Source organism: Colias croceus, chromosome 16 (genome assembly GCF_905220415.1).
Source record: "Colias croceus chromosome 16, ilColCroc2.1".
In the NCBI taxonomy this organism is placed as follows: Eukaryota; Metazoa; Arthropoda; class Insecta; order Lepidoptera; family Pieridae; genus Colias; species Colias croceus.
Genome location: NC_059552.1, coordinates 2,387,195 through 2,459,283, shown reverse-complemented (window position 1 = coordinate 2,459,283; position 72,089 = coordinate 2,387,195). Strand labels below are relative to the sequence as shown.

Below are 72,089 nucleotides of genomic sequence, written 5' to 3'. Positions count from 1 at the left end.
AGGTCCCTTGATGTGCCTCGTTGGCATTAAGGACCCGTGTAAGTGAGGAGCGTTTATATTGTAGGTATATTTTTAAGGTGTAGTACGCATGAAAGTGTTTTTATAAATTCTTGCAAATGTAAAAGCATATTTTGTCCGTTGTAAATAATTGGATCATAAAAAATATACAATTTGGTATTTAACTACGACGTATCACGAACGTTGTGAATCTCGATTATATAAAATACTTATTTAATTTTATAGATTAAGTATAGAAGATTAAATTGAAAATAAAAAATATGTTATTTAAGAATTTAATAGTCTACCACTGTGTTATCCTAGACATGGTATTACATTATCATATACTAGCTGTGCTCCGCTCCGCAGTGCTCCGCTCCTGTTGGTCTTAGCGAGATAATAATATTCATCGATGATGGTGATGGTAATGGTGGCTATCTAACTAGACTTTCTAACGAGATTAGCGCGTTCAAACAAACAAACAGACTCTTCAGCTTAATAATATTAATATAGAATAACAATAAATTAGGGAAATTTATGAAATGTAGGTTCAAAATAGGTTCATAAAGTTCATCACTTACACCACACATAAACTTTTACGAAGCAAGGTATATCGTAAAGTTGTTACCGCTGTTACATCGCGCATCGACGTGGACGTGATGTGTCACATTCGTGTATGATAAATTTATGTATGTATTGTTGTTTGGATGGCTTTATGCTGTAAGGTGTAATGGGTCAGTGTCGCTATTAAATGTTTTCAGGGTCGTCAATTTTTAAGCAGATTGTGTGTATTTTGACAATGATTTTGGTTGAAACGTTGAATGAGTTCGGATGTTTTATTGAAGAAGGAAGGAGGAATATTTTTATGAACATTTTAATAACATTATTAAGAAGGAAAGCCACTTTTAAAAAACGTTTTCATAATATTATGTACTATTTTAATGTACTTTTTTAATTTTAATTTATTTATATAGGTATTTTTTGTATCAACAGTTGAAATTTTCATAATGTATTTTTCATAATTTCTCTTTTTAATGGTGTTCAAAGATTCACAGGTAATTTCAGATTTACTGTTAAAATAAGTGTTCACAAAATTCCAAAACACCTTTATTTACAAATTCCCTTCATCTTTTTTGTATTTATAAATTCTAAATTTATTTTCCAATTTAAATATTAAATATCATCGTAGCAAAAATGTGGTTTTACTTTATTTTATAATGGAATGTTGTGCTTGTTATATTCTAAATATTTGTTCAATCATTAATTTTGAATTAATTAGTTACGAAGAATGGATTTCGCTGGAAAGTAACGTCGAGTGTTTCCTCTCAATGTCTTATTTTTTAACTTGGAGAAATCTAGAGAATATGCATTTTGTATAGTATCTAACTAGCTTTCCGCCCGCGGCTTCGCCCGCGCAGTCAAAGAAAAACCCGCATAGTTCCCGTTCCCGTGGGATTTCCGGGATAAAATCTATCCAATATCAAAATATCTCTATACCAAATTTCATGCAAATTGGTTCAGTAGTTAAGGCGTGATTGAGTAACAGACAGACAGACAGAGTTACTTTCGCATTTATAATATTAGTAGGGATTAATCTTATATTTCAAATCAATTTTTAAAATAATATAATATACTTTGCTTTTTACTTTGAGTTCAGTTATTTTCGTCACTCCGTTATTTTCAACAAATCCCAAAAAATTACTTAAAAATGGATGAGCTCCAAACTTTTACACCCTCGCAAAACTGTTATTTAGTTTCCACAGATAAGTCAGTAAATCCACTATCAGAGTTTTAACAAAATTAGAATCTTTGAGCGACGTAACGAACTAAAACGAACTTAGTACAATTTGAACACAAAGCACAAAACTTAGTCCGACTTGAGCACTAAAAGCTAACAGGGTCCGGACTAGACTTCAACAGTTTATCTTTGAATGCATATTGATCTGGGGAGAAGTATATCCGTGAAATTGTATGTTATTTTAGATTTTAATAAGGACTGAAAATCAAGTTATTAATATAGACATAATATCGTAATTATTAATGACGCTAAACCCTTTTTAATGTTAAAAAAAAAGATTTGATACCACATTATTCAGACAGATAAATTACCAGAACGTATAAAGTAACCGGAATGAATAGTTTGTTAACTCTTCTTCAGGGGAGCTATATTGCACATTGGAAATTTACTCATACAACTCTATACTTTGTGATGCGTCCAAGAATTCCTTCTTAGCGTAGCGTAGCAAAGAAAAAAACGTAACGGATTTTGATGCGGTTTTTTTTAAATAGATAGAGTGATTCAAGAGGAAGGGTTTAGTATATAACTTATTAGGTTTTCGATAAAGCGGGCGAAGCCGCGGGCGGAAAGCTAGTATTTCATAATATACTGAACCACAAACATTCGAATAAAATAATCTCTATATCTCTATGATCTTAATACCACAGTTACTGCGTAATTAGCACCACGAATTCCGATGCCAGACCTCTTCATTACCGCATACTGTAACACCATACCAGTTATACAAAGAAGTACTCAAATCAAATTCTTGTACGAACACATAATACTTACGTCGTACACCTATTAACGTCGCGTCGCTCGAATACCGAGCGCGTACGATAAATTCCTTAGACACGTCTATGTAAATATTAGTTTATTTATCCATAGATGTACGTCAGTACGTGATGTAGCATAAAACGGGCCTTCACGTGAGATCTGAAAAGAATATAATGTATGGAATATCGTTCGAGCTTCGTTCCGTATTATGTGATATTATCGCTCCTATATTTTATTTTTTTGTATATTTTGTAGAAGGTTTGTAAAACAAAAGTGAACTGGGATCTGTGACATCTGTATAGTGTATAGTGTGTTAAGTACAGAAATGCGTTTTGAATAAACTATAGGTACGAATAAAAAAATATCTTATTACATGCTACATTTACTTCATTTTGCGTTATTTTTTGTAACATCAACTACATTTTCATTTCAACTTCATATAAGAAAACATTAGATACTTATTTTAAAACACATCAATGGCATTATTGGCTATGTGCGAAGTGGGTGGTAGGGAACGGCAAACCGACCGTAGCGCACGACGTGGCAGAAATGTGAATAAATTCTGGGCTGTCATGTGTCAAATTGCTTTATTTTCATAACTTCCTTTATAATTTTAAGTAAAAACATAAAAATTAGCGATATGGGTTATATATATTCATAGTACATGCTGTGTCGTAAATTGTAAAAACAATGGGAAAACAGTTCCTGCAAGTTTAATTCGTTTCCAACATCAAAGTGGACATTACAGCAAAGACAAAAATGGATAGCTGCTGTGAAGAGAAAAAATTATTTTTTTCACCAGGAAGAAAATAGCTAGGTATAATATAGGTACACACTCACTTTTTACACTATTTTTTCAATTTCGTTGAAAAACTAGTCGAAAATCAATATCACAAAAATATCTTATCATCTAGTTGACATCAGTTGAAATGATTTGACAGATGACAAGTCCTGAATAGTTGCGGCCACTAGGGGCGCTGTCATCGCGCACACAACGAATAAGCAAGAGGTTCTTAGTATATTAATATTACTCATCTATGAAATCAAAGACGGTCTTACTAATAAAATGTTACCCATTCGCTATACAATGGATTAGTTATTACAATAACCTGTCTTCTTTTTATAATTGACGTTTCATGTGATCAACAGCAGGACACAGCTATGGTAATAAATGGTAGAAATTATCCATTGTTTAACTTTTTATTAGTAGGCCGAGAATGTAGAAAGGTGATATTGACATTACTATCAATCTCTGGCAATTTGTGTAAACAATCTATGTTACAATAGTTATTTTTGTCGTAAGAAAGCTTACTTATGAATATATTTTTTACTTTACTACTTATATTATATGTATAGAATTTCACACGTCATATTCAATCATCATATCCCATATCAAATAAGCAGCTAATATTCCGTTCGAGATGGCCAAACATGTCTTGACCTCTCAAAATTGTATATCGAATGACACCGTAATAGGGTCCCGATGCGTTCGTTATCAAATTTGGAGTCACAAGAAAATTGTGTTGATATGAAATGCTGCCAAATAAAATTTTCTATTTCCTGAACTGAAACTATTTCATTATAGACGAATACCTACGAATATTTTTATGTGAACAGTTATTGAGCTGTTTTGTGGATAATTTTCGTTTATTTATTTCCATTGTCTACTTTTGTGTACCTACTATAAAAAAGCATAATCTTGATTTAATAAAATAAAAAGTGTGGCACAAAGCTATTGCATAGCATGCCTTCAAGCCACACCTCCGAACCCGGAATGGGGAGCGTGAGGTTTTTTCGTTACGGAATTTCTCGATTCGGTCCCCGCGCACAAGGCCCGCGATAGAAGCTATGCAATAGCTTATTTTTTTTTTTAATCTCAAAAATTTTAACACAAAATCATAGGTATCTCAAAATCGCTCCAACGAGATAGTAACACAAACAAACAACCTTTGCATTTACAAGGATAGCGGCCAATTAAAAGAAAACAACAATTCCATTCTTTATAAATTTATATAGAAAACAACAACTCAATCCACCTATTTTCGTACTTAACATTATTCCGTAACCCAATTTGTCATGGCCCATTTTCGATACAAGTGTTTTCGTATGATAGAGCCCTTTCTTCTTACCCTGTAAGCACTCGTCGAAGCTTAGGGGAATGAACGTCAAAATTAAATAACAACTGAGGGTTCTTAACGTAAGGTCACAATACTTATGAGACGGGTTAATACTTGGTTAGACATCTATTTATTGTGAAAAATCAAACAATACATTCAATTGAATTCGGATCGAGTTTTATGAGATTTGTATGTTTGTATATAAACTAATAGAGAAAAATGAATGTACAAACATATTTTTCGTATATTTCAGAAGACATAAATGAAGTCCCGTGTCCCCGTAGTGGGGTAAGGGGCAGATGCATAATGCATAGGTACATCTGTTTCACTGATCGATTTTCTTTAGGGACAAGTAGGTGATCAGCCCTCTGTGTCCTACCAGACCGAGACATTTTTTTTTCTTCGTCTCCACCGGGAATCGAACCCAGGACCCTCGGTTCTACGCTCACGCGTCAACCACTGTACCAAGGAGGCGGTCTCATAGGTCAAAAGACTATAAGACTATAGACTGTATCACTAAGTTGGACTTACAATAAAGGCACAATATTTGGAGAGAAAGTATTAGACAAGTGATAACTGCGTTAAAAACAACCGACTTCAAACTTGCACTTGCAAAATTTACAAATACCTACAGACAAAAATGCTCATAAAATAAAAACTACTGGGCCTATCCGAATAAAATTTTTATGGGACCAATTCGACACCATCCCGCATCGAACAAAAAAAGAATCACGTAAATCGGTTCAGAAACCACGGAGTAATCGGTGTACATACATAAAAAAAAAAAAAAAAAAAATATACCGGCCGAATTGATAACCTCCTCCTTTTTTTTGAAGTCGGTTAAAAATACATCGGCATCTCATTATAAACACATAAAGATGGACGATAATACATTCCGTAAATGAGGATATTTTTAATATAAATTGAAAGTATTGGTGTGGGACAATTCGTTATAGATTTTAGTGACGCGTAGTGTTTTTAATTATAGTAGAGCCATTTTAATAGGCAACATTTGACAGTTCAACAAAATTCAACAACGTAACCTAGTAACGACGACATAGAATAACATGATATTTCGTTTTGTTAGAACTGCACATTTGCTTAACTTTTTTCAATAACGATTACATATTTATAATAATAAGGACCGATACAAGTAATTTTAAGATTTCATTTTACTGATAAACCATCCTAAACATAATAAACAATTTCTGAATTGAAGAACTGACGTCGCTACAATTTTGTGTCAATAAACCTTTTTTCTTTTTAAATACTAGAGACGTTACTCTAAAAATCGAAATCTGACATCTAGAATCGAATGCATTGATTACTTGTGAAAAAAAATCATCATAAATTAATAAATTCGATTGACAAATGTTTCAAATCCGTATCGATTAATACACTTTAATCGATGTTTTTAAGCAGCTTACTTCTCTACGAAGATAAAATTGATAGACGTCAAATGTTGCCTATTAAATTGGCTCGACTATAATGAAGGCGGTGTAGAATAAAATATGGAGTCAATATTTTATCTGTATTTTTTGATATACGACGATTTCAATATTCACACTGGGAACGGTGAATAACCTTCTATAGTTTTTAATTGAGCCTTATTATTTATACTTACGTAATAAAAAATAAAATATCTAAGTATTTATACTTCAATAATATTTATTCGAAAAGACGAATTTAAAGTAAGCAATTTACTATCAAGTTTAATCTATTTAATGTAACGTAGAAATATTAAAAAAGGATAAAGTACTTTGAAAATATAACACCTGAAGTCGATTGCATTCAGCGTTCAGTAACAACTACAAAAAACATATAAATTTTTAAATAAACGATCTGTTTATATTCTATCCAAAGTAATATACAAAATGACAAACAACCAAATGTGTTCACTGTTCACCCTGACACCCCAAGCGCAAATCACTCTTAAACGAAACCCATAACGGAATAAAAAACGAAAAATACCGAAACCGAGTCACACCCGTAACGCATTAATAACTATGAAATATATCCTCAACGTCAAACCAGTACATGCACTCGCCTCCCATTGTCTGTCTGACAGACATTTATCATTTCCGAAAAACATAAAACCGAGGAAATCCGCACAAAGAAAATTTTGAGGAATGGTATCTAAGTGTACCTACCAAGTTTATATCAAATCTTTTATTGTACACTTTTCAATGTTTTCAATGATAGTCATAATTCTTTTGAATATTAACTCGCAAATAATGTTACATTTATAATCTCTCAATTCTGGACAGGAAACAATTATATATAACAAAAAAATGTTGTGTGGTTTTGTGAAACCACGGTAAAAGTGAAACTTTTTTTCACACTATAGACATTTAACTAAAAATTATCGTATTTGTACGATAATTATCGTACGTATCGTGCGTCACGCGACATGCGCTACACAGACCAAAAAGTTTGAGACGATGTAATAAAAGTTTCACTTTAATAACAAAAATAAAGTAAAATTGTTCCCTTAATACAATTACAACTGCGCACTAAAAACTTTAATTAAATTGTTTTTCAATCAATACATTATGATAAAAATAGCCTCAAACTTCCATAACATACATAAATCGACAGCTGAAAATATTTTACATGATAAATAGTTATTTGTGATATTTGTTAGCGCCAGATGTTCTTCTTTCTGCAACAACAAATTCCCTCGAACCCAGTCTTAAAGGTTCAAATCTGTAGTATTCATAGAAAACAATAAAATTTCACTTCACATCTACTACATAATGTTAACGACATTTAAACCGTTAAAATAGAACTTACTAGAACTGAACTTTAGAGGTTCATACTAAGCCAAAGTTACAAGCCATTTCATTTTAATAGTATGAAGTCGTGTTGGAATAGTTTAGCATTAATATTTCTTTGACTCAATGTTGTGACTTGTGTGTACAATAATGAAGAGATTTACATGTAAAGGTACTATTGATGCTCGCAAGAATAAATAATAATAAATTAAAAAAGAGACTTTGAATGAGAAAATTCAGTTGATAAAAAGTAAAAAAATCATATAAATTAAATCTAAAATCACCTGTATTACCATAAATTGAGATTTGAAAAATAAATTGGTTAGTTGTAATTTCGGGGAATTATTAAATATACACATAAGTTGTCTACATAGAACTAAGGGACATCTAAAGAACTAAAGCACATCTAAAGCCATATTGCCCTTACCAATTGAATGTTAAAAAAAAGATTTTCGAAGGTTCATAAATCTCCTAATTATGGTTTATCTTTATACTTATTACTAGCTTTCCGCCTGCGGCTTCGCCCGCGTTTTCAAAGAAAAACCTGCATAGTTCCCGTTCCCGTGGGATTTCCTGGATAAAACCTAGCCTATGTTGCTCAGTGCAGATGCAGCTTTCTAATGGTGAAAGAATTTTTGAAATCGGTCCAGTAGTTTATGCGTGAAAACCATACATACATAATTACAAACCTTTCCTCTTTATAATATTAGTATAGATTAATTGTAGTTTTTTTATCAAAACATTTTTAACCTATAACACTAATTTATTTTACATTTCCATCTTCCAATTAATTAAAAACAAAGCTAATACCTCGAGAAGTAAAGCGTTTATTATGAAATATAATTTGTCAAAACACAAATTGCTTCGCCAGATGGTTGCCACTGAGAATTTTCTTGCATTCAACATCGTCTTATCGATTAATCATTCTTCCTCAAGCCTTTCAGATATCTTGTAATAGAATTTTATACTTATTTCCGAGGATCTATCAATCATCAAGGACCTATGAATCTATTGAAAATATGAGCATCAATTATAAAAGTGATTGTCGCATTTTATGTGCATTTATTTTGTCCTGTTTGCTTTGGGTGTTGAAGAAAAATTTAATAGATTGTTATCAGTTTTTTAGGATCTTTTACAGAGAGGAAAAAGCGTTACTTTATTGTATGTGTCTGGACTGTCTAGTTAAAACCCTCACCGTAGTAAGTATTTAAAAAAATATTTTAAATTAACACATTTAAAGGTAAAATACACTAAGCTTATTTAAATTGAAAAATTAGAACTCTTCAACGGTTCCTAACCCGCTTTATTAAGTAAATTTACACTAAAGACTCAACATCAAAGAGCGTCTTAACTTTTCATCAGTTATCTAAATAAGTATTAGCTTATACATCACAGCTTCAAATACGTACGTTGCCATGTAAAATTCGCAAGTAAGCATTTTACACAAAAATGGGTTACATAGGCCAGAGATTATTAGATACATCACGGATTCGCTGTAGATCGTGTGAGGAGCCTCTTATATTAAGTACAGACTCATTTCATTGTAAGACTAGGAAATATTCGAAAATAAGACCGTGTTTAATGAATAATTTAAACAGGCAATCACGGAAAATCTGTAAGAATATATATATCGCCTACGATTTTTCGTAAATAGCCGTAGATTACTATGTTTAAATTTTTGCTATAAATATGCAGTGAAATTGGGATTAAAATATGTCCGGAGTTTTAGAAGAATAAGATTAACAAACAGACATACAAACCGACAGACAAACATAGAAACAAGGATAGAGCATAGTAATACAAATAATATAAATTTCCTTTTAACAATAAATTAATTGTTTCAGTGCGTTAGTAATAATCCAACACACATAATATTATATTTTACAGTTTCAATAGTTTCACATTTAATAATTAAACGTTTCCGAATGATTACTTCCTCTTTTGAGGTCAATAAAAATTATATGCTTTTTTGTACTTACTCTTGAGTACAAGTAACGGATACGTATTTAATAAAAAACAAACATAATGTTTCCATTAATCGAAAATGCATGTTTTTTATTTGCGTGGAAATTCACAGTCGGCTCAATATAAATACCTTATTTCATCTCTATCAAAACTTATATCCATAAAACGGTTAAACTTTCGGCTGAAAACTTAACTTTTTCTTGAACTACCACTTGACGTGGGTGTGGAATACCTTTAACTTATATTAAAGTGGTCAGGATAAAAGTTTTCGTGGTATAAACGATTTACGCCTTCGTGTATATGAGATAAGGGTTTTTGGGTATAATTTAACAGTATAATATTATCATAATATAACATACCTATTATGAAATTTACTATTATAATTTTTACAACACTAGTTTCGTAAAAGATATAATAAAATGTATATTTATATGTATAAGACAAGATTGTATTTTTAAAACTTTTTAAGGAGTTATTCTGTCAAAATAAAATAGCTTGTGGATTTATTTATTTATCTCCATAAATAAATGATACGAAATCGAATAATACCTTAGGAATAATATTTCTTACATACACAACGTTTTATATTAAACCTATTAATAAACTGGAACCTGTAACTGGTATAAATAGTATTAAATTGTTCTATAACTAATTAATCAACAACAAAGTATCAAAACAACATATTAAAGCCCAACCGTATCCCATATCGTCAACAAAAGGTTTCATCAGAAAAGTTTTTATTGCGCGAAATCCAATGAAATAGTTAAGAAATTCGATGTTCCTCTAAAACAAGCTATTTACTGACAACCCAACTCCCATTCTTGCAGACCCAAAAGACTTGAGATGAAGGAAGGAAAATAACTGTGATCCAGGTAAAGATTTAATATAGAAAGCTCTAAATAAACTTTCATCGCTCTAGCTTGTAAGTAAAAATTTTAGTAACTCCTACAAAGAAGTTACATCGTTTCAAAAAATAAATTGAATAATAAAGTAATTCGAAAAAGTTATGGAAAGTTTCCATCCCTTATTTCACGAGCATCAAGTTTCAGTATTTTGACCGAATGGAAACAGATGTCTTTTCTCTGTTCGAAATTTCAACAAAATCGATACGCTTACATACAAGCGTAACAGACAGACAAGGAGAGACAGGATTATTTTAGAATTTGTAATAATAAAATAATAAAGACATAATACTTCAAATCGCTTTATATATCTTCACTTGTGAGGTGGAATACATTCCCAATAATAGATATAGAGCCAATAAAAGTTACCACAATTCGTGTTTGAAACAGACATGTTGTCGTTATAAAAGTTTGTTTTTGTTTTATTTGAGAATTCTATGAGATGACTTTATGGTATTATATCGATTGTTTATTGCAAATCCTTTTAGTTGCCATTGGCTTAGCCATATAATAATAAGTTAAAGTAATGAAGTATATAATAAAAAAAATGTTGTGTGGTTTTATGAAACCACGGTAAAAGTGAACCTTTTTTCACACTATAGACATTTAACTAAAAATTATCGTATTTGTACTATAATTATCGTACGCATCGTGCGTCACGCGACATGCGCTACACAGACCAAAAAGTTTGAGACGATGTAATAAAAGTTTCACTTTAAAAATCTAAATATTAAATCAGTCCGATTAAGTAATTTAATTATAATGTAAAAATCTATATGGCAATATTATATTTAGATACTAGTACCATGTTTATCGACGTAAAGGATTAAAACATAATGGCTCTACTATTTTTATTTATAACTAGCTGCTCCGCGCGGTTTCACTCCCGTGGCTCCACTCCTGTTGGTCGTAGCGTAATAATATAGAGCCTATAACCTTCCTCGATAAATGGGCTATCTAACACCGAAAGAATTTTTCAAATCTGATCAGTAGTTTCTGAGATTAGCGCGTTCAAACAAACAAACAAACTCTTCAGCTTTATAATATTAGTATAGATGTAAACAGAAGAATACGTTACTTACTTACCATGGTATATTAAAATATTATACAATTTATATCATCTGATGAACTTCCAAGTTTCTTTCCGGCTCCTCTCTGTAATAACTTTCGAACCCATAATAAATAAATCACACGCATTATGAAGATTCATTACAAATTTAGTTAAATAAATGAATGTTACACTGAATTTATCAACAAACACGAACAGAATTGATCTCCAAAACTTCCGACGAATAAATCTCCGTTAAGCCTCGTAACTTTTCCATTTAAATAGTTAATGAGCATTAAGTATGTACAATTAATTCATTGTAATCACCCAGATCAAGGCATTAATACCAGCTCAAGATTATACGCTAAAGTGCTATCAATACCACAATTAAGAATACTTAAGAAATTACGCTTTAGTGTCTTTGATACCTTTAGCTTTTGTATTTTATTTTAGGCTTCGGTTAGTCTCGGTTTTATAATTAACTCCTTTATTTTTATAAGAAAGAACGTATTGGTTTGTCATGAATTGTGATAATAAATTGTGTGCAAATTGAAGAAATAAGTAATGATTTATAAAAAAATGTATATTTTTAATGCAATTTTGCAGTGTCACAGGAGCGAAAACATCTTAATACTAAAGATCTTAAAGTAGGTAAAATATTTCTTAAAAAAAAATGAAAATTGCATTCAAAGATTTACGAAAAATTTGCCTACCACATACGAGAAAAGAAATGAACAAAATCTGTTAAAATTGAATATTTGAATGGTGATATTAAATAATTTCCTTCCTATTTTATGATAACGGAAAACACAAAATACTTAATCAAGTTGCAGAAATCAAAATTCTTTCGACCTCTTTCCCTAATTCAGGTGACCCTTTTAACTATGTCGGATCCTCATGGGAAACGACGGTTTCAATTCATTACGTAAAAAAAACAGAATCACAGAATCAATTACACATTTCTTAAAACTGCATAAATTGGTAAAGTCTATATTCGACCACTTCGTCTCCATCTTTCATAATTGTATTTGTTGTTATTTCTATAAATCAAATGAATTTTGCCAGCAACACTACGTGACTAGACAAATAATTAAAGCAGTTTAGTCCCATGCCCCCTGGGGGACAGATCGCTCCACTATTTCCCAAGTATTAATGCTTCAATTCCACTCGACTGATTAATACGCGCCATAGTAAAAATAGCGATGCATTTTTCCAACAAAATTATACTAACAAGATATTTGAAGATGTTCGGAGTGCTATTGAAGCGCTGCCTTCACTAATTACACCAGAACTTGAGTTTCAATTTAATTGACTAGCGATATCGTGAAAATTATATTCCGATGTTCTTTGAACGGTTATATGATCTCTGTTTATTTTCTTTCGCCTTGTTTCCAGAACGTACACTTGTGTTCTGTTTAATGGGCAAATCATTTATATTTAAAAGTTTAATGAAAATATTTAAAGTCATAATGACTAAGAATAAAGTATTTTCCATTTCTAAGTAAATAAGAAAAAGAAGTTAAAATATAAACCTTTCATGTACATTGTACAATCCAATATAAAAGATAAGTTTCGTCTCGAATTTCCATACAACAAATTTTCTACACAAAATTTATGTCACAGGGTCGGTTATTATTGAATAAAATATGGAGAGACACGATATATTATATTGTCGACCCTAATGCTTTGATATTAGATTTATTTTACATCTATTTTTGTCTTACCATCATTCTTAAAAATATGATGTTGTATGAATGTTTAATTATTTAAACTCTTATTTGGATACAATTTGTTCCTAAAGCCTTGGATAATTTGCTACGAATTTCAATGTAAACAAGTCTCAATTTTACTAATTATTTCTACTGCGATTAGCGATGTCATCCCCGAAGGACCAAATACTCAGCCAAATTTCCTGTAAAAGAGTGATCAGAACAGTCGCAATTAGCATTAATTACATTCAAAATGGCTTAAGCTAACCGACAAGTTATTTATCGTGGCTTCGTCCAAAAAAAGTAACATTTAATATGCAAGTGGAAGAAATTATTCGCCACAAATGGCCAATTTGCCGCTATTTGGCAAATATAATTGGCGTACGTTGGTGTTGTACTTTTTACTTGGGGGTAATTTTCCTGATTAATTCGCGAAGCCGTGCAGGAGGTTGGTGAATTTTGGCAACAGTGTGGCCGCTATTTACAAGTGCAATGTACTTAAAACACCATAAATGTTTTATTAGTAATTTAGTGGATAGGTACTATTTAAAATTCATTGTAATATAGTGTTTTTAAAGGCTCGTCGTTTATTTTTTTTATAAGAGTATCTATACTAATATTATAAAGCTGAAGAGTTGGTTTGTTTGTTTGAACGCGCTAATCTCGGGAACTACTTGTCCGATTTGAAAAATTATTTCGGTGTTAGATAGCCCATTTATCGAGGAAAGCTATAGGTTATGTATGATCTCGCTAAGACCAACAGGAGTGGAGCACTGCGGGTAAAACCGCGGGGAACAGCTAGCCTTAGAATAATTAGTGCCTAAGGGTAGTGATATGTTTTATTCATATACTCGTTTGTTTAATAACTCAAATCTGGGACATTGAATGTAATTATTGAGGTATTACACAAAAATTGATTTTATAACAGAAATGTAATTAGCCCAGTATTAATTATTATAAAATTTTATTAAAGAAGTATTACGATAGTGCTCTCTGAGCTATAAAGTTAACTTTGAACTCTCGTATATTAACTTTATTGAAGTCTGAGATTAATACGGTGTTATTAAAGTTTTTATAGAAAATGTTTCTTGTAATTAAATTACATATATTATATTACACGTCTATATTATAATAAAGAACATTGATTATACATCATTATCACTACATAGTATAAAATAAAGTCGCTTTCTCTGTCCCTATGTCCCTTTGTATGCTTAAATCTTTAAATTTTGATTTTGATGCGGTTTTTTTTAATAGATAGAGTGATTCAAGAACAAGGTTTTAGTATATTATAATTTATTAGATTCTAGACAAAGCGGGCGAAGTCGCGGGCGGTAAGCTAGTAACTTATAAAAACAAACAAATATACTTTTTATCTGAATTATGTTAGTCGAGGACAATCCACTTGGACCTATATAAAAAATGTGACTAGAATTTTGTGATCATTTTGTACGAAATCAGCGTTTGTCAAATTAGGCCTCATTAGCCTGTTTCACCGATGATGGCACCCTGTTTATTTTATAATGTTTCCTTCACAAATGGCGATGATTTCTATATAAATCCTTGTTTCGTATTTCAATGCAAATTTGTCAAATGTATTTCGTGCAGGAACGCAGGTGTTGTTTGAATGAGAAGTTCGAACAGACAATTCTTATATAAAAACTAGCTTTCCACCCGCGGCATCGCCCGCGCAGTCAAAGAAAAACCCGCATAGTTCCCGTTCCCGTGGGATTTCCGGGATAAATCCTATCCTATGTCCTTTCTCGGGTAACAAAAAATGTATCTCTATACCAAATTTTATGCAAATTAGTTCAGTAGTTAAGGCGTGATTAGGTAACAGACAGAGTTACTTTCGCATTTATAATTTATATAAAAGTATATATAAGTGTGGATTACTTCAAAACAAAACAAGAATATACAAATAAATAAAATCAGATTATTCTATACTTTTACTTTTTATTTCTGAAGTCTCACACAATATGCCTTTAAAATATACAAATTGCGTAATTACGTATTCAAAATCGTATAAAATTATGGGTTCGCTTTCTTTATCTTTCAAAGAAACGCTATCATAATTCTTAGCATTAGGCTCAATACAATTCAATTTTCTTTTGCCTTTGTTATTTATGGAGCTATAAAAAGTAAAGGATTTTCGTAATATGCTTCATATTTCCTGAATCTGATTTGTATCCTATAATTCATTTTAATCGCATAAAATTTTTCGGGAACGTCTTTTGTGTAAATCTATACATATAATAAATCTGTAGAAGGGTCAATTCTGTACATTGGAAATATTGAAAAAATAAATACCAGGGGGTGTTACTGGATCGATACCAAACCCAAATATGTGATTAAAAATATTTTTGTCTGTCTGTCTGTCTGTCTGTCTGTCTGTATGTGAAGGCATCACGTGAAAACTAACGGTTCGATTTCGATGAAACTTGGTATAATTATACCTTATTATCCTGGGCGTAAAATAGGATACTTTTTATTCTGGAAAAATACGTAGAAAAAAAAATCTTAATTTTTTAGTTTTATCCATATACGTTGTTCTGTAGAACCGCGAACAAACGTTGCGTATTATTATAGGCCTAGCCGTATTTGGGTCCAATAGATATTTATAAGATGTCATTGTCAGAGTTACTCAAAATGGAGAAATAAACCATCCACGCGAAGACCGACATCCGCGCGGACGGAGTCGCGGGCGGAAGCTAGTATTCAATACTTTGAAAAACACACATTTTCAGCATTCATTTACTTTACTTTTGCCATTGAGTTTTTTTCTAGTGTGTTTCTAATATTACGTTGAAATAAAATAAAAATTTTGATTACACTGAAGTAATATATCGTATGTATAGAGGATACCATAAAATTGTTCATCGGATGACATCACTCAAGGGACATTACGTCACAATTCATATTTGCGATATATTGGAATTTTATTTGCGTCACTTTATCCATTATATGAAGGTCCGTACTCAAATTACCTTTTAAATCATGTTTTTGTAAAGGTCTTTTATGAATTTGATATTTTTGATTTTATGGCATTCAAATGCTTTATAAATATAAATTAATAAATAATGGAAAAAGTCGTTTTATGTTATTCGAATACCGGCATCCCACTTTTGAATCACTTGGAAAAATCACTCCATAACTAATTACTTGTCTTTATGAGGTATTTTCTTTTCTTATGAAAAGTTCATCAACTTCATAACGGATGAAGTCTTTAAGCTCAAGACGATAATATTGCGAACACAGAATATGTATAGTCTAGATGAAACCTTGATTAAATTAATGTATGACTGTGTATGCAATTTTGTGTTACTTAAACAATTTTTTTTAACAATTCAATAGCGATCTGTCGTTGTCTTTTGTCAATAGCTTTTCATTTAGGTTGTATTGAATATATATAATAATATGTTTACATCAGGTAGGTAGTTTCATAACTAAATATTTAAATAGAATGTGTCAGCGCACAGTAAGCTATTTTCTACAAATATTAAAAAAAATATAAAGCCGATAATATGTAATGTATCTATCCTCTGTGCTACTTATTATGTAATGTATCTATTACTATACGACGCGAAATCACTTTATGAACTTTGTTCAAACGGCAAACCTCTATCGTCGTAATTTGCGCTCAATCACGATTAATTATCTAGTACACATAAGATCTAGGGTTATGACGTATGCCACTAGTAGACGTAGTACTTAGTGGTGTAAGCTATCGTGTCTAATGAAAAGCGAAGTCAGACGAGGTGTGTTGAATATTAAGTACTAAAGAGCAGAACGAATTCGGAAACTTCAATTGAAGTTATGTTTGAGATACGTAGTATTAAAGTTATCGGAGCTAAGATTTAACTCTTGAAATCTGAGGGGAATTTTATGTGGAACTTAATAAAGTTCGTGTGTGGACTTTAAGATTGTGTATTGTTTCTTTTGATTTAAGGGATGAATATGTTATCACATCGTGAAGAAAACGTTAAATCAAAAATAATGTTTAAAGTCTCAGATAAATATCGTGCATCAATGATGATGATGACGACGTGATCATGATGATGACGTGATCACGCACGATCAATTTTCAATGAATTGAATAAATAGAATAGTCTAACTTTTTGGCACAATCAAATATTTAGATCTGTATATTCATTATATGACGCAAAATATGAAAAAAATACATACATATTTTTCGTTTACAAATATTTAATCTGATAATACATAAAATTTACTTAAAGCCAAACTCACAAAACATTTTTTTTAATTGGTTTTCATTTTTTAAGCTACATCCCGCCAGAAAATAAAGGCTGTTCCTGATGACGCATGTCTTATACAAAATACATGCTATTAGAACAAATGGACTCAAAATGTTCGACGCACCCTCAACCCATGTGTTAACAAAAAGCAACAGCTTTATCAGTCAACGCCTAGAATATTACACGATAATTCAGGCTCGAGGCAAACTCGCTTGAAAATTAATTAATTGCTGCATACCGCTCCACGTGATCGTCTGCCTTGGAATGCTTTGTTTTATTTGTACAGGGATTTACGGGTGCCTGTACATGACAGTAATGTGACGTATTTAAATATAAATCGAAGCGATGAATGGAATCTTTATTAAATGCGGGATGTTCAGTTTGATTGTGTGTGCGGCATGAGTGTTGAGTGTTGAGAGTTGTTTTTTCTTTACCCTGATACTATGACGGAGTCCGTACGTTTGGAAAACGTTCCAAAACTGTACCGAAACGTTCCAAAATTGATTTCAGTGGAATGAACGCTTTTGAATTGTGACAAAAGTGAGTGATTGAGGGAGTATGGTGACGATTTTGGTATCTTTGAATCTTGCCAAAGAATTTTCACTTCTGATTCGTATGCTTGGCACTCACGCTCTTTTTTAAATTGAGATTTTATAATATTGTATTTTACTGTTGGAATTTTGTTTTCAATCTCCAACATACTAACTTATGATTATAAAATTGATCCCTCGTTGTATTAAGTTACCAACAAGTCCCTTTTATATATCCACCTAAATATCTCAAATCTAGCATATACAACGATAAAGTGATTACGGCACGTCCCTTATGATTTTAATTTCAATAATGTTTTATGTGTTTTATCTTTACAGTACTTTTTATGATGAAATAAAACCGGGATCGCCCGGTCAAGGATGGCTATTACCAACCCTCGTACCATGATTTAAGCAGCATTATTTCCAGAGTGGAAAAAGGACAGCGGTCGTATAGTGCTATCACTTTCCTACTCTGGAAACAAAACTGCTATAAGACATCATGGTAATCCCCTGAGCCTATTCGCGACTGAAATATGTATGACTGAGTGAATGAAGGGAACTGTAAAACATTGCAGTGCTTTGAAACGTCTTTGCTTTGCGCTGAAGGAGTAGAGACTAGATAACAAGAGTTGTATGGCATTTATTAACTGTTGTTTGTGCTTTTTTGCATGCTTGCTTAGCTAGCTTGACACAACAGCGAAAGGGGGTGGAATAGTGGCCAATTAATCAAAATACGGGCACGTACATATTTTGACACCGGGTTTTTAATAATATAAAGAAAAATTTACATTATACCTAATAAAATAATTATGTTTGGTAAGTATCAGAGAAAAGTATTTAATATGTATATAATTTTAAGTAATATATCGAAATGTCCGTCTTTTTAGGTATAATAACAACAAATAAAAAATTAATAAACCCAAAAAGCAATTAATCCCCACAGTCGCAGAGCGCATTTTTACCACATAATTTGTTCCAGCAATTTTATTGTTAAAATATCAAAACAACGGATGCGAACGAAAAATTCTATTGAATCAACAGTCGCTAGATTTCCCCTGAGCGCGGACTGACCGGCAGTTTACCATGTGAAATAAAAGGAAAATACCCGCAAAGTATTTTTAGCGTTCCGTAGGCAGTGGTCCCGGACCGTGACAGCCTGAGTGACAAGAGACGTGACATCGTTTACTTTTAAAGCAGAGATTAGATTAGAAGTTAGAAGTGCACAGATTACTAAATAGTTTCTATGTTATGTGCGCTTTTGTCGGTTAAGGCTCTTAGTTTGGCTAATAGGTAGTCAATTATTTCAATGTTGATATATAATGATATATGTGGGATAGAATTATTATTATTACTTTTCAATAAAAAAATAATTAAATAATTAATTTGCAAATTTGGTAGCAAATTTGTGTACGTTTTGCCTTGAATTATTTCATTACTTATGCAATAATAATGTTTCATTGTTAAAATTACATTTCAAATGAAAACCTTTGTCTTAAAATCATTTATTTTTCCTTATTTGCTTAAAAACAAAGAAGAATATCGATAACCTGCCGTGACTAAAGTCAGTTACTTAAGTTTGAACGTTAAAAAACGATGAAATCAAACAAACGTTTCAATTCGCAAACCCAAGTTTCATTTTAGTTTTACATCATATGAAAAACTAAAGAATCCCATTTAAAGATCACTTTACGCTCTTGGCTTTATGTCCGCGGCCCCAGATGCAAACGTTGATTTTTATATTTATTTAACCATTCGATATTCCATGTTATCCAATAACGATATAGTAAATATGTTCTGTGTAATTGTAGAGTTGGTAAATATGTATCGAAGTCCTAGGATTTTTATTACTTTTTGTACTCAATGTTTCATAGTTTATTACATATGTAATATTATACAGTTCGTATAAGTTTGATGAAAGTTTAAAAAGACCTGTAAACACGATACCTAAGACTTCATAAAACATGAAGCTTCGTGCAGTGATAATTCATCGAAACCTATTCCCACTTAGATGTACAACTATATTACATAGTATAAAGCAAAGTCGCTTTCTCTGCCCCTTTGTATGCTTAAATCTTTAAAACTACGCAACGGATTTTGATGCGGTTTTTTTTAAATAGATAGACTGCTTTCAGAGGAAGGTTTTAGTATATAATTTATTAGGTTTTAGATAAAGCGGGCGAAGCCGCGGTCGGAAAACTAGTAACATAGGTAATATAATCTAATATTCTAAAATGCAGTTCAACAAACTATTATAATATTTCCTATCAACTGACCAGTTTGTTTTGCTATAAAAAGTCGTATAAAACACGATCGCAGTAGACATTTGACCACTGAATTGTGGACACTATATCTAGCATTTGCATATTAGCGCAACTGGCTTGCCGCCAACACGATGTAGGGACTCAGCTAAACATTTTCATATCTCGTATCGTTGATAGCTGTTTTTCTAGCAACAGACTTATTAGTATTTACTTACGAGCGTGATATAACATTGATGTCGCAGTTAAAGTCCAAAGTTGAGGTTCAAAGCAATTTTTCAAGACTAAACCAATTGTTATAAATTTATTTTTAAGTATATTTTTAAAGGTCGACAATCAAATTGGAATGTTAGTTATAAAATATTATTTTATATTTCTAATTTCTTACGAGAATCAACCTATTCTTAGATTTAAGATTATGATAATAATTTTACTTGCCAATTGTAAGGTAAAGAAATTTTAGCAAAAGCATTATTTTTATACTGACACGTTTAATATACCACATCTAATAAAATATTCCGCTTTATTTTAAAGCAAATGAAAATTACCTCAAAACTTAATCAATAATAATTAACAAAATAAACTTCCTTTAGCTGTAACTATTTGCATAATTCAAGTTCTAAAATGCCTTTAAGTTACATTCATAATTTCAAAACAAGCGATTGATTAAGGTGATTTTGAAGCCCATTATATTGTCTTCGTATAAATTTCAGAACGAAATTTATGGCAATAATTTATTTCTTCGGCTATATTAAATTTCGTTAAGGTCGGAATAAATGGTCCATCAAAAATGATTTTGAATGTTAATTTTAAATCCCAATCTAAGGCTGTTTTTTGTTGAGTGCAAATGAATAACTAATTTTCCTTTTCAGCTGATACTTTTGGAGGACATTTACTATTGAAAATGTTAACATACGTAAATAAAAATGTACGTTTGTTGCAATATAACGATATCAATAAATAGTATCTACTGACGAGTAATTTGATAAGGCAATTTAATAAATAAAATCACAGCAGCCCTGAGCACTATAGTAACAATTAGATTTTCACGCACAGAAGAAAAATAATCGCAATTATAGATCGAGGCAAAGCTTTTCTTCCGAGAAAATTCGTTTACAAGCCACTGTATAACCACACATAACTACATAAGGTAATAACACGTAGAGAAAACACAGTTTCCAAAAAGACTGTCTAATAAGAGCCTACGTAAATATGTGAAAAAAGGAACATAAAAGTATTTTTCTTAAATATAATCGGGAATTTCCACTTAAAACATAAAAGACGTGAATTGTAAACATAAACCAAGCAAAACAAATCACTCCTTCAACATGTAAATACTTTAAATACACCGAAAAGCTAATAAGAGCACGCTAATTACAGATTAAACAAAACGTTAAACCATTAAGAAGGCAGTTTATTTACAGGCGAGTTTCCTTTGGCCAAGGCTCTGAGATGTCCGTTGACAATACGTTGTTGTGGCCCATTGTAGTCGGCCCTTTGTTCTCCGGCTAGGAGGTGAAATGGAAGGGTTGCTCCTTTGTGCGCCCTTTTCAGATTCTTGATAAATTTTAAACCAGTCAGATGTTGGAATTAAAAATTTAAGGCCACTCGGGGTTAGGCTTAATGACATAATTGTGGACTTGGTTGCCCCAAGTCCACAATTATGTCATTAAGTACGAGTGTTTCATGTAGTAAGTTTGAGTTAGATTGTGGAACAAGAAATATTGTCACTTATTTGCCACGTTCTCTTTCTAATATTAGATACAAGCAGATCTTTTTAATATATTTTCACTTTTCATAGCTTAGAAGAACTTTCTTTAATAATAGGTTATCACAAAGTTTCATTTAATACCTTTAATAACTATACCATGTATAACAGCAACAAGGAATTAAAATAAAAAAATCAGTAATAAAAAACCGCAACATAATCCGTAAAGATAAGAGCTGAAGTACTATATTTACGTTAGTAGCTTCACAAAAGCGTTCTGCAACACTAGTTTATTATTAAAACTCCAGACCAAATGAGCTAATCTTTGTAGTCTTTGTAGATTGTGTTCAAAATATTATTTAAGAAATTTCTCAAAAAGCCCGGGTATAGTTGTGGCCTATTAATCAATGTCAGACGCCAGAGGGCTGGCCTCAAGTCGACATTCTTTGAGCATTGTTCGGTTTTCCTTGTCAATATGATCCAGTCACGCTTTCAGCGGAATTGATGAGACTGATAAAAATGAGATCGATACTTAAAGATCTGTAAGGCTACTGCTGCAGGGATCGGTGACAAGTGTAGGATGTCGGGATGTCGGAGTTATCGTTTCTGAATTCGGACGGACTACGAAATTACCTGTGCAAACATCTAGTCTATTATTTTGAAATGATTCGCTTAAACTCATATTAATTCACACGGATCAATTTTAGTACTTTTGTTAGGACTTTTAAACTAGGTATTCTACTTGTGAAAGAACATTCAATGCTGAAATACCAATAAAATCCGAATTTCATTAGACCATCTCACGAACTCCCATATATTTTATCTTGAAAAGCAAAGGGTTCTTAATTGTTCATAAGCGTCATAACGCTGAAAGCGGGAAATTATCAAGAATCATCAAATGGGTATTCCAAACTTTAAAAGCTGCCTTATGACGCCGAGAGGAATGAATAATCCCTCCCATTTTGACTCCGCACTCCCCGAAACAATAGACTTCATCAAGAATAACGATGTTCTCAAACAAAACAGACCATTTCGTTGGCTAAATTCGTCGGGATTGCCTCGTGATTTATCTCAACCCATTTTCGAATTAATAATTTGACGAATAATGATGCGTCGACGCGAAAGATTCCATTGTTTGCGACAAATTGAAATCAAATCTTTGTGATTAATTTCGCTTGACGCCGACAATTAGCACAATATCATTCGAACAATACTGAAGTGTTTGAGCATTTACAATTACAGTTATTTTCTATTCTTTAAGAAATCTATCTCTATCTATCTCTCTATCCAATACCATATTTTTTAAGAGTACTTACATAAATTATTATGCATGAATGAATATATAAATACGTTATTTTCGAATCCACGTTTCGTTTCCTCAAACAACATCGCAATATTAGATTATAACTCATCCTGTTGACTGTACTTCCTCAATTCAATACATCTTATCTCCACACGAAAACACAAATTAAATAATGAAAAAAAAGAGTAGTCTACGGAAAATCCTGAAATTGTTCGTACACATTGAACGCTAGCATAAAACACGTGGCTTTACATAACTTTACGATTTCAATTAAGATAAAACGATGGATCGAGGTACAAATATCAAAGGATTCGAGAGAAAAGATTCGAATTGCTTTTCAAATTCAACCCTCAGTCAGAAAATAAAACGTCGAAAGGAATTTGTCTGCGATCAGTGATACAATTTTCGATAACTGATGTTTAATAAGTCTATTATGGTAATAAAATATTGTGTTTCATTCACATTTTATTGATGTTTCTTCGTTATGAAAATAAGTTGGTACATCTATGTTAATTTTAAAAAGAAGTTTTTTTAAATATCACAAATCATACTATTGACTAAATCATTTTTTTTGGATTTATATCCTGTCAATCTATTGTTTTTTTTTACTTCACAACTAAATACACTCTATAATTTAACTACAATACAGCATTCAAAAGTAATGGCTAACGATAAATCCCTATACTTACTTCAAGATTATTTTAGAACACAGTACGATGCCACTTTAGTCTCAAAAGATAATTTAACTTCAGCCCCTTTGTTGTAGCACTAATCACTTGACTAGAAGAGCCGGAATAAATGTGGACCAAATAAAGAATTTTATCATTATCTAGGGTGCGAAAGTTAGAACAATTTGTCTTTGTCAATTTGTTTCCAATTCTCAGTGAAGATTTCGCTGCTGGCGGATTGTTTCCTTGTATAAATCAACTTAATATTATATATAAACAACACTTATTCAAGGTTAAATTAGTTTTAATAGTTCAAAATATCATAGGTATATATAGACGTGTAATGGTAAGCATTTAATCTTAGTATACAACTAGAGTTGCCTTAAAAACCATTTAGTAGATACCTTACCTACAATTATTTTTTACTGCATCATGTAGTGCTAAAAACTATTAAGTCTATATTACTTATATACAAAGTAGAACTAGAACTAGTTAATATCTATAGCATAGCCGCATAGCCTTTAAACTTTGACGTGACATGAAAACCATTACTTCAATGACTAAAAAAACTTCATATAAAACGCTAGTTCAACTAACATAATAAGCCTAACAAGATTTGTAGCGTAAAACCCGTGAAGCGGCAATATATATTTGCTCACGTGTCCCAGAGATCACCCGTGTCTGCCAATTCATCATACCTCGGGGTTCATTATCCAAATCAACCCTTTACGAATTCGTTTCGCGTAATATATGGAGGTAGAAACTGTCCACTTGACAAAAAAATGTGTGAAAATATGGAACGGCGGTATTTGACCCTTGTCAAAGGGACGGACGATGTTATTTGTGAATAAATAGCGAATTTGCATGGGATCCGGATCGTTCAATATCGCCTATGTATCTTGATACTTTTGATACATAATTTTAATTTAAGACGGTCCGTTGTGATGGAAGAGTTATGTGAAACTTGTAATACTCTTTGGGAATACAATACTTACTTTTAACGTTTTGTGAAAAAACTATTATATACATTTTATCTACAAATTTTAGCTATAGGTAATTGCATAATATGATGTATTAAGTATTCTGTTACCTGTTAAAGAAATGTTTTATTTATAGCGTAAAACACTGATCAAATATAGTATAGAATATATTGTTTAAAGTACCTATAAATGATGCGCAAAAAAAAAAAAAAGTGTGGCACTCGGGGACTGCCGCGGTAAAGCTATTGCATGCATTGCATTACACCTCCGTGCCCGTCGGAGTGGGGAGCGTGAGGTTTTTTCGTTACGGAATTTCTGGATTCGCTCCCTGCGCTCAAGGCCCCCGATAGAAGCTATGCAATAGCTTAAAATATCCTTCTTTACTCCATCTTAAGTATTTTTCACACATAATTAATATTCAAAAAGACACACATTACTTCTCTTTATTTGAAACAAAACATAAATCTGAAAAACATAACACTCTACCCAAGTTTAACCCATCCAATCTACATTAAATTCTATGTTTTATAGTACATTATTTCTTACATTCCATAAACAACACCTGTTCTTACCTAATGATGAAGAAAGATTGCTGTTGAAAAATATAAACTAATAGCTCCCGGTCCGTACCACTTTCTAGGGAAGGTAATCGGCGAACGGCGCAAGGCAATAAAACACATTATAGAAGCGATAGCGATTAGCGATTATTCAAACAAAAATAAAATCAACATAAGTAATATTATTATGTAGCTAAATGTATTTCTTTTACCTATTTATTAGCTTTCCTGCTCGTCTCTACCTTGCCTATCTTTCTTTAAAGCAATTTCAAATCTATATTTCTACGTAAAACCTAAATTGAAAAGAAGTTTTACATGTAAAGTCAACTAATTTATGATGTAGAAAGTAATGAATTACGAACTCATAAACATAAGTATTATAAAAAATATAAGTATATTTATCCAATGTGATTTAAAAGCAAATTGATACATGAAAAAACTAATAGAATATTGTATTATAGGTATATAGAGTCTTTAAAGCTCTCCTTAAATAACACGCTTGCGCGCTCGCCTCCCCGCGTAATACATTGCGGCCCTAAGATACTAAATTTAAAAGGGCAAACTTCGTTGAGCACGAGATGGAATGAAAAGTGATTTGCCTAATCCACTTCTCAATTTACCAAGCCACAGGAGCTCACGAAAGCCGATTTAAATATGCATCCCGCTATAATTTAATATTCAAAAACTTTTTCAACTACAGTTTCTTCAACACTCAATTTTATGTTAAATACCCATGAGAAGAAAGTTTTTAAGCGTTGATTAATTATTTGATACATTTTATTTTAACTAGATTAGGTATAGTGTCTAATTCTCTCCTTACTTTTTGTTGGTCGTTTTATTTATTTGAATAAGTAGCAAGGCAATTAAATGTTCGTTTCCACACTGTGTATCTATAACAGCGAGCAAACAACATTTCAACATTAAATAAGCGACCTATAGTAGTTATTACAATGATATATTAAATACAAAAGACATGGTAATAACATACCTGTATAACCAATAACCCGCTTCACGTATTCCACAAATAAAGCATTAATATTTCCACTAAGTATAAGCTTTGAGCACAACCTATAAATATTTTATATCGGAACCGAACAATAAACGAAATGCCAGAAAACAATGAACAAGAAAAGAGATAGACAATAAAATAACAGATGGCCAGACGATATAGAAAAATAATTCGGTTACATCAATATCATAAGAAATGAGCAACGTCGTTAGAGTCTTATTAATTACAAACATAAAAATGATTAATGATTGGAATGTTGAAACAAAGGACGTCGCATTCGACCCCATATTTGTCAACAAGATAAATAGCAGGTTGCTCTTATGAGTGTCAGTAAAGATTTTATTTTCGCTCCTTTTATTGGTGGTTAACAAGGGTGGACTTTATGCTATAGGACTATAAACAGGGCTGATGTAAGTTGATGGCGTCTTTCAGTTTTAAAAGCGAACTCTCTGAAATGAGAAATATACATTAGATATATTCTTACATATTATACCACATTTTATAGCATTAACATTTGTTACTATAAAAAATTATCAGTGTGCTTAATAAATATAAAAATTTTATGTATTTGTATCAAAATCAAGGCAAAATTAAGAGCCTTTATCAACACAACATAGTTTTAACTTTTACACAAACTTATGGAATTTTGAGAACCTAGAATCAAAAAACTAAAAGCTAACTAGTTGGAATTCAATCACAAATTCACAGTTTATCGACGGATTAAGCCCTGACGACAGGCTACAGGCCGCTACGTCAGAGCCGTCGAGCTCGTCTACTCTTTACTCAATACTTGCTCGTGTGTTCAATCGTCACTTCATAGATAATTTTAAATAATCTAAACACAGGTTAATAGCATGCGTTCTAACTAAATTGTAAAAGATGGGGATAAAATGGAGTTAAGATGTTATTGCTTTTGGAAATAAAAAAGTAGATAGAACTAGTACCCATCAAAGATTTTATTTATGTAGAATACAGAAAATATTGTGCAAGGTTCTTTAAGGAAATGAATTTGAATATTTATGTAAAATAAAAACTATCCTTTGACCGAAGTTTCAGATCGAAGAGTTAAATGAATGTAATGTAATATAATTATTATAAATTTAGAATTCAATATTCAATATAAAAAAAGAAGCGAAACCATCAACTTCTCTACTTATTTTAATATATTCTATTTATATAATACGTTAATATTGTTATTTGTTAAAGATTCGAGGCTATTCTGAGAAACTTCCTTTTGCTGAAATATGAAAAAAGCTTACATCGTTATACTTATACGTATGATTAAAACAAAAAGACATAAAAGGTATCTAAAAGGCCCTCCCAAAAACTCGTGGAATCTTTGATAATCCCGTAAACGTTTGATCTTGACCTCTTAAATACCGTAGCACTTTTAAAATAGATTTTTATCTTCTGAATCTAAAACGTTAGCACATTATTTGCTCTACTTCAATTTTTCATATTAATTACTAAAATTTTAGAAATAATATTATCATCATCATAATCTGTTGTAAATAAAAAAAATGTGCATGGAAAGAAAATATAAAAAAAACTCTAAATTCCAAGAGTGTATCAAAAATTAATTAATAAATAGCTTTAATATATTTGCAAAAAAAGTTCAACTAGGTATATGATACCTACTCAACACTGGACCCGATCCTCTTGCTACATCCTTAACCCTCTTTAATGAACGATCGACGATCTCTCAGTGTGTACACATAAAGATATAATTCAAAATGGAATAAACATTGCAGAGGAATACCTATTAATCTGTCGCTACACTGATGCGTATATTTAAGCTTATGAGCACATAATAACACACTTGACCCGTTTTATTAAACTTGACATCGTTCTACTAATAAAGAATAAAAATTAAATTCAAATTCACCACGAATAAATTACGGCATCAATGTTAAACGCAAGTCAGCTCTCGAATGGAAACCAGATTAATTTGCAATATTTTGCGTGCTTTGTTTTTAAAGTGAAACTTTTATTACACCGTCTCAAACTTTTTGGTCTGTGTAGCGCATGTCGCGTGACGCACGATACGTACGATAATTATCGTACAAATACGATAATTATTTTTAGATAAATGTCTATAGTGTGAAAAAAAGTTTCACTTTTGCCGTGGTTTCATAAAACCACACAACATTTTTTAGTTTCAATATAAAGCGAAGTATTCCTCCTTAGAAATTTCAAATAATTAATTGTCTGTCTATTAGGCTAATTCCAAGTAATTTATTGATAGTGAAATTGTTTTTTTTTTTTCAACTCATGTAGTTTAAAGAATTCGTAAAAGTGACGTTTTATACATCGTCTACGATACCTTCTACAGATCTGTGAGGAATTTAATATTAACTAGCGGTCCGCCCTGGCATCGCCCGTGGTACATGTTTATGTTTTCTCTACATAAGATCCATCCTCGTACTTCAAGAAATATAATAAAAAAAGAATTATCGAAATCGGTTCAGCCGTTCTCGAGTTATGCGCTTACCAACACATTTTGCGATTCATTTTTATATATAAGAAGATATACTTAGTCTACACATTTATTAAAATAGGAACAGGGATATTGCATGCAAAAATCACAGATTAAAATCTTCCTAGGTGAAGTAGTAGTCCTAATTCTAGTCCTAAAAATTTTGAGGGACAGGTACAGTTACACCAAATGTCTAGAAATCGAGACAATGACATCGCACCTACCATGGGCGTAGCTAGCCATGGGCTCAAGGTGGGGCAACAAAAAAAATAATACACAAAGTCATATCCAGGTCTTCGAACCTCAAATGCCGGTGGCACGGCCAGCGGCAGGCATTTGCGAAGGCATTTGCGAAGGCATTTGCGAAGGAATTTGCGAAGGAATTTGCGAAGGCATTTGCGAAGGCATTTGCGAAGGCATTTGCGAATGCATTTGCGAAGGCATTTGCGAATGCATTTGCGAAGGCATTTGCGAAGGCATTTGCGAAGACATTTGCGAAGGCATTTGCGAAGGCATTTGCGAAGGCATTTGCGAAGGCATTTGCGAAGGCATTTGCGAAGGCATTTGCGAAGGCATTTGCGAAGGCATTTGCGAAGGCATTTGCGAAGGCATTTGAGAAGGCATTTGCGAAGGCATTTGCGAAGGCATTTGCGAAGGCATTTGCGAAGGCATTTGCGAAGGAATTTGCGAAGGAATTTGCGAAGGCATTTGTAAAGGCATTTCCGAAGGCATTTTCGAAGGCATTTGCGAATGCATTTGCGAAGGAATTTGCGAAGGCATTTGCGAAGGCATTTGCGAATGCATTTGCGAAGGCATTTGCGAAGGCATTTGCGAAGGCATTTGCGAAGGCATTTGCGAAGGCATTTGCGAAGGCATTTGCACGGCATTTGCGAAGGCATTTGCGAAGGCATTTGCGAAGGCATTTGCGAAGGCATTTGCGAAGGCATTTGCGAAGGTATTTGCGAACGCATTTGCGAAATAGATCCAAAATGTGTCCCTATCTTCAGCCGTTTGGTCGCTGGGCGTATGACAATTATTTGTTAATCAGTCATTGTAGAGATAAATAATACTAATGTTTTGGTCTCATTTTCTGCGTCGACTGTCGACTTTCGAGAATCGAGTGTGAATTTTCTTACGGATATTAAGCTTAGTAGTTAGTACCTGGATAATTTAATTTTTAGATTTGGTTAGGTACCTTCCAGGTCAGGTTCCCTTGGCCTGAGTGGGGCAAGCGCCCCACCCTGCCCCACCGTGGCTACGCCCATGGCACCTACGGCACATCACAATTTCTGACACCAATAATTACAACCTCAAGTCAAACCCCAATACAGCCTGTATTCCAATCAAGACACGATTAATTTTACAATTCGCTTAAAAAACGCTATCACCAGAACACAGAGCAAGTTAAAACAATAAATTCCAGTTATTCAGTGGTGCAACGTTGCACGACTGTGGCCTGGCGATGACAGTTGTGATATACTAAACTGTCGTGCTGTCCGCTGCAATTTGTCAAAAACTTTCTCCACTCTAATGAGTTTGTTAATCCCGTCCATGTTAATTATTTGAGGATCCTTCATGAGACCTTTGGTGCCTTTGTGCTCGAACGATAATGCTTTTATGTGTAATTTTATAGACGATTAATGTTGTTGAAAGTTTGACACCATTTCTAGCACTAAATTACATTTGTATGCTTACTTTGTTTTCATTTCTATCTTATTTATTATTTTTATGTGTGCATTTGAAATACATATTAATTGTATATGCATTGTCCATTTCATCTGTTACTTACAAGAGCGACACTAGTAATTAAATAAAACAAATAAAAATAAAAAAAATTGTTGTGCAAGACCAAAAGAATTAGCCATATAATTCCGTAAATTTTAGATAATTAAATAAGATTTTCTCGGTACCAAAGTTTCAAGATAACGAGCCACTCTTTAGGCAAATCTCGAAACTAGATTTCTCAGCTTAATTACATGCATTTCAAGTCTTGCACTGTGTTAAAACTAAATAAACCTTCGAAGGTAAGATTGTGCTTTTCAAGAGAATTACTGACGAAGAATTTATAACTCGAATAAGATCTCAATAGCTTCATTTTACAGGTGACTTTAACGGTGTTAATTTACCTCTTGCTATCCTTGTTTAGAACAATTACATTATTGTACTAAAGCTCTTCAGTTTGATTACAAGTGGCTGTCTATTTCAGTTGTATAAAACGTAATATTTTAAGTAAAGGTATATTAACAAGTTTCTGTTGTACTTTAGTATATTTATTATTATTATAAATAGGATTTTTTGTACAAATGAAGCAACTTTATGAGCGTCTGTCGGGAATAGACCCAAGGACCCAGTTATGACGGATATAACTGAAACAATAGAGCCCTTTCAAGAATATGTTTTAGTTCTCAGACCTCTACATCATATTTAAGGCTTTCAGCTACGCTAAGTGAAAAACGCAATTCATCCAGCCTTAAAATGTTTGTTCCGATGTTGACGCCGGCCTGCCCCTTGTGTAAAATGACTTGGACCAAATATTAGTTCTGTACATATAACCAAAAAGTAAACTAAAAATACGATAATATTGTTGTGTACTAGTTTAAGTTCAGAGTTAGTTAATTTTTGTATTTTAGGAGACATTACAACACTTACAAACATAACATATAAAATAACAATTTCATCATATTCAAGTTTAAAATTAATGTGTTAATAAACTTTAATGTTTATTTTTAATATCAATATACGAATAATTTAAATATTCAATGACTAAAATATAATATTTAAAAATTCTATCTCGTATAGAAATTATATTACACAAATCGTTCTAACAACTCACAAATGAACATCGTTATTTTAAATTTCATATTCCTAAATTCAAAATACTGCAATTTCATTTACACGAAAACCGCTGAGTTAAGCAATAAAAAGTGTTTCTCTGTTATAAGTATTTATTGTTCAAATAAATCTTGCGAGTTTCATTGTACAATTTTCTTATTGTAATTGAACAAATGAACGCGAAGGAACATGATTTAGTAAGTAGGAAATAAGGTAAGAAATTTACATTCATTTCATGTAACGTTATCAAAAAATATGACGGACATTACGAAACAACCTAGTAAGGCTCTAATGAACGTTTTCGTTAGTAATATTATACATAACGAGCGATAAATGTTTGTTATAATTATTGGCCTCTATAATTATGATGATATATTAAAATTTAGCACAGATTTTACCGCATATAGTATTAATATTTTACCTCAATATAACGTATTATAATTTATAATTATACTATTATTATACATAACTTCACGAATGGTTATTTTAAAATTAAGTACAGCTTATAGTTTTGAACATCTACGAAATGTCTACGCATGCTACGAAGAATGTCTACGACTTCTACGACCTACGTAGCTACAGCATATCCCCTACGGTTTAACATTATAAAATTAATTTTTAAAACGGAGAGATTTTTAAAACTTTAGTAATACGAACTACGCAGCAATTTAACCCGCAAGACCTATATCAAACTTTCTAGACTAAAGCAAAGGATTTAATTAAAATTTTCTAAATCGCGAACGTTATTTAAGAGCTCATCTTAAGTATACATTAGGATACAAAAGCGCGGATTCTGACTCCATAATATGGTTCATTCATCGAGTAGAAATACAGGCTTATTTTCTCACGGCATTTGTTCCCTTCCAGAAGATGTATTCCGGACGCGACAGTGTTTATCTCACGAGTAACAAATGGGACATACGGCTTTGTCGCTCGGCGAACGTTTTAAAATGTCGATGTTCATTTCGTTGATTATGTTATCTGTAAAATTGTGTGTGACAAAAATGTATTTTGTTGTTGTTTCAAAATTGGTTACATATTTCACGATGAAGCTTTAAAAGATATACTAACTGTACAAAACAGATTATTAATACGTGGTCTACGATGATTTTGTAATGTCTGAAATAAACATTCCCTTCATTCAATTATAATGCACATTGTTATTTTTTCTTAACATTATAAAGAAATAACACGTAATTTTATTTTATTTCCATGAATTTGATTAAAAAAATATGAGTACAGCTTACTCCTATCCGGCTACGATCGCATGCATTCGAAGTTATTGCATGTCAGTTCCTTCTCTATGAACAAGAAAGCATTTCAACTTTTTCAAGTTCTGTATTTGTTAAGTTACTAACCATACGTATCTATAAAACATGTATCCTTCTATGCGACCCAGTATCCCCATTTATCAAACTTAATTTAACCAATTGTGATATTATAATTTATAACATACATTCAACTTTAAATTTATAATGAAGTTAAAATAATATGGTTTTAAAACATTGAGTAAGAAGCTAGCACTCGCAGCAATATTAAAGCAGCCCCCCCTAGCCAAGTGGCTTTCTGTTAGCGTAGCGTTCAATAGAATAGACTACGAATGTATGAGATTGACGTAAGCTGTAGATAAACGTATCTACAGCTACATTCGTAGTCTATTCTATTGAACGCTACGCTAACAGAAATCCACTTGGCTAGGGGGGCTGGTGACATATTGTGAGCGTGAGAGTAATCTGTTTTTATTGTAGTCTTACTAATAGCGTCATTTTTAGGCGTCGTCTTGTATTACTGTATCTTAATGAATATTTAACATAATACGGCTGCGCCTGAAATATGAGTTATCATAAATATTACGAAATAAGAACTTTCTAATTCATTTTTGATTTATATTCTTTGAATAATGTTTCATGGAAGTTAAGCATTGTAGATCTTTATACTAAACGAATTGTGTTAAGCTATTGTAAGTATTATTATAATGGAAAATTAGATTTTAATTTGAAATGCCTAATAATACAATATTACCTAATAAATATCTTTGTAGTGCCTATATCCCGAAAGAATGTAAGAAACTCTATACATATTAATTATGAAAATAAAATATAACTCAATATAAAAATCTCTACTAAACAACCATATCGCTCTTGTATTCAATTGCATATATTAATTTATTATCTTAAATATTATTGATAATATTTAAGATAATAAATTAATATCATCACCCTTCAATAACCTCTTACAGCAATAATTAGTTCAAACACGCAGTTCCGAAAATAATTCATTCAACTCCATTTCAAACCATAATACCTACTTATCAGCTGTCATGTTTCTCCGTTGTGACGTCATTTATCATAGGGACATTCCCTTCCGAGCCTTTCGAGTCTTACCTGTCAAATGAGTATGATTGTCTCGTGATAGGCTTTGAATTATGATGTTCTAATGTTGTTTGAAGAATCTTGCTTTATTAGTTACTAGCATTCCGCCTGCGGCTTCGCCCGCGTTTGCAAAGAAAAACCCGCATAGTTCCCGTTCCCGTGGGATTTCCTGGATAAAACCTATCCTATATTACTCGTGGGTAATGTAGCTTTCGAATGGTGAAAGAATTTTTAAAATCGGTCCAGTAGTTTATGAGCCTATTCATTACAATCAAACAAACAAAGTTTTCCTCTTTATAATATTAGTGTAGATGTACTTAGCTTATAATGGAGTCATAATTAGGAGTCTAAAGTTGTAAATAATTGTATGTTTTCAAAAAGATTTTTCAGATTTCAGGGTCAAAGAATTCTATTATATTCGAAGACTGTACGTGTGTGTGTATGCAAAAAAAAAATAATTAAAATGGCTATGATAATCTCCACAAGGTATTGAGGATTTTAATCCTTATTTGTTCTAATTCAGTGTTCATCATCGAGACATCAAATATAGCCTTTTAATATATTATTGTTGTTAACTATGATGTATTGTAGGTATTAAAATAAAACAAACAGATCCGTAATAAAAACCATCAATATATTTACATATGATTATTTACATATTTACATAACGATATCTAATTTTACGTTACATAATTGATTTTTTTATGTACATCGCGGAACAATTTCTTCGAGAATCCAACAAACAATAAAGATATGTAATATTAGCTCAAACGTCGAAATAAATTTTATTATAAGGTAACATTGTTTGAAAAATACAATTGAATGTACTTTTAACTACTTAGTGGGTTACCATCAAACATAATATAGTAAATTAATTAGTACTTAATATTAACAATTGTTACACTGCTTGTTTTATTAAAAATTGCGTTATTATAAAATTCGTCAGCGACCAAATTTCCTTGCTACATTTTCGTATCTAAATTGAAAAAACAGACCATAAAGTAGTACCGTATACGAAATTCGACCATGTAATTGAATTTCAAAAATTCACATCTAAATACAAAAATCAACACACAAATATTCCTTTATTCATACATAAGTGCGGCATTAGCCATAATGATACATGTAATTAACAAAGCATTGCAGTTATAAATCGCGAAACAAACAACAAACAATTGAAACAATCTTTTATTTGGTCATTTTATAAGCTATTATCTATATAATATATACAGATTCTATGAACTTTCTACGTATCAGTCTGCAGTGAAAATTATTTGAGTTTTTACTAAGTTGGTTCTTCGAGTACATTTGTCACGTTTTCTGTCACTTTCAGTGTGCTTGTGTTGGAGAGGGACAGACTATTCATGTCTTCGTCGACTGTGGTGAGTTGAGAATAAACCGTCTTTGGATATAAAGTGAGGTTCTTTCGACGTTTTATTTTGATCTGGAATCAAATGTACATGTTAGAATGTTGAATTTTCGCAGACGGCAGATGGCCGACATAATGCGCTTTTAGTCAATTTTTGTAAGCAGATTGCGATTTACTTAATATGTACTTTTGTCAACAGAAACTGTGAATAATTAAAGTATTAAAGTATAAAATATAATGCTGAAATATATCCCAATAATTTTATTTCAAATTTGCAAAATTATTTTTCAGCTTGATAATATTGTAATCAGTATTTTATCTCTTTAATAATATTTCATATTAACTGGAAAGAAACAAACTAGTGAGTAATGTAAATCTATTCTAGAAAGGCTTTAAAAAAATCTACAAACGTATCGAAGAAAGAGCTTCAATTAGTGCAAAAGAGAAATTAAGTTGTGCAACAACAAAAAAATCAATAAAGTTCGTAAACAGCAAATAAATTAAAAGTCACCGTTATCACAATCACAATTGCTGTAACCAAAAGAGCCGTAAAACATGAAAACATTACTAAAAAGGCAGGCTAAAATTTCACAGAGTGCATAATATTTTATTTATTTATTTACATTTTAATACAGTTGTACATAAGGGAAATCTTACAACTCAAAAGGAGAGCACAACTTATTTGGCGGCCTTATCACTTATAAGTGATCTCTTCCACGCACCCAGGGTAAAAGGTAACAAGCAAAAATATCAATTATAAGAGAACGAAAAAGTACTGAAACATCTATGAAATAATATATAGGTGCATAAAAACATGTTGCAAAAAAGCACTACTCAATAACCCCTCACCCTTATCACGATCACAAGAGCTAGAACCAAGAGGGCCGTCGCCGCGCTGCTCCACACTATCAATAAATCACGGTCCAAGATATTTGGCGCGGTTTTTGCGTCGTCGACAAAAAACGACGCGGTCATACGCGACCCAATGTTGTCCGCAATGCGGCGCTTGCCCGCGGACGAGCCGTTCGAACAGCCCCCTATTTGTCATTTCCAATGAAATTAATGAAAAAATCTTTTTACGATTCAAGAAAGAATAGGTTCCACTAACTCAAATATTCAACTAAGAATAGGCTCGATGGTTCACAAGTTTGTGTCGTCACAAACTCAAACCAAAACATTTATTACACGCCTCATAAACGAAGCGTTGAGGTATAGTTGCTCTACTCTCGCCCAGAAATCAATTTACCTCTATTCAACTAGACTTCGTATAGAAAAACTTTTGAAACGTCAAAATATAGATAAATTATTAAATTGATTCAAATGTATAAATCTTTTGTCTTAGTAATTAAGACCTTAGGTTAAGACAGTAAAACAAAATAAACGATTATTAAAAATGCAAAAAGAAAATCGTTGTCTTCAAGTGACATGTGACATGAAACTGACACATAAACGTCATTGACGTTCCTATTCTTTGTTGAATCATTTTGTTGAAAAAGTTTTGAAAACAGTTTGGCGCCAAAAATTCGGTGAAAAATTTTCTTTTATTTCAAATTTATACTGCGATTTTATGTTTTAAAACGAATCTGATGCTACATCTCAAATAGTTTTCGCTTGAGAGCTTGTCTAAGAAATAAACATACACAGCCGGGCTTTCTTACTATTCAATATTATTTAGTTACCTCTTTTTATTGAAACATCTGTATATAGAAGCCAGGCTTACATTAATTAACATTTGAATCAATGTTTCTTTTACACACAGATTTTTAATAAATTATTATATTACGCTAGATATTATGGAATTCAAATAGATTTGAAGAAGTTTCTTAGTCTGAAATCGTTCACTTACCAATATCTTTGGTGCAATGACAGCAATCTGTCGATTGATTACTACTTAAATAAAACGACGCCATACTCTCCGTACAGCATGGCAGACATTTGTGGTTAACTCTGCAAACAAAGGTAAATATTTCTTTATATCTTCACGAGAACAAAGTTGAAATTTTATGTGACTGCTAAAGTTGGAAATGTAGGACATTAGACGTCGGCAATGCTCCACAATTTGTTACTGTTTATAAAACTTTGAGTTTGAAATTATGTCGTATGAAAAGTTCATTCCTTATTTTCTCATTTGATATGAAATAGTACTGTTTATTTGTAAACAGTCATATTTCAACTCGCTACATAATTGCGTACTCTAAAACTGAGATTAGCCAATCACACTATCTTGTCTGAATTTTTTTTAGTATAAAAAACTACTCAATTAGGTATGGTGAAAGGATGTGGATTGGAATATAGATTTATTATGGAATGTATTTATATATTTTTGAAATCGTTATAAAAGTCTGTTTGTATCATTTCAGTCTAAATAAATCTAACCTATAAATAACTCACCTATCTAATCGCAGTGGATGCGCGCAAGTAACGCAGCTCGTAGGTCCGGGCCCAGAACAAGATCTACAGGAATCATGGCATGGACGGCAAGTCCTTGTTCTAGGCTCATAATATTGAGAACTAAGGCACTCTACGCATAATCCGTTTTCTAGAGAGAAGTGTGGCGGACACGATGTACATCTCTGTGGCCCGGCGCCATGACAGTCTTGGCAGTAATGGTGGCAACGTCGGCAACTGTCTCCCCAGGTGAAGAAGTTTTGTGGGCATTCTGGTCTACATTCCCCAGCTGCTAATCTCCAGTCTGGTGGACAAGACGCGCATTGATCCCTCCTCGGGCCAGTACAAGTCTCACAAGATAGATAACACTTGGAGCATATCCCTTCGTCCGGGTAGTATCCATTTGCACATGTCGCCCTACAAGTTCCGGACTGCAAGCGTAATGCTCCCGAACAAGATGTACAATTCAACCTCGAGACACAATTCGCACAAGTCTGCGGACACTGGGAACAACTGCCGGCCGTCTGATAGAACCCTTGCCCACATTCCGCGACACACCTACAAAAGAACACTCGTTAGCTGTATTCCAACACGCGACGAAGGGTCTATCTCGTACGTAGTTACCTAGATCCCTGCAATAACAACGGGCTCGAACAAGATAAACAGTCCCACTCGTTCGGTCCGCTACATTTCTCACAAGTGGAATGACAATTTTTGCACCGACCTCCTTCATAATATTCGTCTGTGGAGAAAAAAACCTTTTAAACAAAGAACTCCAGTGGAGCGGCGTAAAAGCTTTGGTATCCGTTAAATTGACATTTTTCAGCTCGTACGTGCTCATATAGAAATGCTTTGTTGAGCTTTGTGGATTGTTTCATACGTTTACTTGTTAAGTATTAAGAGTATTTGAATGCGCATTTGTAAGAGTTTCTATTTGTTTTGTATCAAATGAAAACATTTTAATTTGTTTTTGTAAGCGAAGAACCTTTTTCATTAAAATAAAACATAATATATTTTAATATATAAAGAACTGTTATACTTGCATTCTTATGGTTGAACATTATAATATTTTTTTTATATTTAATGTATTTTAAATAATGCTTTACAATTTAAATAAAAAGTAACAAAAATAATTTTCTATGCGATTACAACATTCTGTTTTCAATTCATAATATATTAATGGAGAATAATACTTACTAGTATCACACTTATCGTTTCCATTAGGGAAACAACCTCCAGCCTTTGTAAGTAGCCACTTAGTTTGACACACAGAGCAAATGGTATTCGAGCAAACCGAACAGCCAATCGGACACCTAAAAAATAAGCTATTAGCATCACAATATAAATGTAAATATTACATAATAAACCTTTTATCTTACCTCACACATTCCCTCTTTTGAATATCAGCGAAAAAGCCTTCAGTGCATTTCGGTACGCATTGGCCTTTATACGCGTAATAACCTATTCTACACGATACACATTCACTTTCTTTGGGACCTCTACACGATTCACACAACTCGTGACAGGCCAGGCAACCTAAGTCGTCTTTCTGAAACGTCCCAGGTGGGCAAGATGCCAAGCACGATCCATTATACAAAACATAATTATGAGCGCACGATGAACAAAAATCCGCCTTTTCAGTGCATGTATCGCAATGTTCCGCACAAGGAAAGCAAGCGTTGGCATCTGGGTCTTCATAATAACCGTCGGGGCATTGTTGTAAACAAACAGCCAAGTCGATAACTAATAAATGAGCGGGAGCACACGTGAGGCAGGAGTCCTGCCCCGCGCCGGCACACGTCTCGCACGACTCGTGACACGGCCAACAAACACCGCCCTGATTTACGAAACTCCTCGGCGGACATCTCGATACGCAAGAGTTATCTAAACGATAATGTTTACATGCGACACATTGAGTTGGCCCCTTTCCATAACAACCTTGAGAGTCACACTCGGGGTCGCACATTCTCTGCACTTGTTTATCGTTCGCGTCAGCCAGCACATTTTTCCTCTGAGAAGACGGAATATTTTTCGGGTAGCTGTGTCGATCCGATATCCCGAGCTCGATCTCGTTTAAGAACTGGGAATATTCGGACGCGTCGTATACATCGTTAATGTGATAGGTTTTTTCCTCTTGCTGAACATTATTCGAATCGAAATAGCTTTTATTTCTCAACCTTATCGGGTTAGTGGCCGTCCCGTAGAAAATAAGTTGCCATTTTTTCAATACTCCTGGCTGCGTGACGTGATTATTGCCCGCGTTTATTATCTGCAGTGTCCATCGGCCTTCAGCGTTTTCGCCCCAGAAATGTACACTTAAGAACGGCCAGTCGTCGAAATTCGAGCTCGTCGCGTCGTGCGTCCTTTCGAACAATAGAGTGGACGTGGTCCCCATCGGCGATGTGAGTAATATCCGTAAATTTCCTCGGGGAAAAAAGCTGAGTGAAATTTTACATTGAACGTGTTCTAAAAATCTGACCTCGTTCATCGTTCCGCTACATCCGTTGACGTCCATGTGTACCGAAATAGTGTATCCGAAAGAGGTTTCGATGGACCTATCCTCGTTTATTTCCTGAGACTTGCAAATGTGTTGCGGCGGGACGCTTATCCACTGCTCGGCCAACGAAACCATTTGACCTGCATCCATTAAGCCGTAGCCAAACTTATGGCTCACCTTACGCTTCACACCGTTTACGATCCAACCGTCTTCCTTCTCTAGAGGTTGCGGTCGAGATGTCATTACTATTAAATGCTGCATGTCTCGCCAAGTGAGTAAGGAATTCGCTTCGAGCGCTAGAGCACAAATTCCTGCGGCGAGAGGAGCGGACGCCGAAGTTCCCGTGTGATCAACCGTGCATATGTGGTCGGGGCGTAATTGCACGTCCATGTCCACAGTTGCCACGCTCTTGTCCCGGCCTGGAGTACCCGAGCTGTACGTTGACGCTAAAGTGGAGGAACACTCTTCTAAATACCATGGCTTATAACCTCCTTGCGTCGCACTCGATATCGATATCGTAAATATACTGTTCGCGTAACCGTCGCAATTACAAGAGTCAGTGTGCCGACCGCCATTCCCCGATGCCCATATAAAAATAGACCCTTTTCCGCCTCTGCCGTTAGTTACCCCATTTATGAAGGCTCTGAAACAAAAAAAATCGTTTTAATGAGCTCGCTCGAAGCGATCTCTCGCGGTGATAATTAGACAATACCTTCTCGCTAAAGGGCCCGGGCCGTCGACCGTTTTCCCGTCGTCTTCCGGTCCCCAGGAAGCGCTATAGATGTCTATGTGGTGAGTGTTGAAACTTAACGCTTGCGCTTCCACTGCGTCGTTCACTAGGCCGTCTAACATCCTGACTCCACCGATGCTAGCATTGTAAGCGATGCCGACGCCGCAGTACCGGTTGTACGCGACGGCGGCCACCTCGCCCGCACAGCGCGTGCCGTGTTTATTGTCACCATTGTCTTGCGGCGTCGGGTCCGTGTCGTTCCCGTTTATGTCGGTCGACGCCGCTGGATCCTAAGTTATTGAAATGCCTCCAGTTACTCGACGCTTACAAACTAACTTCGTTACACTTCGGCCACCGAATTTCGAGTAAAATCGCGTTGATATTCTAGGAACGAACCTAAACTCTAAATTTGCATTTTATATTTCTGGAGCATACAATTCGGTACGCTGCATACATTCTAAAAATTCAACATTTAGGTTATGCGGTCAAATGCGAGACATGTGACTTCGTCTTGACATCGAAGAATCTTTCTTTGGATGCACAAGTATTCATTTCCTTTGCATATTAAAAACGCGAAGAATTTAATTTAAACTAAGTATAAACTTGTTATTTTATTCTAAAGAACCATTTCGAAAATTATTTTCATAAAGGCTATCTATTTGAGAATAGTTTATTAAAGATTACGCATAACATTCGTGAATGATTTGATTTCTGCTTATCCCTATTTCACATTTTCATAAAGTGGCCGAAGTGTAAACTCGAAAACAATCATCACACAAGCATGAATTCACAAGCAAGTATAATTACATAATTCTGCTTGAGATCCGGATGATTAGGCTGTATCCCGTCGTCTAATATTGTGATTACGACCCCCTTGCCGGTGTAGCCCTTGCGCCACGCAAACCCCACGTTCATATCTCGACCATCTGCCGCGCCGCCGTTCTGAAATGGTCTTTGTATTGTAAACAGGACTATATACCTTCTATATACAATACTATAGTAAATACTTCAGATAAGGTTACTATTATAGAGAGGAAATGAAAAGTTTTATGTACGAGTATTTGTTTGTTTGTGTATTTGTTTTTTCTCAAAAAGTTATTATACAATTTAACGTTGAAGTTAAAAGTCGAAGAACAGCAAAGAACTAAAATATTTATATTAATATCTTGTTAAAGTAAGATATTACTATTTTAAGAAGCTGAAAATTCTAAGAATATTATCAAATACTTTAATATTTATTAGTCGACATCTCTGAGGAATATATTTGTATACTTTATTACTATATAAAGCTTTTAGTTTAAATACTATAAAAATGTTATTTAATTGACTTGTAATCACAAGTTATTATATTAATTTATATATTTATTTATATAGTTACTTTTGTGTGAGTTTACACAAAAATAACAATAGCAATTTTATGACATGAAATAAACTCCCATTGAAAAAGAAACAAAAACAGTTCTTCGTGACTGAAAAAATAAACAATTTTAAAAGCAATATCACTAGGCTATTATTGTGTTATAAGAAATAATAACGAGTTGGGAATTTATAAAGCGATTTGTAGGCTACTATGCCGACATATAAATGATTTAGTATCCGAAATATAATTTTCTAGGGAGAAACTATAATTATTTATAGCTGCCATCTATACCGTTCTCAACTATTATTTTGTGTTAAATCATGTTACGCAATATCCGTCAATTTTCACTATGTTTAGGTCTTCATAGAAAATGCAATAAAGCTTTTAGCATAAAGTACATATAATATTTATATTAAGTATATTGTTTAGGAATATATATTTAGGTGACTATCTATCAACGCACAGCCCAAACCACTGGACGGCTGTCTGGCTGAATATTTGGCATGCAGGTAGATGTTAGGACGTGGGCATTCGCTAAGAAAAGATTATGATCAATTCTACCTCCAAGGGGATAAAATAGGGGAAGAAAGTTTGTACTATGAAAATATATCTTCATCACGTAGGCGAAACTGCGGGCAACAGCTAGTTTTACATAATCTCCATTTGTATTGAAGAATCGATCGTAAAAATGGCATTAGAATTCATTAATTATGCAGTTGCGATTTGAAATACGGGGAAAAGAATTCAATTTATTCCATTTGGTTTACCCTTGACTATTCACACTGCGGCAGATCGAATCTGTTTGTTATTTGTTTTATTTGTTGTTTGAGTATTAGTTGTTGTGTGTTTTGTTAAGTTTCTCCAAAGTATGTTTAAAGTATCGCGGTTCATAAAGCTTAGAATGTTAGGTATTTCGTAAAGTTAATAAAAACATGCTTAAATTGAATATTGTTTCCATAAAATAGAAATATTTACTTTAAGTGTGTTGTATGCATAGGCGTAGCTACCGCTGTATCTGCCGTATCAACTATACGGGGCCCCCGCGCCAAGGGATCCCCCAACGTGCGCTTTTGTGAGAAAACTTTACCCTTCCTAAGGGCCCCCAAACAAATTTTTATACGGGGCCCCGCCAAGGCACGCTACGCTTCTGGTTGTATGAAATCCTTATAACAATTTTAATATGTAGATATGTTTTATAATTGAAAATGCATATGTAAGTATACAATTACAGTAACCTAATTTTCGATGTAGAAACTTTCTAAAAATCCCTGTCAACTTAATTACCAAGTCCCTCGATGCTAAGACCTAAATGTATAATTTCTACTAAAATTATGAATCAATCAAAATGTAAATAGCATCTATCCAATCACATAAAATCAGTCTCACACGATTATAACAAATAGCCAATGATATCTGCAACGTCACATTACTGTATGATATTATTCCAGTCTTTTGTTCTTTTTAACTGAATATGCATGAGGCTCCGGCCTTGCACTACACGCGTTGAAACTTCTTTACACTTACGAGTTCAAGGTAATGAGCTGTACTGTAGATTATGAAGTAAACACGTTCAGTCGCATTGTGTATGCAAAATACTGTAAGCTGTTTATTTTTGTGTTTGAGCTTTTCTATATAAATTTTAATCTTATTTTACAATTACAGATTTCAATTTAAATGTATACTAATACTATAAAGCTGAAGAGTTTGTTTGTTTGTTTAAACGCGCTAATCTGACAACTACTGGACCGATTTGAAAAATTCTTTCGATGTTAGATAGCCCATTTATCGAGGTAGGCTATATCCATACTAATATTATAATTGCGAAAGTAACTCTGTCTGTCTTTCTGTTACTCAATCACGCCTAAACTACTGAACCAATTTGCATAAAATTTGGTAAGGAGATATTTTGACACCCGAGAAAGGACATAGGCTACCTTTTATTGCGAAATATCTACCACGGGCGAAGCCGGGGCGGACCTCTAGTAGGCTATATATCATTACGCTAGGACAACAAGAGCGGAGCCATTTGTTTGAAACCGCGATCAGTAGATCAGATCAGTCAACAGTATCGATTCTGGAATTACATAAAGTTGTATTATACCTATCAGTTTTATACCGTATTAGGTATTTTAGTAGACAAAAATTTACTAAAAAGGATGTAATATATGACTTAAACTCAAATATTATCTACTTCCACTTAATTGATAATGAAATGTGGTTCGCACATTAATATTGGATAAAATAACAGACAAATTGCACAAATTGCTTTATTAGAACACAATGAATTGAATCATTTATAACAGAGCTAATACGATTTCATAATAATAAGAAAGTAGAGAACTAACATCAACAGAAAATAAACTTAAAAATTCATTTTTATTTACTCAAATGAATCGCTCATTGCTGTAGTCATTATATTTAAAAATTTACTTTTTGATAAACATTTCGTTTTCAATGACTTCTCTGACCTCAAAAACTCCAACTTCAGATTCAGACAAATGTTAATATTATCCTCTTACTAGTGATGTTTTATAATAAAAGATTTTGTTAACAAAATCGTAGTATTTGGATTATCTTTCTGAATTATATTTCATATTTCCAAATAACGTTTATCGTTTTTCCACGAATCCCTACAGTTTTAAACATTATCATAATAATATTTACGAAAATAGTAACAAGAAATAGTAAAATTCCACAAAACAAATAGGTTATTCTGAGACCTATTTTTCATTCAACTTATTTATCTTTTTATACTTTTTATTAATTGGAATATGAGATCATTTATTAAAAATAAAGATTGTTAAGAAAATAAACTATAAAGCAACAGGTTCATTAAACTTTAAAGCCTGCAATCTACTTATCTCTATCACAGTGGGCAAGCACCCTAATGTCTTAAATCATGTATGTACCTACATTCGTAGAGTACCAGTATAGCTTTATTTCTGTACTTTTAAAGACTTTTCAGCAATTCCCCACTGTGCTCATTCTACTTTATTACGTTTGTTTTAAATTCGTAAGCCCCGGCCTTGAATGTTGGACTAATTTACAAAATAAATACTTTACGACGGATTAAAACGATTCGGTCGTAGTATTTTATGTTGCGAAATGAAATAGTATTTTCTTTTAGGCTTATTTATTTGCTTACGTCTATACACAAACAAACTACTTCTAAAAAATAAAAACACGGTAAATTTTAATTTCATTTACAAAAAAATAATGTTTTCAATAATTATACGAAAATGTTTAAAACGGAAAGTGAAATCTTAATGTAATAAAAGTACACTGTAAGTCAATAATTAATGTACGATGTAATCAAGCCTTATCTGTTTTTACAAGCTCTCGTCAATTCAGCTGTATAACATCACTAGCTGCTCCGCGCGGTTTCACCCCCGTGGCTCCACACCTGTTGGTCGTAGCGTGATGATATATAATACCCTATAGCCTTCCTCGATAAATGAGCTATCTAACACCGAAAGAATTTTTCAAATCAAACCAGTAGTTCCCGAGATTAGCGCGTTCAAACAAAGAAACAAACAAACTCTTCAGCTTTATAATATTATATATTAGATAATAGTATAGATTATACAACAGTTTCTATCTATATTTGTATTTTGAATTTTCCCTCGTCAATTTAGCTGTATAATCTTTATGTAACGGGTTCTTAATGTACTTATTCTTCAATTCAGCAAATGCAAATTTGCAAAATCTTTCTTTCTTCTTTTAAATTCATAGTGTACCTACTTCTTTATAATATATCTAATAGTTTCTATCTAATGTATTTAAGACGGATTTTTCCAAGTGTAAAATTTATTCAATGAATAATAATAGAACATACCAAATACCACTGTTCTTTGAACAATGGATCAGGAAACGTTAATAAATTCGATTGTCTCATCACAGGGCGGGAGTGATCCCGCTTTGTTCTTCTCAACTCCCTCTGCTGCATCACCCATCTTACCTAAAACAAACAACGACATAAAAAATATCCGTAAATTCCCATTGTCCTGACAAAGTTGCCCGTTAGAGATACTACCTAGCGATAAGGCATTTTGCTTATTTTAAATGTATTGCATGCTGTAATATTTTTTATTTCTATATCCATAAAGGAATTTCTAGGAGTAGATTACCTGTATCTCATAATATTGCCAATCTTATAAAATAACCTACCACCTACGTGCTAAATTTTCATGTATTCCGTTGAGAGGTTTATGGGCGATCGAATTTTAACAGAATAAAATTATTATTTAATAAATCCAATAATAATTATTCATAAGTTTTCTCCGTGATATAATTAAAGTTAAAGAAAGACATTACGCTAAAACAGATTATTTGCAATTAATAGGTACCTATAAAATTAGGGTCCAATCAAATAATGCAAATATGAAATCACAACCCTTTCAAGAATCGTAAACATTAAAACCAATAAGCAAAAACAATGAAACATAAAATCAATTCTCAATTAATTGAAAAGTTCAATCTATATGCAAAAATAAACTCCAGCTCTTAATTGTATGTACAAGAATTTGAATAAAACCGTCAGAACGAATTTATTTCGCAAGTCTTGCCTCCAAGTGGCTGCGCTTCGATGAGCTTACATATTCAGAACCTATCGAATCAATAAGCATAAACTTGGAACTGTATTGGTAAGCTTCAAGTGAAAGTAATTCTGCAGGTGCTCAATTTATGATGTTAAACGCTCTCGTTTGCAACTCGATCTACGTACTTCTTGTTTCTGAATATCAATATAATTAAGAAAAAATCTTAAATTATTGTCGATGTGAAACGTAAAAAAACAGTAAGTAAAGACTTTAATCTCATGAAAATCAAAACGATGAAGACGATGATGATGAACGATGAAAATCAAGACGAATTAAAACAGCAACTATAGAGTTTCTTGCCGGTTCTTCTCCATAAATACTGCTTTCCGAAGTGGTAAATGTTAAAAATATGTAATGACGTTTCGAAAGTCCTTCTGAGTAGTAGAAGTCTAATTGAATAAATAAATGTTTGAGTTTGAATGTTTGGGTTTGATGATGATAATGAATTAATGGACAATTCGGAGATTTTTGAAAAAGCCATAATATTAAACTAAATAATATATACCAATATTAAACTAAATATAACGCAAAGCTCATGTATTTATTTACACGAACTATTTTTTACCAATTATCATTAATAAAAGATCTTGTACTTGGAATAGGTAAATAAGAAATAGTACAATGATGGTAAAAATTATTAAATTAGTCCATTTCGTGCAAGAAATGTTCCATAATTTATTAAAACTAATAAGCATACTTCATCATAAAAGGAAGACAACATGAGCCATGACTATATTAACATAAATAATAATTCTCTAGGGAAATGTGTCACATATAAGATTTACTTTTCCGGGAATATCCTTACAATTATTTATTTATTTCCACTTTCTAGGTAATTTCCACGCAGTAAAAGTGATTTTTCTGTGAGTCATTGATATAATAAAAGACTAGATTAGTTGATTCTACGAACGGTGTTCAATAATATTTTTTAGGAATGTCTATTAAATTAATTTTCATATAGATTCTTATGATTGCTATTAATTTATTATTAAGGCGAATTATATTTTTGCATATAATTTAGGTATATCAACTTAGAAAGTATAAAGACAACCTATCTATAATCTGTATTTCAAAATATGTTGTTTTTCAGTAAATAAAAAATATCGTTAATTATTATTTAAAAAAAAGTATTCGAGTAAGCATATACATATATTTAGGGCGAACGGACGGCATTCATAAAATTAAAAATTCATCAGATTTGTGTGAGCGTTGATATTTTTAACCGACTTCAAAAAAAAGGAGGAGGTTATCAATTCGGCCGGTATATTTTTTTTTTTTTTTTTTATGTATGTACACCGATTACTCCGAGGTTTCTGAACCGATTTACGTGATTCTTTTTTTGTTCGATGCGGGATGGTGTCGAATTGGTCCCATAAAAATTTTATTCGGATAGGCCCAGTAGTTTTTATTTTATGAGCATTTTTGTCTGTAGGTATTTGTAAATTTTGCAAGTGCAAGTTTGAAGTCGGTTGTTTTTAACGCAGTTATCACTTGTAATCGTGACTTTTGACCCGCGTTACAGTAAAGTAAGGCTAATTTTAAAGTATGTTTGAGCAATGGATATAATTCAAAATGTTCCCTTGACTACCAAAGCGTTGCTTGCAAGATAATTTAAAACTTATTACCAAAACGTAACAAAAGCAACAAAATTGAATTAGAACCTCTAAGAACAGATATTAACGGTCGGTAATTAATTTACGACGGAGCGTTTTAAATTAAGATCTTTAGATGAAAACTGCAAAATGTTTGAATAATTCGAGAATGATTCAGTTATAATGTACAAGAGGGTTCGTTAAGCTACTATAATTTGATGAAATTATTATGAAGGATCATTTATAGGGGTATACATCGTTTGAGCGTAATAACACCATATCCTTCTGTACCTATTAATAATGTTTAAATGGACTGACACGATGTTTCAAAATTAAAAACGTTTCAAAGACCACTGGATTATTAATGTTAATCCCTACTAATATTATAAATGCGAAAGTAACTCTGTCTGTCTGTCTGTTACTCAATCACGCCTAAACTACTGAACCAATTTTCATGAAATTTGGTATGGAGATATCTTGATACCCGAGAAAGGACATAGGCTACTTTTTATTGCAAAATATGTACCACGGGCGAAGCCGGGGCGGACCACTAGTCCATACTAATATTATAAATGCGAAAGTAACTCTGTCTGTATGTCTGTTACTCAATCATGCCTAAACTACTGAACCAATTTGCATGTGAGATGGTATGAAGATATTTTGATACCCGAGAGAGGACATAGGCTACTTTTTATTCCGGGAAAATGACGCAATTCCGGAAATCCCACGGGATCGGGAACTATGCGGGTTTTCCTTTGACTGCGCGGGTAAGCCGCGGGCGGAAACCTAGTATAGACTAATTCTCAGTGAGCTTACGTGTTGCATACGCGCACTAAGTTCAGATTTGCTGAGCAAACTTCAAAACACCTATTACCGCATCATTCATTAAACTATAGAAACGGGAGGCTGCTTCTAAAAGGCTGACGTCGCAAAAGGTCACATAGTGATCTATTATAGCAAGAGGTTTACCCGCCGTAATACTATTACATACCCTCTTAACAAATTGCTATCCCACCGGTATAATTAAAAACTCTAATGGCACCTGCCTCGTACTAGTTTAGTAGTTAGTACGTACTAATGGTAAAAACCATTTATTATAACCCAAACAAATTAGTTTGTCCGGATTCATAACAGTCGTCAAGGGCATTTTTTGCACTTTTCTCCAAAAATTACTAACTTTTTCAAATATTTAAAAATATATTAAAAAGGTGTGCTTACCTGAGGATCATTTTTTAATTTGTTAATATATCCTATGCTTGCATTTACAGACCTCTTAGTAACGTGTGGGTGTGAAAACAAATAAAAATGTTTCAGGTTCCCGATCTGTAACAAAGAAAAATATATATTAGTATGACACAACTTTTAAGATTGTAGTTTAAATACACAGAAAACCTATTAAACATATAAATTTAAATTTATAAAGAATAGAAAAAATTCGATCACGAGGCGGGACTCGAACCCGCATCCTTCGCGCCATTCCGGGGCGGATGCCTAACCAACTCAGCCACTAAGACTATTAAACATGTTAAAAATCCTTCTAAAATTATAAATGCAAAATCTGTATGTTTGTTTGTTTGTTAGGTACTTCTTCACACAAAAACTGCTGAACCGATTTCATGAAATTTGGCACACACATAGGGTAGCTTGGATGAACACATAAGATGTTAGTGAATACAATCTTAAGCTCCATGTAAATGTTAAATGAATAAGGCGTTGAAATTTTAGATAGGATTACAAAAAATCTAATTGAGAACCTCCTCCTTTTTTGAAATTGGTTGAAGAGGAAGGGGAAATGTTACGATTACGTTCTTTTTAAAAAACGTCGGCAAGCTTACTTTTAATATGATCTTATTATTTTATATGGGTTAAATGCGTACTCAAACAACACTCGACTCCCGTTTTCCTCTATTGTATAGGAATAGAAATTACTTTCAGGGTTTTTAAGTGACAGCGCTTTAAGTGGAGTTACATTTTGAGAGCCAGTAGTATCGTGTACCTTTTTGTGCTTGACGAAAGTGGTCTTTAATTGTATATATTTTGAGCCAATCGGTGTTGGAGAATGGACGATAGTTGACATCTAATGGACTCTCTTAAATTTAAGACAATTTTGCGTTTAGATGTACTTTTTCATTTACAAAAGGATAACACGACAAGTAGGTAATGAGAAAATTATATTTTATTCTTAATTGCATGAATAAGCAAATAGATATACCTAGGTAATTATATATCAAAAAATAAAAATTAAAAACAATTAACTTTTTCATTTGCCCTGTAAAATGCAATCAATTGAACAGAAATTACGAACTTTCAGGCCAACACACGATTGCATAACTAATATTGTAAAGTTCGCCGTTACGCCTCTCAATCACGCTGCTTTATTAAAATGAAAAATTGCACATATTTTATTTGAAAAGTCAATTTACGGCGCATAATAACCGTCCATTCGTTTCATTTTAGACGTTTTAATTCAAGTTTTGCAGTAAACAGAAGCTTTTGGCACACTGCGCTCGGATTTTGGCATGAGAATTTATTAAAGCGACTACAACCGTGCCTTGAGTAAAAACTGTTACTTAACAAGTTGTTTAAAATTGGCAATTATCTTAATAGGTTAAAGCTATACTGTTACGAGCTATTCGTGTTATTTTGTATGTGAATATTTGTTTTATTTTATTAGCTTGATATATTATGTCTTTTGCTTCGGTTAAACGCTGAATATGCTTGTCGACATAAAAACGGTCAAACTCAGGACTTTATCAAGTTTTGCGATTTTTCGTTTGTATGGAATATCAACTACAACATGACTAAGTACAACTAACCATGTCCCACAATGTATAAACATGATACATACTTAAATGAGTTACTTTTGATTTTTCACGCACGACCTGATGATTGATTGAATTTAATTGATGAATTGACTTGATTTTTAACTATTTACTAAATTACTACCTAAATATTCGATACATAAAATAATGCAAAATATAGACATCATCGACTTTCCTGATTCACATCGCAAAAATTGAAACAGTCAGACAAGTTACCGTCTGACACATAAAATTTTCAACTTTTATCATGCAAAGTGGAGTTATACATATTATTTTCAGCTTCGAGCTACAACCAAATGCGTTTCAATGGATTTTCACTTACACCATACGAAACAATAGCCAAATAAATTTAAAAATATCAGTAAACTCAACAAAAATCTATAAATTCGTATCAAATTACCAATCCTCTTGCAAATAATCCTTACAACATAACGAGTCTATCCAAGGCGATAAATATTTGATTTCCATTGTTTTTATTTTTCCCTTCCGCAGATTTGCGAATGGAAACACAGTGGATATTTTTATTGGACTGTAACCAATTCGCATTTAACGCTCGATAGATGCCTATCTTATGTTTTGTCTTCATCTTAACGAAATTATTGTTTGAATGAAAAGCGACTCTTACTTTAATAATGGTTATGGTATGTATTACATAGTGATTTATATAAGTATTTATTTAAAACTAGTGGTCCGCCCCGGCTTCGCCCGTGGTACATATTTCACAATAAAAGGTAGCCTTATGTCCTTTCTCGGGTATCAAAATATCTCCATACCAAATTTCATGCAAATTGGTTCAGTAGTTTAGTCGTGATTGAGTAACAGACAGACAGACAGACAGAGTTACTTTCGCATTTATAATATTAGTATGGATTATACATGTATGTTTATCAGCTATCTGGTTTCCATAACACAAGTGAAAGCTAAGTATGGGATCAGATCGTGCCGTGTGTGAGAATAGTCCCGAAATATTTATTTATTTATTTGTAGCTGAAATGAAATACGTTTTCCAACTTTAAAATATGTGGTATTAAACTCGTGGAAGTGAGTACTTTATTTTTATTATTGCAATCAATGCAATGAAATGTTTAAGTACAAATGTGCTGTTTCAAGTAGCAGTTTAAATAGTGAGCTGTGAGATAATATAATATACCCTTTTGTATGTATCCTATTCCTTAAGACTTTGACCCATTTGAAAAGTACAGACTTAATTCAAACATACACTTAACAAGGATAGTTTACAATAATATTTAATTCATTATGACCTTTTGGGCACTACTACTCGTAGTGTAGGTAGATATCGTAAAATTCATCAACAATTACGAAATTTCAATGATACACAAATGTAATTAAGATAAATGTAACAGTAATCTCTCAGTACAAATAACTTCAAAAATCGATACGCTTAAAGTCCGCAATCTGTTCTTACAAATCTATAGAAACTCAGCAAACACGTTAGAGGAATTAATTCGAGCATTCTCAGTGGAATGTGGTTAGCCACCCGTGTGTGGTCACGGTACGAATTCGCAACTTAACAGCTTTATAATATCTAGTACTGCAATCGCATTTCTATTGAGCTACTTTTTGAATGTTACAATTTAAGGACAAAATAACTGCTTAAATTCAGTTTAAAAAATGGGATATATACGCTGTATTAAGAAGCTTTTATTAACTAGTATGTTAGTAAGATTAAAACTCAACTTTGATCCATTTGAAACAGACATACTTAATTCAAACGTACACTTATTAAGGATAAACCATCCATCGATCATCGATCAGTTAAGTGTACAAAAATATTTATTTTATCAGTTTATCTTTTTATCCTGATTAGAATCGTTGGGATTAAATAATTATTTTCGATTCGTATACTCTTTATATTATAAGAGCAATTGAGACAGTAATTTATTTGACTTGTGTAATTTCAGCTTGAGTCAATTCATTTCATTATTGAACTATATTTATATAAGTATAAAAATAACTGTTAAATCATATTAAGGAAGTCTTATTTTATAACATAGAAATCACGTTTGAAGCTACTAAATGTTTGAACTTGGACGAAAGAAATAAACGGAGATACAAAATCCCTAATGGTTTCGGGTTAAGATTTATCGTTATAAAAATAATGTAGGTAGTTTCTTTTTTATATCCTTCTAGTAGGTACATAACAGATTCTCGTAAATTTGATTTTAAACGGATATTGATACAACATATACTATACAAATATTGAATAGTATGTATGTATCAATACTTTTTTACGCTGTTTTCCAAATCAACACTGCGCAATTTTGAAAGGAGGTCAAACTGTTTAAATGTATTTTTATTAATTCATTATTTTGTATTCTTCAAAGGCGGTCGCTGAATAGGTAAACAGCTCTGATAGAAATTTAATTGTAATGTTGTTTGTCGAGAGTTTCTTTCGGCTTCCTTCGTACATTATTCATGACCATTTTTTCCTTGAAAGTGAAAATATTAAGTGTATAACTATAACTGGAAGCAAGTTAGGTTGAAATTGGATGAAACTTGGTATTTTATCAAATTAAGTACTTTCACAGAGTTTAACTTTTTGAGAGTATATTTTGAAATGGAGATTTTAAAATTCCGCTCGAAGCTTAGCTTTCGGTTAGAATTTTCGTTTTGCTTAGTGCTTTTATTTTTATGATAAGATGACAGTCCTTTTATTTACATAATGGACTTAATGGAATGAGGACGCGTAAATAATTTATGAAAAATAAATATCAAATATGAAAATATAATATGATAAACGGTTACAAAAACAACATTAAACAAGTTATTAATAAATTGGTATAGAAAGTACTACTCATAATGATTCATATGCCACCTACATATTAAACTGTCTGATATGCTCTACATAAGTAATATTTTATGTACTTGAAAGACTTTGAAGTACGCTCAGAGAATAAAATTCAAATTTAATCAAATATTCGTTGCCCGAGCGGTTTCATCATAATATACATAAGACTCTACATAGACAATTTACTGCTGTTATGTAATAGCTACATGGCCCTGATTAAACTTATATAATTTCTATACAATATATCGTTCCAAGATATTTCCATTTTTTGTAGTGGGAGTCGAGCACGCTTCGGCATGAATTGGGCCAGCTCGCACCGGGGAAGGTACCACACCTCCACAGAAGATCGGCGTGAAATAGTGGCATGAAAATGCCACTGTGTTTCGTACGATGAGTGGGGGCACCGGAGGCCCGTATCCCTCTCCTACCTATCCCAATCCTATCCCTATACTTCCCGTGTTAATCCTTTACAATTCCATTATCCTTTCCTCTCCTCACATCCTCCTCTTAAAATAAAAATATATGGCAGCGGATTTAAATTTTAGACTACCCCAGGAGGGTACTAACCTTACTAGTGTTAGAGAATCCCTCCCTGAGAATCAAAACTCAGGCTGCCCTACGTATTCTGGGGAGGGCAAAAGTCCGCTTAAAAAAACATCTAAGCGCAAACGGCGCAAAAAGTCATCCAAACCACCACCAGTGCTGTCAGTGGACTTCTGTAACGTGAGAGGCATACGTTCCAACCTCAATGCCGTCCACTACCACCTTGAGACGGCAAAGCCAGACTTATTATTTCTGACGGAGACTCAAATTTGCCCTCCACCTGACACATCACACCTTCACTACCCAGGATACAAACTGGAGCACACTTTTATCCCTAAAGCTGGTGTGTGTGTTTTTGTAAAGGAGGATATTTGCTATCGTCGCATCAAGAACCTCGTTAATTCCAACCTGTCAACTCTCTGGCTTCGTATAGACTGCGATGACCATCCACGGGTCTATGCGTGCGTGTACAGGTCGCACAGTGGAGATGCTGAAACCGATCGGCTTATGGAGCACCTTCAAATCACAGCCGACGCAGCACTCGAACAGATCCCCTCTGCTGAAATTATCGTCTTAGGCGATTTCAATGCCCACCATACTCAATGGTTGGGGTCACGACTTACTGACCATGCGGGGAGATCTGTTTACGACTTTGCATTGGCTAATGGTCTAAGACAACTGGTGACTTCGATCACGAGGCTGCCTGATGTTGTGGACCATACCCCTTCCATGTTAGACCTCCTGCTCACCTCCCATCCAAATAACTATCAGGTCAATACTGATGACCCTTTAGGCACATCAGACCATTGCCTGGTTCGCAGTGTGGTGCCAATCTTGCGCTCAAGGCGGCCCCGATCTGGTGGCTGCCGGCGCGTTTGGCGCTACAGAGCGGCTGATTGGGATGGAATGCGGGAGTTCTTTTCATCCTATCCCTGGAAGCAAGTTTGTTTTGCACACGATCCTAGTGCTTATGCTGACTCTGTCGCGGATGTGGTTCTGCAGGGAATGGAACTTTTCATACCGAGTTCTGTAGTGCCCATCGGCGGCAAGTCTCAGCCCTGGTACGGTCATCTTTGCAAAGAGGCATTTCGCCAGAAGCAAGATTGTTTCCGTAACTGGGCAGATGCATTTTTAAAACAGGATCCGAATGCCAGTGCTCTTAAAAAACAATATAACTTTGCCTGCAGGCAGTACAAAAGGAAAATGAGCATAGCAAAGTCCGAGTTTATACGCGGTATTGGCAAAAAACTGACACGTTTCCCATCCGGTAGCCGAGCTTTCTGGTCGCTCGCTAAAGCCATCCAAGGAAACTTTTGTCAGCCGACGTTCCCACCCTTGCGCCGGGAAGATGATACCTTAGCCCACTCGCCCAAAGAGAAAGCCGATTTATTAGGCGCTCTCTTTGCGTCCAATTCCACCTTGGACGACGGGGGAAAGGTACCGCCTACTATCTCGCGGTGCCAGTACTTTATGTCCGATGTACGCTTTACTCAACGTGAAGTGCGTAAGGTACTTTTTTCTCTTGACACCCATAAAGCGAGTGGCCCTGATGGTATCCCTGCAATTGTTTTGAGAACGTGCGCTCCAGAATTGGCTCCCGTTTTTGCGCATTTGTTTCAGCACTCTTATGATGTCGGCATTGCTCCAGCTTCGTGGAAAACCGCCGCCGTGCACCCGATCCCTAAGAAAGGCGATCAATCAGACCCCTCTAACTACAGGCCCATTGCTATTACCTCTTTGCTCTCAAAAACCATGGAAAGCATAATCAACCGTCAGCTCTTAAGCTACCTAGAGGAGAACCAGCTGATCAGTGACCATCAGTATGGTTTTCGCCATGGACGTTCGGCTGGTGATCTCTTGGTCTTTCTAACTCACCGATGGGCTGCGGCTATTGAGAGTAAAGGGGAAGCATTAGCCGTTAGTCTTGATGTCGCAAAAGCCTTCGATCGGGTGTGGCACCGGGCTCTACTATCGAAGCTAACATCATATGGACTCCCCGAGAAGTTACGCACATGGATAGCCAGCTTTCTTGCAGCACGAAATATTCGGGTCTTAGTCGACGGATCGTGCTCGGAGCTTATGCCTGTAAACGCTGGCGTCCCTCAAGGCTGTGTTCTTTCACCCACACTATTTCTTCTGCATATCAATGACATGTTACAAATTAGTAACATTCATTGTTATGCAGATGATAGTACTGGTGACGCCTCTTACACTGGCCATGCTAACTTCTCGAGAGAAAATGTCGATGAGTGCAGAAACACTTTGGTGTCCAAGATTGAAACTCTTTTGGAAGAAGTTTCAAAGTGGGGTCGTAAAAACCTCGTAGAGTTTAACCCCACTAAGACACAACTATGTGCATTCACGGCCAAAAAAAAGCCATTTGAATCGGCTCCCCTCTTTATGAACACTCCCCTCAGCGTCAAGTCTAGCATCGCGATTCTTGGCGTCAATATTTCTGACGATGTTCAGTTTCGCGATCATTTGGAAGGCAAAGCTTCTCTAGCTTCAAAAAAACTGGGCGTCCTTTACAGAGCGAAGCAGTATTTCAGGCCTGACCATCTTCTGTTACTATATAAAGCTCAGATACGGCCACACATGGAATACTGCTCACATCTCTGGGCCGGCGCCCCGTTATACCAACTCCTTCCACTTGATCGCGTTCAACGTAGAGCAGTTAGAATGATTGGCGACCCAAGACTTAGCGATCGGCTTGACCCTCTTGCTTTGCGACGAGACATTGCTTCACTGTGTGTCTTTTATCGCATATACCATGGGGAGTGTTCAGAGGAGTTACTCGAGTTCATACCAGCAGCGGAATTTCACCACCGCTCCGCCCGTCACAAAGCAAACTTCCATCCACACCATTTGGACCGCTGGCGAACGAGTACCGTACGCTTCTCGCGACACTTTTTACCCCGCACTACCATCTTGTGGAACAGTCTACCCCCTTCTGTATTCCCGCACGTGTATGACTTAAATACCTTTAAAAAGAGAGCCTACATCCATCTTCGACAGCCGGTAACAGCCTCACAAGGGTAACTTTGTCAGTGCTCATGGGCGGTGGTGTCACTTCATTAGGTGATCCACCTGCTCAGTTACCTGCTCTTACATTAAAAAAAAAAAAAAAAAAAAAAAAAAAGAACTATACATAATTATTTTCTCTATCTCTATTATAAGTATATTATGCTATAAATCTGAATGTTACTCTATATGTCTGTCTGGCTGTCTCTTCTTCACGCCTAAACCGGTGAACCGATTACGATAAAATTTGAAAAAAAAAATTACTTAATTTGTAATCTGAGAAATGACATAGAATCAGGTTTTATTCTTGAAATTCCACGTGAACGGAAAATGTGCTGGTTTTTCCTTTCACTACAGGAGCGAAGCCACGGGCGAAAAGCAAGTAAGGTAATAAAGCTTAATTAGTATATTGAAGTCAATTAAATTTCCATGTGCTGATTGGGGATAAAATTAATATTCAACAAGAATATGACAACGGTACAGTGAACAATAGGTACGATTAATTAAAATTCACGACTCAATGGTAGGTGCTTTTCTTAGTTCATTCAATAATACCTACGAAATATTATAAGAGAAATCGACTAATTTGGAGCAAGGCTTCAGTGATGTATGATAAAAATCGTTTTTATTTATTTAATGTACTGATAAAATTGAAATTACATATTTAAACGATAATTGAAACATTGTTTATAGATAGTTTTTTTTTTATGTTTACCTAAGCTCGCAAACGAGCTTGCGCGTCACCGGACAAAAGCGATGATTGGCGCGGCCCATGAACATCCACAGTCTCTGCCCCCCTAGCCAAACAGAAAGCCACTTGGCTAGGGGGGCTGGAGTTATGAAAGTAATATACTAAGTAATGTTGATATCTCTTAAACAGAAATTTCTACATATTTGCAAGTCTATTTTCTACCGCTTCGTGTTATACTTAAAACAATAAAAAACTTGAATTTATTCTCACAGAGTATCGAAAATAACTAAATTATTCAGTTTACTCTAATTTTAAAGTATATTAATTACTTTAAAATATGTTATAAGATAATATGTACCTACTCTAATATCTACTTACTATATCAATATGAATCAATCTAAATTAACAAAAAGTTCCTATTCCTCTCATCCGTTAAGTGCTTAATTGAAATTTCCTGAAAACACTCGTATAATATTTTTCGTGAAAGAACAAAATCAGTTTTCATGGAAATTTTAAATAACAGATATCTAGGACCGACCATTTGTGTTTCACATTTAGTAAAATCGGCTTTTCCCGACATAGTTCTTGTTATGGGAATGTTTTTGTTATACCTTTTGTAAATTAAAAGCAATTTTTGGAACAATAAATTGTTTACATTAAAAAAGGTAATCAAAATAAAATAAGAGATTCGTACATTTCTGAAAAACAGTGCCGTATAACGGTATAACATTTTATTTTAATGCATTACAATTTTGTCGACTTATACAATAAAGTATAAGCTTTCAAATAAAACCACTGACTATTGCTTTTCGTACAGCGAAACAGGTCTAATAAAGGCGTCATTAAACTTCATACAATCAGTAATAGACTCACAAAAAATGAATAATAACCGCCGTTCCATAGTCTAGATTTTACCATAAAACCAAAAAGTTTATAATATAAATGCTAACAGCATTTATATTTAAGCCTTTGAAAGAGAAAACTGTAGTGATGCAGCAATCATATTTGAATTAACTAAATCACGAATTTATTTGAGACTTGTAAAAAATCCCCTTTATATTTCAGTGCAGACCTATTTCCAAGAAACATCATTAAAACATCGTCACATAAACAAAAATTTTAATTGCAAGAGACTAACATCGGAAAAACGAAGTCTATTAAAAAAAACTGTGCGCCGCCGTGGCCGTAGAGGTTTTGACGTCTATTTCTTAAGGCTATATAAATGCGTCGAGGGGCCTTCACTCGGTCTCTTTACCCTTAAGCTTTCTTGAAGAAAGTTCCAGTAGCATTTATGGTAAAAATATACGATAGGAAATACAACAACGTAATTACAAGCTCGGTTTTATAACTGCAATTGTAATAAAACAATGTACTGCATGAATGACTGCATGCTACGCTCGTATACTACTTTTATTTTCTCCTTGATCTATTACATAAGCTTCTACAATGCAACGTTGATAAATATAACTTAAATAAAAATATAATGTGGTACTCTATAGGTAATAATTATATTTATCATGTACTTTAAATTAAATGAATTTTAAATGTTATTTAATATATAAAATACTAGAGGTCCGCCCCGGCTTCGCCCGTGGTACATATTTCGCAATAAAAGGTAGCCTATGTCCTTTCTCGGGTATCAAAATATCTCCATACCAAATTTCATGCAAATTGGTTCAGTAGTTTAGGCGTGATTGAGTAACAGACAGACAGACAGACAGAGTTACTTTCGCATTTATAATATTAGTATGGATGAGAGTAAAATGTTATAAAATATACAGTGGCTTATACGGTATTACCATAAACCAAATATAAGCAATAAAAATAATAGTTTAAATCAAATTTTACTTTCTGAGAACCGAAATAAAGACGAATAAATGCTTAAAAATTATGGAACTCATATAATATTTTCGAGAGAACAAAATACAATTTCATTAAACCAACCGAAAAGCTAATATTTTATATTGCATCTTGTAAAAAGGATTAATTTTTATAATTTCGTTAGAGAGAATTATGTGGCTTCGGCACATAGCGTGCAGACGAAACCCTTTCATTTCGCTGGATATAAGGATCGAGTGAATGTACTCGTACTTCTTCCCTTTAATAAGATTATTTCGATGTACTTATTACACGACTTACATTTTATTACTTTTTATTTCTAATTAGTTATAGAGGTGGCGCAATGATATTATGTTCCATCTTTACTCTAGGTATATACTTCTCTAATGTTTTTAAGAAAAATACAATAGCTGATTATAAATTCATAAAACAATATAGCGTAAGCTTAGATTATTTTATATAAAATCATACTACAAGTGCAATTAATAATAATTTATACCTAATACTTAATAATTTAAATTTTAAATCAACACAATAAACCTACGATCAAACTCTACTGGTTTTAGTTTGGTATTGAGAATAAACAAATCATGTATTATTATCACGCAAAAATCCCGGCTAGAACTGAATATTTTCATATGGAACTCAATAGAAATTGTTGACCCATAAATTGAACTCCGACCCTCAAGCGTTACACTTCATTTATTCACCTAGATTTTTTATAACATTCATTGTTATACCGTACAAAAACTAGATATAGGTTAGAAATATTTCATATTGTATACTAAGCTCATCAGCTTGCGGCTTTTCTCGCGTGTTTTTGAACCAGGTCTTTACAATTATGGCTATGGTCTACTAAAGTCACCTTTTCAAATATTTTGAGGAACCAGACAGACATTTAAGCATACACACTTAAACATTTAGTACGAACTAGGAGGTTTAAATGGCACGTCATTGTTATCTATACTATAAAGAGTTTGTTTGTTTGAACGCGCTAATCTCAGGAATTACTGGTCCAATTTGATCTTTCGGTGTTAGATAGCTCATTTATCGATTAAGATTATAGGCTATATATCATCACCCTTAGACCAACGGGAGCAGAGCAATGCGGGTGAATCCGCGGGACACGGCTTGTTATATTATACAATTTCTCAAAGATTACATAAACAAAATTTTAAATTGCACTATGTTAGATATGAATCAACCCAATACTACTGCAGTCAATTATTAAAAGAAGATGTATCAACAAAACCGTGACATAAAGCATGTATAAATCACCCATAACTGTATTGCAGTGCACTGTAAGTTATCACTGTCGAGTCTGAGCGACAACACGTTACGTAATATGTATATTGTATCTTGCACTCTCGTGCGATTCACAATTCAACACTCAATTCTTTACTTTTTATATGTACCAACTTGCTGTTATTGAAGACTAGAACAGAATCAATGTCTATGCTTATCCATACTTATATTATAAATGCGAAAGTTTGTGAGGATGGATATATTATGTGTATACTGTATATGTATGTTTGTTACTCTTTCACGCAAATACTATTGAACAAATTACAATGAAATTTAGCACACATATAGAAGGTAACTTGGATTAACACATATAATAGGTTTTATTCGGGAAATCCCACGGGAACGGGAACTATGCGAGTTTTTCTTTGAAAGCTAGTAGATAATAATTATGAAAGCCTTTTTTTCTGTTATGCTTTGGTAAACCACACCGATGCTTATTAATTTTGTGTATATCAAAGGTTTTAAATTACTAAAAAAATTATATTTTAATATCATTATAATATAATCTTTCCCTTAATGATAAACCTTTAAATTGAAATATGCGCACTTTCATCAAATAATGAAACTCATTAAGCAATGTTTAAATCTTTGTTATTTTCCCTGTAATAATATGCTATTTCGCTAATTAATGCCGCTTAATCGGATTAATTATGTACATTTTTTGTCATTGTGAATAAATTTTAATATTTATTTTGTGCATCGTGAAAGGAAGAAATTACAATGTATTTTATAGCACAAAGTGATTGTGTAAACTTTTATTCGTAGCTATACATTAATGATTGGATTTCCACCTGCGACTTCGCCTGTATTTTTAAAGAAAAATCTCCGGGATAGTCTTATTCCGGGTTATTCAGGTACCTAAATACCAAATTTAATTGTAATCGATTCTGTAGTATTTGCATAAAAGAGTAACAAACATCCTTCCATCCATTCATCCACGCAAACTTTCACGTTTATAATATTTGTAGGATTAAGTGGTTCAAAAAAATTTATCTACGCGTTATATTAAATATTGTTACATTCAAAGAAAAGATAATAACTTTCACAAAAACTTGTATTTCAATTGTAATAAATATTTAATACATTTCAGATGATGTTCCATAAATAAAGTTAGGATTTATACAGATTCTCGATTTAATGAGCTACGTTTTCCCTTTGAAGTGTAATAGAATTTTGGCCTTGAGAGATGTCTTGGAAATTGCGATGATAAGTCAAACGTCTCTACAATTATAGTAGATTTTTTATACAACTAGCGGTCCGCCCCGGCTTCGCCCGTGGTACATATTTACGTTTTCTCTACATAAGAACCATCCTCGTATTTCAAGGAATATAATAAAAAAATATTTATCGAAATCGGTTCAGCCGTTCACACGTGTTGCCGTGGCAACACGAAACGGGTTTCATTTTTATATATTATTACTAGCTGCTCCGCGCGGTTTCACCCCCGTGGCTCCACCCCTGTTGGTCGTAGCGTGGTGATATATAGCCTATAACCTTCCTCGATAAATGGGCTATCTAACACCGAAAGAATTTTTCAAATCGAACCAGTAGTTCCCGAGATTAGCGCGTTCAAACAAACAAACAAACAAACTCTTCAGCTTTATAATATTAGTACAGATATAGAAGATATAACAATCACAAAATCAGATGTTATATTATTTTTCCTGGAAGTGAGTAGTATATTAGTCTTTCAACGCTGTTAAAGTTTATTCAGTAATAACAAACATACGTATCGAAGAAGGTTTACCAACTAAATAAATAAAAATAGATAATATTATTTTATATTATTATAAGAACCGTTCAAAACGAGCAATCGCTTTCTTTGTCAACAATTGATTTGTCCATCGGCTTACTTACCAAGTGGTATTAAGGACCCTTCGTTATATTTTTATAAGGACCGCTCCTTGTTAGTTGGAGCCATTAATATTATATATCAAATAACCAACTTTATATTTTGTATTTACTTGGTAGAAGATATTATTTTATTTCTTTAAAACTTTACGATGGAATCGGAGTTTTTAATGTGATACACAAAAATCGAGTTAAAAATAAAATTCAAGAATTTTTCTTTTCAATATTTTGTTGTCAGTTCGTCTTCTTGTGTACGTATTAAAAATCTTTCTATAACATTAAAAAAATAAATGATGAACTGTACATTATACATAGCACCAAAAGGCGAGTCATAATAAAGTTTAGTTTTTATATGAAAAATATTAGTTACTATATCCGAAGGCAATTGTGTCAGTTACGATGCCAGACTTTAGATTTAATTACAGACTCTTTATTGAACTGTAAATCATCTTCTACATCCTTGACCAAAAGTGTGGACTTCGATTTAATTATTAAAATACTAGGAATCAAATTTCAAAGGGCAAGATACCTTTGTAGGCACTCTTTTTTTTTTTTTTTTTTTTTTATACAAGAGGAGGCAACAGAGCAGACGCGTCACCTGATGTTAAGTGCACTGCGTCGCCCATAGGCACCAGCAATGCCGGGGACATTATTAGTGCGTTGCCGGCCTTTAAGGTAGGAGTACGCTCTTTTCTTGAAGGTCCCTAAGTCGTAACCGTTTGGAAACACCGCATGAGGAAGTTCGTTCCATAAACTCGTTGTGCGCGGAAAGAAGCTTCTTTTGAAGCGCGCAGTCGTCGATCGCCAGGAGTCAAGGTGGTGTGGGTGATATTTTAGTTTGTGGCGTGCGGTACGATGATGGAACTCAGCGGCAGGTATTGTTCCAAACAGCTCCTCAGAGCACTCCCCATTGTAGATGCGATAGAAAACACACAGTGAAGCGACGTCTCTTCGCAGCGCCAAAGTATCAAGCCGATCGGTAAGACTTGGCTCGTTAACGAGTCGTACTGCTCTCCTTTGAATACGGTCAAATGGAAGGAGGTGTTGTTGGGGTGCCCCGGCCCAGATGTGGGAGCAGTATTCCATGTGCGGCCTAACTTGCGCCTTATAAAGCATAAGGCGGTGGTGCGACGTGAAATACTGCCCCGCTCGACAGAGGACACCAAGTTTCTGTGAAGCCAATTTGGCTTTTCCTTCCAGATGACAGGAGAACTGTACGCTACTCGAGATTTCGAGACCAAGAAAACACTCAATCACTCAATCTGTCCATCTCATTTACTTTTCATGGAAATCAGAGAACATAGCATTCTTGATTTGTTATAATTAAATAACGAATTTATATTAATATTTTTCGGAACTGCTTGCTCCTTTTGGTAGCAGTATGATGCTAGGTGGAATATAGGCTATATTATGATCATAGCTCCTAGCCGTATTGCACAAAAACTTAAAACATCCGAACTAATAGTTTCTGAGATAAGCACGTTCAACCAAACAAACTCTATTTCAACGTTATAATATTAATTGTGCTCTTATGTACAAAAACACACGTAAACGTTATTTATTTAAGGTACCTAGAGCTTTCAAAATTAGTCATAAAACAATTATATTTAGGGCCGATTTTTCAATGCCCAGATAAACAGTCTAATAACTACCCCTCGAATAGATTTATTCAATTGCTTATCTAACTCATAGCGGCTCGCCTATTTTTCAATCGTGATTTATTTGATGAATAACTATCTGACCAAATATTTCCATATTGGCAGCTCTGCTCTCGGAGTGGCGAAACAAACATATTAAATTAGTCAGGTTAGAGCGGGAAAGAGTCAACTCTTGCAAGTTGTCAACAACCGTCATTATGACTCACGTCAGGAGTGCATTTTAAGTTTTTCTTGTGCTCTATGATTGTTGATTGTTGTTTTGATTCTAGTAAAGAGTTTTGATTAAATTTGTGTTTAAATTTATATATTTTACGATGGAAACGACATAAAGGCAGCGTTCGGCAAATTTTCAATGGCATGGTCATCTATCAAATCAATCTATCTACCAAAAACATCAATTTCAATATGATTTTAATTGATAATAATTATATAGAAAGAGGCTTAATTGTTAATAATTCTATTCTCTATGTTATTACATACGAAAATATCCCAAATTTGATGCGTCAGTTGTCAAATCAAACGCCTATTCGTCGAATAGCGCGCTATCTGGCCGTTGGAGCGGCAAATAGATTTATTCCTCAAATAACGTAGTTATTAGATAGATAAGTCCTATCCGTCTATTGAAAAATTGAATATTTTGTTAACTGAAGAATAAAGTCTATCTAGCTGTTTATCTGGGCATTGAAAAATCGGCCCTTAGAGTTATAATTAAAACTAAACCTTACTAACCCATTTAAAATATCCCTTATTATAGTCATACAATAAAATATTCAAATTTTACTTCAGAACTACATAATATGCCGAGTTTATAATTGAATAAAACTAAACTAACAAGACATTGATAGAATTAAGAGCAAATTAATTCCCATCGTATAGAAATGGGAGGGCAAGTTAATCTTAAGTTTAAATTAAGTTAACTGTAGACCACATCGATCGCCCCGGGAGGTAATTACTGAGCCTCGCAAAATATAACAACGGCAGACACTTTATCATTGGCTTTAAATTTAATTTTACATTCTAATATTATTATACTGAAAGGATTTTTGATAAGTTTCTAAATAAATTACCAGGTAAATGCTTTATTTCCAAATTAAAATGCATCATATAGAAAAATAATAATAATAAATAAATAATAAAAAAGCCTTTTATTTCCTTAACAGTAATATAATAGTACATAGTTTAATTTCTTTACATTATATATTATTAATAAATTTTTGTTAAATTGCTTACATATCTAATTATTATTCTTTATTAAGGACCTCTTAAGAGTAAAGGCCTCCTCCTGTTTTTTCCATTCTAGACTGTCATTTGCTTTTTCCATCCAGTTTTCTCCAGCTAGTTTCGACATTTCGTCTAGCCATCTCTCTGCCGGTCTGCCACGGTTTCTCTTACCACTGGGTCCCTTCCATACCGTTACTCTTTTTGCCCACCTGTCGGCATTCATTCGAGCGATATGTCCAGCCCACTTCCATTTCAGTTTTTTGCATTGTTCCAGAGCATCAATCACATTTGTTGTTTTTCTTATATCTGTGTTTCTTTTTTTATGTTTTATTTTTAAATTTAGGATACTCCGTTCCATGGCTCTTTGGGTTGTCTGAATCTTTTCAGTGGTTTTTTTGTTATATAGAAAAATAGCGAATAATAAATAAGAGAAGAATACATTTATATGATAACAAATAAAATTGAAATGCAACTGATGATCTAGAATCTAGATGTTACTGATACGCGTAATACAATATTCCTCGAGAAAAGTATGTAGCAATCATGTATACAATATTATATACGTGAACATTATTCTAAAAGAATGCGAATGTATTCTAACGCTTTAATGTGATTATCCCTTTTGTATACTACAAAGAGAACACAATACTCTTACTCGTCTGAGTTATTAAAATAGATGTTTATAATTTCTTTACATGTTCTATACCCTATGATTTTTCATGTACCCATTTATGAATTTCATGTACCTATAACTTCGGTCATTTACAAAAAATCTCAAGATATAAGTTCTTTACTTTCATAAATTCTAGTTGATAATACTTGGACATAATGTGTTTATACATAAAAATCAAAATAAATAAAAAATAAAAATCATTTATTTGGAAACAATACATAAATACAAAACAAATTAGACACGACGATCGCCTCAACTAGGAACATTCCTGTGCTAGAGACGATGTAACAAGCATTGAAATTTTATTACCTAAAGCTTTATTCATTCGTAAACAATAAATAACAAGCTATTATATAACAAAAAGCTACTCAAAGTAATAGCATTACTTCGACCTAAATACTCTTCCAGAATCTCTAAAAACTAAAAGTTGTAGGAGTGAACAACTTACTTATAGTTCAGTGTCGCAGCCGACTCACAAATAGACGAGTCAACGAACTTTTCGTACTGTTTCACAAAATTGAATTTCAACACAATTTTATATTTCAAGTAGCCTCTCCGAGATTTTTGTTCCTTTCAACTGTTTAACTTTTGAATTGAGGAAAGAGTAAAATTACTACCTGAGTTTCAGTGGAGCTCTAGTAGCTCAACATTTAGATAAGAAACATTACAATATGCGGTATAATCTTGTATTGTTGTTAATATTTGATTATTAATAATAATAGTAATCGTGAATATATTATGATCTTAATTTATATTTATTAGAATAGAACTTTTACGTAACATTTCAGTCAATATTTCATACATTACCTGTTTAAGGATTTTCCTTAGAAAAAAAAATTTGATCTATGAGGTAATTCAAATACTTAATTTTTATAAGCTAGAATCCCGACTTCTCATAACTTATTTTAAATATTCGAACATAAAGGTATATGATATTTCTCCATAACTATATTTAAATTAAATTTATACAACGAATGACGTCAATGTAATAATAACTTATTAAATATGCGTTTAGAAAAAAATTTAACGGGTTTTTAACTCGATTTATTCATTATATTATTATCCCGATGTTTCGCACACTTTGCAGCGACTCCCCGTGACCATCTATTATAAAGGCGAAAGTTTGTATGGATGTATGGATGTATTAATGTTTGTTACTCTTTCACGTAAAAACTACTGAACGGATTACAATGAAATTTAGCACACATATAGAAGGTAACTTGGATTAACACATAGGATAGTTTTTATCCCGGAAATCCCACGGGAACGGGAACTATGCGGGTTTTCCTTTGCAAACGCGGGCGAAGCCGCGGGCGGAAATCTAGTAATGAATAAATTGCATTTAAGATCCGTTAATATCTTTAATTTCTTAATGTATAATATTCGCGTAAAATCAAACATTAGAAAGTACTAAAATGCGTTCCTTACAACAGCCAGACTTATAGATCTGTTGATATATTTTCACAGTTCCAGATAAAACAGACTAGTTAGAGCACTAAGACATTTATCCATCTAAAATATTCAACTCCCAGGGGAAAGGGAGGTGTAGCAGAAGTACGAAATAAACCCAAACGTCTGAAAATCGCTTCAAACCATAAACTTTCCTGAATCCGGTAGTAAGTTACCAATAATTTATTCCTGGAATACAGTCTATTGATCCAACACTGCAACCATTTTATTTTAAAGTTCATGAATAATATAGAAACTATTTAGCTAAATAAATGTGTTTATAATGTTCTTATTTTAGTAAATAAATAAATTACCCTGAAATTTTTCGCTAAAGAAAAAGTCTTACTAAGGCTATTTTTGTTAAATACATAAATAGCTTAATTTTTCAATTTTATTACTAACTGACTAGACCAACATTGATCTTTTAAAGCATACTTATCACTTAGAGGTATAAATAATAGATAACAACATAATCCACCTCGAATATATACACAGTGAATTTTATAAAAATAGGGTCAAGCCATTTGAGAGGACTTCAAAAACAATTACTGTGACACAAAATTATTTCATTTATGTACAATGATAAATTGATAGATTTCTTTCGAACCGCGGCTTTTCCCGCGTAATCAAAGGAAATTCCCAAAGGAGTGAAAACTCCCAACGCAGTAAAAATCAGCCCTTATCACTATGTAGCCTCGAAACTATCTCAAGACACGAAAATAATATTATCGTAAATTGCTCCATTGCGACATGAAAGTGAGACAAACAAACAAACTATTATTAGTTAGGATGTTGTAATTTCAATAAGAGATATTGTAAGAGCACGTGAGTAAATACAAACATGCTCGAGTAATAATCCCGAAAATATAAGTAAATTACCATAGAAATCGTATCTTTAATACCGACACAATTTATATTTTCTGATAACTGTAAATAGTAATAATTTACCTTACTACATATTATTTCGGTATTTGTTTTATTGTGTTTGTAATTTCAATGTATATTTTCTTATATTGCAAATTGTATACAGTAAATATCAGATTTACAAATAGAATTCTTCTACAGTAGGCATTTATTTACAGATAAAGCAATATGACACGGACTAGTGATCGAAAATGGACAAAATATATTCAAATTATTTACAAGTGAGAATCCAATAAATAATGTAAAATCGAATTCTTTACTCGGAACAAAGCTGAATTAAATTCAACAATCCACAAAGTTTTGACGAATATCGGATTGAATTTGAAATGTTTAGCTCGGTGCGGTCCGAAAACCCGGATTATAAACTAGGACGTGTCTATCAAAGAATAACTCAACTATACAGTAATAAAAGGATTACATTCATACTTTACTGATAAATAATTATTGTTATTAATAAATACACTTGAATTTTAAAACAAACTATATTTTCAAACGCAAAATATATTTTTGCGATAGAGCACTTAAAATTGATAAGATAAATATGTCAATAATTACATACGTTAGTTAATCTTCGATACTAATATTATAAAGCTGAAGAGTTTGTTTGTTTCTTTGAACGCACTAATCTCAGGAAGTACTGGTCCAATTTGAAAAATTATTTCGGTGTTAGATAGCCCATTTATCGAGGAAGGCTATAGGCTAGGTATATATCATCACGCTAAGACCAACAGGAGCGGAGCAATGCAGGTGAAACCGCGGGGCACAGCCAGTTTACTTATAAAGTGGCATTAATACACTTGAAATCTTTAAACTTAAACTATATTTACTAACGCAAAATATATTTTTGCGATAGAGCACTTAAAATTGATAAATATGTCAATAATTACATTCGTTAATAATGAAATATAATCAAAATAAAACAATATAAAATATGAAGTAAAAGCCTCGTTTAGTAATGAATATGAATATAATGATATTCACTCATTATATTCATATTCCCGCGTTTAAAATATATTCATCTTAGAATGAGCTTTGGATCGCTCGAGTAATGTAATGAAAGAATTAAGCCAAGAAAAAACCTATACGTAATAAAAATTTTATATGCGAATGAACTTGAGGCTTTCATTTAATATAAATCAGTTTTCTAGAAATTCTTTTTTTATTGCTAAAAGCTGGTTTTTTGAGTTAAGCGCAGATGATAAAACAAAATTAGACGACATTTAGTAGTTGTAGTTATTAGTAATTGTTGAATGGAAATCGTATTATTACAATTTAGAAATATGCATTCAACAAAAATGCATATTTTTGATTTTGTAGAGTCAACCGTGAACGTAAAATATATGAAACAACTAGGGAAAAAAATGTAAAAAAATATGCAAAAAATATCTCATTTCATTAATCTGCAAAATTCGTGATAGTGAAAAAGTTTTTCATGAGTGAAACTTTACCTGTCCATGATTAATAAAACCATGTCTGTGTGCGAGTTCGTTCGCATTTCCACTGGGCACATTCAGTGCGAACTGACCGTGGTACAACGGCTCACACAAGTTCAGCACTGCTAACAGCACGACCACGAGAAACGGTGGCATAACGCAGGTCGCGCATTGCACGCTACCGCTTCCGAACTTTCATTATAACGCTTACGTAATTTTATAGCACTCGCGATCTCGTGATACCGCGCACGTGTTGTCTGAACGGTGTTCCTCCGTCGACTGAAACCGCGTGACTGACCATCTACCCTCCGTGTTATTCGCGCATGCGTCGAACTTGGCGCTCTTTCTTCATCTTCTATCGTAATGTATTGTGTGCATAGCATCAATTGACAGGAATTCGTAATTGGATTAACGAAGCTATTGAGTTATGCGGAACTCTTTAGAATTTCACGTGAAAAACGCAAAAATATTTCTCTTTTGAAACAACTTTTACTGTTACTCTGAATTCATCTGACCTTAATATTTCTAATAATGTTAATATTTATCTTTAATTTATTGGAATAATTGTATTCTTTTATTTTAATTATTTCATTCTCTTTTTCCCGTATCATAACATTCACTTTGCGATTTGCAATCGAAACTTTCATTCACCTAGCGCCACCTAGTAGTAGTTTCGTTAAAATCGTCCTGAAAATGTTATTTACATTGCAAATATTAAAACATTATAATGTGTTAATAATAATTAGTGTCAATAATGATATTTTTCTAAACTAATAAAAATCATCACTTTCAGGATATCACAATTAAAAGGTTATTTAAAGAATGTCAAGTATTTTGCCACCAACCATGAGTTGCATTAAACTAATTAATGATGTCTTTGATGTAGACCGCATTTCTTTTTGCCTTTAATATTTGACTATCATATTTGATTGAAAAAGAAATTAAATACTTGTGGTAGTAAGAACCGGTAGATACTTTGATATAAATAAATCAATAGATTTTTACGTGCTTACGTTTTACGTTTTCGTGCTTGTAATTTAGATAAGACTAGAAGTGTCGCGCGGCTTCACCCGCGGACAACTATTATCAATATTTCTATAGGCCATTTCTCTGATGTGTAACCTATTATATTTTGTCAGGCCAGCAGTTTTTTCGTGAAGTTGTAACATACATCCATCCTCGCAAACTTTCGCACTTATAAGTATGATTTCAAGGAATTATTACCTAAGTGTGCAACTTCTATACTTCTCTTCTCATTCTAAACGCAATACCACAGATACTATAATACCTACAATTTG

At 33.2% G+C, this 72,089-nt stretch overlaps 1 protein-coding gene across 2 annotated transcripts; it reads right to left on the bottom strand.

Annotated features, from left to right (window-relative positions):
- Positions 1-34,631: 34,631 nt before the first annotated feature.
- Positions 34,632-71,058, bottom strand: LOC123698332 (furin-like protease 2). 2 transcript variants are annotated; one of them, XM_045644915.1, is made up of 12 exons: positions 70,807-71,058; positions 49,771-49,875; positions 46,198-46,320; positions 41,810-41,944; positions 40,985-41,292; positions 39,155-40,915; positions 38,973-39,088; positions 38,400-38,517; positions 37,779-38,333; positions 37,234-37,334; positions 36,237-36,424; positions 34,632-35,462 (listed from the first exon to the last, which is right to left on the bottom strand). In XM_045644915.1, exons 1-12 carry the CDS (start codon positions 70,945-70,947, stop codon positions 35,304-35,306), a joined length of 3,810 nt encoding a protein of 1,269 aa, XP_045500871.1. In that variant the 5' UTR covers positions 70,948-71,058; the 3' UTR covers positions 34,632-35,303. The 2 variants fall into 2 exon arrangements, with proteins under 2 accessions (XP_045500871.1, XP_045500872.1); XM_045644916.1 differs by lacking the exon at positions 36,237-36,424.
- Between the last annotated feature and the right edge of the window lie 1,031 nt (positions 71,059-72,089).

What these genes read in the sequence shown, in the direction of transcription:
- LOC123698332 (XM_045644915.1), bottom strand. Translation starts at nt 70,947, where the DNA reads ATGCCACCGTTTCTCGTGGTCGTGCTGTTAGCAGTGCTGAACTTGTGT. An exon ending in TCAAAGAACAGTGGTATTTG is followed by an intron (nt 41,945 to 46,197) that starts GTATGTTCTATT and finishes AGACCATTTCAG; the next exon opens with AACGGCGGCGCGGCAGATGG. An exon ending in CATCCACTGCGATTAGATAG is followed by an intron (nt 37,335 to 37,778) that starts GTGAGTTATTTA and finishes CTTTGTTTGCAG; the next exon opens with AGTTAACCACAAATGTCTGC.